Source organism: Rhinopithecus roxellana, chromosome 5 (genome assembly GCF_007565055.1).
Source record: "Rhinopithecus roxellana isolate Shanxi Qingling chromosome 5, ASM756505v1, whole genome shotgun sequence".
Lineage (NCBI taxonomy): Eukaryota > Metazoa > Chordata > Mammalia > Primates > Cercopithecidae > Rhinopithecus > Rhinopithecus roxellana.
This window is the reverse complement of record NC_044553.1, coordinates 98317947-98390035: the sequence shown is the minus strand read 5'-3', so window position 1 is coordinate 98390035 and position 72089 is coordinate 98317947.

Below are 72089 nucleotides of genomic sequence, written 5' to 3'. Positions count from 1 at the left end.
TGTCTTCAAGATTAGAAACATACCTGGAAAAAGAAGGTGATTCTCTAGAGAACGTAAATTTTCCCTACAAGAGACTCATTTGCGGAAACATTTCAAAATACGTCAAAGAAACATTTTTTGGAGTATTACTTTGATTTCCTTCAGGCCTGCTATCTTGTTATGTGATGCTGTACTGGAGTCAGGTTGGAATTTGGCATCTTACTGCTACAAACAGTCTGTTTTGTAAGTCTTAAGATCTCTGTTTTAATGTTAATCCTGGTCAATTGTGCTTGAATTCCAAAGAGAGGATGGTATAATGAACCATGTCCACTCCCTCTTTCCATAACAGCAACTATTTTTCAGGTTTCTTTGGCATGCCCTCAGCTGAAAGGAGGGGTTCATTTAGTCAGTTAGGGGACTTAGAATTTTATTTTTGGTTTACATTGCTGTAATATTGCAGAGAGTTGGACCAACTGCTAAGTTAGGCAAAAATTCCCAAGTCTGACATTACTTTTAACACCAATTGCAATACTAATGCTGAAGGGAAAGCCCCCAAACAGGTCTCATTTAAAATTGCGTACTAGAAAGACTTGTAGACTCCCTGAAAGCTGTTATACTTATGGTTACAGTTTATTATAGAAAGTATACAGGTATACTTTCTATATAAGATCAGGCAACCCCAAAGCATACAACCATTATGTGTGTGTGTGTGTGTATACACAAATATATGTGTACGTGTGTGTGTGTATACACAAATATATGTGTACATATGTGTGTGTGTGTATATATGATATATATTTTATGTATATAGAGTTCAGGAAAATAACAAACACAGAGCTATTTCTTTCTTCTTTCAGTGGATTTGGGATATGTGGATCTCTCTGCATTTATATGTGACAACTATGAAAATAAGCAATTCATAATCTACGCTGTTGGAAGTCTAAATTATGTTGAACTTTAAAGGAATATGATTATGGAATGTGATTAGGAGTCACATGACAAGCAGTTGTAACCTAGGCAGCTGTAACCTTTGTTTTTCTGATTATAGATTAGTCTACTTTTTACTTGCGTTGTTTAATAAAACACTGTAAATTACTGAAGGGAAATACGGAAGACCCCTTCCATCTTCACCATTGATTTTCATTATAAATCAACTTTCCTCTTACCCTTCTCACACAAAGACTTCATGGTTCTCAACATTGTCATAAGATCAAATGCTAAATATATTCTTTTAATTTGAAAAGAAAATGAACAAGTCATGCAGAAGAGAAAATAAACTGTAACTAATGTTATAACCCAGTTTTGCATTAAAAAGTTTTAATCTTGTTAAATTTCTTTCTTTTCTGCCTATATAAACAGGAACTTAACTTTTAATATCAAAATACTGATCTCATTTTCTGAAGTTGGTGTCTTCTAAATGGTTATTTCCAGCTTTTTACTTGAATAAATTCTTTAAAACTAGATTGATCCTTTCCATTATTTCAGGTTGACACAACATGCAGAATTTAGCCAACCAGAAAAGTATGATGAAGTCTTAGTGTTCAGAGATTTCTTTGGGGTTCCATTATATAAGCATAATTGATTGACTGATGTTCCGTGTAATAAATCTCAACTTCTAGACTACTTTATATATGACTCAAAACCCCATCTCTAAGTCACATTTTTGGTCTTTCTGTAGTGAGCAGACCCTATGCTAAGAATATATGGGTGTGGCCAGCACTTTCCTAAATCACTTTGTTAAGACTACATATTATGGCCCATGGTTCCCAGTCAAACAAAGACACATCTATCAGGCATGACATTCCAAGGACCCAGAGATTATTTCTCTGACACCAAGGAAAAATGCTAGAACTTTCTTCAGGCAAGGCCAAATATTTTACTGCGCAGACATTTTGCAGAATGCCTACTATCATTTTTCTGCCACAAGTAACTATAATATGACAGATAATAAATTTCCCACAAACTAGTAAACATAGAGTAACATAAAATATTAAGAAATCTTTTCTATTTTGTTTCCATGAAAAAAAAAAAAAAAAAGGATAAACCGTAATCCCATTAGTCTACTTCAAATTCATGGACAAAGAGCCTTTCAAATAAGTTTAATGTAATCCCATATAATTCTTTAGAATTTTTTTTCCTGTTTTTACAGAAGTTAAATGTAATCCCATGTAATTCTTTAGAATTGTTTTTTTCCTGTACAGAATAGGTAAATATGGCCATAGTTGATAAATACTATATTTTTTACATTGTAGAACCTTTTCTCTTCCACAAATGAAAAAAATATCTCAAGTAATATAAATATAATATTTGGAGATATAGCAATAACTACCAGAAGTGACAACTAAAATAATTAAATATGAGGACTTACCTGTGGAGAGTAAGGCTAGAGAGTGGGGAAGAATGATGGAAGAGTTAGGGACTATTGTTCTTTTTTATGTCTTGTTAAAAGAAATTGTTTAAACAAATTAAATTTGACAGAGTTTAATTGAAACAGGGATGATTCACAAATCAAGCAGCCCTCAGAACCAGAAAGGTTCAGAGAACTCCCTTCCACCACATGGGCAGGTAGCATTTATAGACTAAAAATACAAGTAAGGTACAGAAACTACTTTTTGGGTTACAGATTGAAGTTTGCCTTATTTGAACATGCTCAGATTATTTGGTAGCCTATAAATGGTGGAAGCTCAGCTGCTGTGATTGGCTGAGACTCAGCTGGTTGTTACACAAATGTATGATCCTAAGTAAGGCTTTTGGTTTCTTTAGGTATTCAGTTAGGTTGCAGTATTTTTTTTTTTTTAGATGGGGACTTAAGGTACAGAGGCATCCTCAGTCAAAATTGAGTTTGACAGTCATTTGATATAATTTATTTTTTGCCATTAGCATTTATTATTTTGATTTAATAGTTTAATGTTCTAAGTTGCAAATATTACCTTTGTAGTTCATAAAGCAGGTTTTGTATATAATGGTAAGAGAGTCCCATGTGTATAAAGGTTCAAAACGGTTAAAAAAATCAGTGAGCTTATACAAAACATTTTCTCTCAAATACCTCATGCACACTTACTTACTTATTACAGAAATCTATTAGAACAAGTGTGTTCAGCTCAAATAATGTCTAAACTTTTATATATAGTAGTTAAAGAAGATAACTATTTTCCGTTACACTGTAATATAGCTAATTATAGTAATTAGGTTATATTATTTTATTTGGATAATGAACTCAAATATATTACAAATGATTCATAAATACTGAATTAAAATGCTCTGTCAAAATTTATTAAAACTCAACTCGATAGTACCATGGTATTTGAAAGCTTCTGCCAAAGAGTCTATGACGACAGCTAAGTTAAATGAAAATCACATATTTGACCTTTTATTGCAAACATAAAAGCATTTTCTTTGAAAATGTAATAGCATTTAAATACATTTGTATTGACATTCGCTTGATTTATTTTCCATTTATTTTCTAGAACTGATAATATTTTCCTTTGGAAGATCCTTTTATATTCTATCTCTATGAAAGAAGTGTTTTCAATGAAATAAGATAATATATAAATATTTTTACATTTTTTCTACAGTAACTATAGATTTCTTTATATTCTTACATTATACATTTTTTCTCAGATGGTATTCATTTAATTCTTGTAAAAATCACATAGAATCAAATGGTTATTTGTGAATATAATAATTGTTCTAAATTGTAGTTAGTAATTGAGCTTCTATTGGTTATAAGCCATTATGTAAGATACCACAAAAACTCAACTACAAAGTATATGGCATCTCCAGTGTCACAGAAGAGATTTCAGTTGAGTAAGGATGATGAAAGTAATAGTAATGACTACGAGATAATATATCATAAGAGAAATACTAACAGTGATATCGGAATGAAAACAGCGTTGCAAAATTCTAACTGTGTCTGTGAAAGAGATTTTACCTAACCAACTCCATCTTGCTATAACCTCCAAGCTGTCCTCGTTCATTTCTGGACGTAAGTTAAAATAACTTTGGGAGTGACTTCTTTTATAGTTTAAAACAAAGATAACAACAGCCCTTTCCCAAAACAAACCTAGCTATTTGCCTGGAGACTAGATTGCCTTTGTAGGACTAACAAATTATCCACAAGTTTAGAAATTATGGTTTAGGAATCATGCAGCTGGAGGCTCCAAGATTCTGACCCTCCCTAAACTGCTCCAAAGATCAGTGCTTGAGATACTTTTGTAGAACTCGCACTTGGTGGATCAGTTGTCACCAGTAAGAAAGATTAACTGGCTCATCTTATCTTATGGCTCCCACTCAGGAACTGACTCAGCCCAGGAGGACAACTTCAAGTTCCTATGATTTCATCTCCTACCTAACCAATCACCACTCTTGGCTCATTGGCTTCCCCCCACCCACCAAGTTGTCCTTGAAAAAGCTGATCCCGAATGCTTGGGGAGACTGATTTGAGTAATAATAAAACTCTGGTCTCCCGCACAGCCAGCTTTATGTGAATTACTCTTTCTCTATTCCAATTCCTTTATCTTGATAAATTGGCTCTTTTAGGCAGAAGGCAAAGTGAATCCATTGGGCAGTTATAGGAAGACAGAATGAAATTGTATTATCCCTAGCAAGGGGATTAAGATATGTCTTTTCAAAGCTGACTGCAACATTTTGGTTTCTTAAAAACTGAGAATTGTGGTAGAAAATTTTATTTCTGCCAAATTTAAAGTTTAGTGGTGGGTTATTAAATACTGGGGTAGGTAGAGATGTCATCTTAGAGTATTAAAGTCTCTGCAGAGTAAGAATTGTGTCCACACAGGGGTTTTGTTTACAGAGAGACTGCAAAGCCAATGAGGTTTCTAAGAGTGGTGGCCCTTCTAGAGGCTGGATGAGGAGAAAAGGTCTTCTGTTTGGTGGTTCAGCCTAGTGTTGGATACAGGAGTCAGACTGGGGTGAGAAGAGCATTTATGTAGTGGAGGAGGGTCAAAGTGAAGCTAGGAAATTTGTTACATATGAAAAATTGACTAAATGAGTAAATAAGTTAATGTGAACTAAGTGTCTCATTATCAGAGCCTGTATTTACAACTACAGAAACTGGAAGAATAAAATGTACCCTTTGAGATTGAATTAGAATTGGGAATATTAGTACAAACTTGTGGTTTTCAAGTTATAGTCCAATGAACAGACAGATAGAGAAATAAGTATAGACCTAAAGATGTTTTATTGTATTTATTCATACAGTACATAGCAATGTTCTGGCTTTGTGCACTAAAACAGTCTAGGAGCAGTAGCATCCCAAGAGTAATAAGCACACTACCACATATAGCACATGTATCTTCTCTTCTAAATATATTTTTCCATAAACAAACTAGGGCATCTTGGGCAAAATGTCTGGTTGGAAGACTGAAGCAGTAAAAATATAAGAGGAGTTGGAGGCATCTTGTTTCTCCAGCACAGAAGAAATTTCCCAGGAACGTGTACCATGTCAGAAAGACATAAAAACCAGTTTTCTTTATTCAAATATTGGACAATTTAACCTGAAAATCATAATTTATATAAATTATAATATTATAAAATATAAAATAATAAATTAATTAAAAATTGGTATATTCAAAAATAAAGGATGCAATATTATATAATTTCGTAATGTTTTTACATAAAACAAGAAATTACAAAGGAGAAATAAGAATAATTATCTAAAGCAAAAGCATGTCAGAATCCATCTTAATGAAATAATCATAATGAACTTCATCAGTACTGGGACAGATTGAAGCATACCATCTGTTAGGATGCAATAGGAAGGCAGCATAACTGCTGTGATATTCCTGCCAAATAAACACACTCTGAATCAAATTAGAAAAAGCGTCAAACACGTTTAAATGGATTAGAACTCTACAAAATAAATGGCCTGTAATCTTAGAAAGGTCACGAAAGTCAAGAAAAGAATGGGGAATGTTCCAGGTTGACGGGAACTAAAAGACATGATAACTAAATGCAATATGGAATTATGAATTTAATTATTTCAGACTATTGAAAATTTGTGATATTTGTAAGAGGTCTGAGGATTATATATAATAATGTCTCATTCTTACCTTATTTTTAAATGGCTGTGATAAGGGTAAGAATGTGAATGTCTTATATAGAGAAAATATGAAGTAGCATATTCGGAAGGCGACAGAACATCAGGGCAGCTACAAAATTGAAAATGTTTTATACTCATGACCACAGTTTAAATTTGAACTTGGTTCAACATTTAATAAATAAATAGAAATTTAATAAATAAAATGTAATGTCCCAAGTCTTGGAGGTGAGAAAAATATGTATCATAGCAATTTTATTAAAATTCCTAATACAATATACTAGAAATGTAAAATCAATCTCCTCACGTTGAAGAGGAAAAAAACATAGCCAGCCATGCTCAATATTTATTTTGGTCTTGTTGCTGAAACAGGTCTGAACTGGTTCTCAAGTATAGTCAATTCTATCTATCCAGAATACCTCACTTGCATTTTTCAGTTTCCAATATCATCACTCTAATTCAGGATCTTATTAGTACACTTTATATAGTAGTATTATAGCTAAAAATATTTTAAGTGGCCTCTCTTTAATTTTTTGCTATAAAATTTATAATTTTATGAAATAAATCTAGGAATAGCTTGGCTCTTTCCATGCTAACAGAAAAAATATAAAATTTTCCACAATTGTTTTATATCATCATAATCTGGAACCTCACTATCTAGACTAGTTTTTACTTCCTACTTACAATAAAATTATTTCAACTTGAATTATTTGCTGATTACCAAATGTGAATCCATTTTATTTCATTACATATTTTTTATCAAAATATACTTATTTTTCATAACTAGTTCATTTTTAATATTCTTCATTAATTTTTTTTCAAGTCAGATGAATATGGTTTCTTATTTCTCCAAACTAATCAACCAAATCACTTCTATGATACTTAAATAAATAAGCCTTGCATATTAGATGTATGTATATAAGTATTTTCTTCTTGTTATATCTATATTCCTCGTGAGGAGGGATTCTAGTTTATCCTCCTCAGTATTTAGTAAAAACAACAACAAAAAAACGTGCTCATAATCTGAGCCCATCACTCCTGGCATCCAACCCACTCCAGCAGCTGAGCCTCTACCTGCACTGGTGAAACACCCCAGAGACTGAGGATCATTCCATTTGCATTTTTTTCTTCAACAAATCCATACCACAGCTTTCACAAACAACCACAGCATAGGCCGCTGAAGTACTTGCAGATAGTACTGACATTGACAATAGCTAAAGAAATCATATGTAGAGTACACTCTGGTACCCACCCACAACCAAAGCCAAAGTACCCTACCCAACTGACATTATAGGACATATCTACAGATTTCCCAATGAAAGCTAAGTTACTGTATAAAATTAAAAGAAGCACTAGTTCCATCACATGTGCAGATATCAATTTAGAAACAAAAGAAACATAAAAAAGCATGCAAATGCGATGCCTTCAAAGGAATACAATAATTATCTAGTAACAGACCCAAAGATAAGAAAACCTATAAAACACCTGAAAAGGAATCCAAAATAATCTTTTAAGTAAGCTCAGCGAGATACAAGAAAACACAGATAAGAAAACATTATCTGTAAAACAATATATGATGTGAATGAAAAAATCCAACAGAGGTAGATATTATAAAAAAGAATCAAACAAAAATCTTGGAATTAAATATTCCCCTTCTCATAACTCCACTAGCCAGTGCCCCACTAGGAACTCTGTGGGGGGGCTCCAACCCCAAATGACCCCTTGGCACTGCCCTAGAAAGTGATCTCTGTGTGGGCTTTGCCCCTGCAGCAGGCTTCTGCCCAGGCACCCAAGTTTTCTCATACATCTTCTGAAATCTAAGTGGAGGCCGCCAAGCTTCCTTGACTGTTCACTCTGTGAAGGCTTATGGCTTGCACCCTCTGAAGCAGTGGCTTGGGCTATACCTGGGGTCTTCTGAGTTGAGACTGGAGCTGGAGCATCCTGGATGCTAGTAGCAGTGTCCTGAAACTGTGCAGGACAGTGGAGCCCTGGTCTGCAAAATGATTCTTTCTCTCCAAGCTGTAGGGCCTATGATGAGAAAGTCTGCCTCAGAGGTCTCTGGAATGCCTTTAAAGCACTTTTCCCATAGTCTTGTCTTTCAGCACCTGGCTATTTATTTATTTATTTATTTAATTTTACGGAATATTGCTCTGCCACCAGGTTGGAGTGCAGTGGCACAATCTCGACTCACTGAAACCTAAGTAGTAAAATTTAGATCCAATGTTGGATTAGTTTATTTTCTCACTGTTATGAAGATACTACCTGAGAGTGGGTAATTCATCAAGAAGAGGGGTTTAATTGACTCACAGTTCCACATGGCTGGGGAGGCCTCAGGAAACTTACAATCATGGAGGAAGGTGAAAGAGATGTAAACACCTTCTTAACAAGGTGGCAGGGGTGAGAGAAACAGGGGAAACTGCCACTTCCAAAACCATCAGATCTTGTGAGAATTCAATCACTGTCACAAAAACAGCATGGGGGAAACCACCCCCAAGATCCAATAATCTTGCCCCAGGTTTCTCTTTGGACACATGGAGATTTCAATTTGGATTACAAATTGAGATTTGGGTGGGGACATAGAGACAAACCATATCATTCTTCCCTGGTCCATCCCAACTCTCATGTCCTTTTCACATTTAATAGCCAATCATGTCTCCCAACAGCCCCCTAAAGTGTCAACTCCTTCTTGCATCAACCTAAAAGTCCGAGTCAAAAGTCTCATCTGAGACAAGGCAAGTCTCTTCCACTTATTAGCCTGTACATTCAAAAGCAAGTTAATTACTTTCAATATACATCGAGGGTACAAGCATTGGGTAAATGCTCCCATTTCAAATGTGAGAAATTGGCCAAAACAAAGGGGTCACAGGCCTTATGCCAGTCCAAAAGTCAACAGAGCAGTCATTAAATCTTAAAACTCCAAATTCTCCTTTGCATCCATGTCTCACATTTAGGACACACTGAAGCGAGGGGTGGACTCCAACAGCCTTGGGCAGCCCTGCGCCTGTGGCTCTGCAGGGTACAGCCTCTGTGGCTGCTTTCATTGGCTCATGTTGAGTGCCTGTGGCTTTCTCAAGTCCATGGTACAAGCTGTCAATGGATCTACCTTACTGGGTTCTGGAAGATGGTGGCCTTCTTACAGCTCCACTAACCAGTGCCCCAGTGGGGACTCTGTGTAGAGGCTCCAACCCCACATTTCCTTTACACACTACCCTCGCAGAGGTTTTCCATGAGGGCTCCACCACTGCAGCAGACTTCTGCCTGAACATCCAGACATTTGCATGCATCCTCTGAAATCTAGGCAGAAGTTCCCAAACTTCAATTCTTAACTCCTCTGAACCTGCAGGCAGAAAGCCATGTGGAAGCTGCCAAGGCTTGGGGCTTGAACCCTCTGAAACAAGCCACAGATTTAGCTGGAGTGCCTGGGATGCAGGATGCTATGCCCCAGGGCTGCACAGAGCAGCAGAGCCTTGGGCTCAGCCTGTGACACCATTTTTTTCCTAGGCCTCTGCACCTGTGATAGGAAGGGCTTTCATAAAGACCTTTGACATGCCCTGGAGCCATTTTCCCCATTTTCTTGGCTATTAAGATTTGACAGCTTGTTACTTATGCAAATTTCTGCAGCTGGCTTGAATTTCTCCCTAGAAAATGACTTTTTCTTTTATACCACATGGTCAGGCTACACATTTTCCAAATCTTTCTGCTCTGTTTCCCTTTTAAACATGTTACAATTTCACACCCACTCTTTGTGAATGCATGTGACTGAATGTTTTCAGAATCAGCCAGATCACTTTTTGAATGTTTTTCTGCTAGTTACCCTAAATTATCTTTCTCAAGTTCAAAGTTCCACAGATCTCTAGGGCAGGGACAAAATGCTGCCAGTCTTTTTGCTAAAGCATAGCAAGGGTTACCTTTGCTCCATTTCCCAAGAAGTTTGTTCATCTCCATCTGAGACCACCCCAGTCTGTACTTTATTGTCCATATCACTATCAGCATTTTGTTAAAAATCATTCAACAAGTCTCTGGAAACTTTTAAACCTCTCCACATTTTCCTGTCATCTTCTGAGCACTCCAAACTGTTGCAATCTCTCCCTATTACCCAGTTCCAAAGTTGCTTCTGCATTTTCAAGTTACCTTTATAGCAGTGCCCCACTCCCAGTACCAGTTCTCCGTTTTAGTTGGTTTTCCACTGCTATAAAGGTACTACCTGAGACTGGGTAATTTATAAAGAAAAGAGGTTGGTTTCACTCACAGTTCTGCATGGTTAGGGGAGCCTTAGGAAACTTACAATCACGGTGGAAGGTGAAGGAGAAGCAAGCATCTTCTTCACAAGGCAGCAGTAGAGAGGGAGATCACAGGGGAAACTGCCACTTTTAAAATAATCAGATCTCATCAGAACTCACTCACAATCATAGGAATAGCATGGGGGAAACTGCCCACATGATTCAATTACCTCCCACCACCTCCCTGTCTCAACACATGGGGATTAGAATTTGAGGGAAGTGGATAAGCATTTATTGAATCTAAACATAGATTTAGTAAGTTTGCCAGTCATTCATGGCAGCTATGCTGTGATGAAAGAACATAAATATGAAGTGATTGCAGGTTTTAGCTTCATGAGGTAAAATATATTATATACCATTGTATGTGTGCTCACGTGCGCACACACACACACATATACTTCTATTTTCATTCTCTTTTAAATAGAAGCACGTATATCTATGTATATATATATTTCTACGTCATTTTCTTTTAAATACAAGCTATTACAGGCTTACAAAAAATAAAAATCACCCAATGTCATACATGTAATTATTTTATTCATTTTCAGAGCCACTTATGCTATTTTTTGTATATTCATTTCTGAGCCAATATTATTGGCCACTGTAATAAAGTGTCAGTACTTTATTATAGTACCTAAAATTCCTCAAGATTAGAATTCTTCTTTATGATAGAAGTCACATTTACCACTTAGCTTGATCTATCCTTTTTAATCATAGAAATAAAGGTTGTTATATAAAACTTACTGAATATGCTATAGATAAATATTTGCTTTAATCTTCTGGTTTGGTATTACTTATTATATCCTTCATTTTAATATTAATAAAGTCATGAAGTCCTAATTTTATTAAGTGTACATTCAAAAGTTGTTAGTGGGTATCACATTTTTGCATGTCTGATTCCACTGACCAGTGCACTGTATACTTTAATTTTAGAGATATTAAAATTACTCCAGAAATATTCTGTGCAAGTTCATGTACATAAAGGTATTCACACAAATTCTTTTTATATTCTTCAAAATGTACTTGCATATAGACAATACATATTTAGATAATTTTATATAATTTAAAATATTAATTAATTTAAGCCAACTTGCAAAGAACATTGGCATTATTAATGCTAAATATTTAAGGTGTAGATCAGGTTACTGCTCTGCTATCAGAGTAAAATGGCAGGATTATAACTAAAGCAGACATATGATAAACACACGGTCTATAAAAACAGAGAATATTTATAAACTTTTCTTGTTTAAGTTGAAAAATATTTTTTAACTTTAAATTATTTGGAAATAATCTTTTTTATTTTCTTTAAAAATGTATTTTAAAATAGACATAAAATGTTAAAATATTTATCTTAATATGAGACTGAGAAATAGATCATTAGAACGAGCTCTTTGTTAGCTTTTAAAATTGTCTTGAATTATTTAATATATGTCTAAGATCTTCAGTGTATTATGTCACAATAATTTTTTATGAGCTTAGTCATAATGATATAATTTTAAGATTTTATAACTCATTTCTTTTTTACTTTATAGGAGAATAAAATAACTCCTCAGCTCGTGTAGGTCTGTTTTCCTAAATGGTTGAGGATATGTAAGGAGCACTATAATGTCTATTATGTCACAATTTTGTGTTTAAGCATGAGATTGTAACATGTTCAATATAAAATTTATTTTTCTGTTTTCTGTTTCTGCTAAGGTACCAAAACTCAAAGAACAAAGACAGATATTCAGAATTGCTGCTGGATTTATGTAAAGCTAGACAAGAAATCACCTCAAAACAACCTGACTCACAGCTCATTGTAAACCTCAAGGAAATATAAAGGGAGACCAAGCATTGGTTCAGAACTTGTTAATGGAAAATTCTTTGTATGGCACTGACATTGGCCATCGTGCTTTTCTTTCCTTATCCCTTAAGATGCCTAAAAGTCTTTTGAAGATTTTTATTCAGAGGTCCTTGTATCCTTGTATGTGATCACTGGAAATTGAGGGAGAATTAAGACACGCGGATTGAGGCCCTGAGTCCCTAGTGATTAAAACAAAAAAACATTTTGGAGGTAAGAGGCATATTGGAATGTCTGTTGTGGAAGTATGTAGTTTAGAAAGTACTGGAATGGTAAGATGCATTGATGTGTTTTAAAATGTGAAGAATAGATTTGTGGAATGGAGTTAGAGTTCAGCCATGATCAAAGAACCTTCATTTAAGAGGCTCACTGCAGTGAGTGTGTGTGTGTGTGACCACACACACACACTTGCATGAGTAACATATACATGTGTGTTGTGTGCTGCAGGGGACTTTAAGAGAGAAAACAAAAGAAAAGTATCTTTTGTATTTCTGCTATAGCCAGAGTAAAGTATTATTAGATTGCACCCACAAGAGCCATAACAATTTAGTGACTTTTCTCTAATTCCTCTCTTAATTTACCCTAATGTTACATAATGCCAAAATAATACTTTGTCATAAGGAGGAGGCATTGTGAGCCAAAGAGAAGAATTCTACCATTCTTCATGTCAAGAACTCTGCTGACCTTGGCAAGGGGTGGTGGGGTATGGGTGGTGAGAGAGAGAGAGAGCTGAGCTTCCAGGTGTTAAGGTAACCAATTAAAGCAATAAGCCAAAAATGAAAGAGATAAGTCTATAATCATTTACCGAGATGGCATAAGCAAGAATCTAAAACACTGACTCCTCATGTTCTATATTTTCCCACAGAATAGCACACCTGTAGAGGGTGAAATGGATCAGTCCAGACATGGGTGGTGTGGCAGGAACCCTGAGCAAAACGTTCTAGCAGTTTTATGGGCCCTGCACTTGAGACTAGGATAAAGGAAAAGGGCTAGGACTGGCAAAGCACTGGATACTGAGTCAGTGGGGGGAAAGGGGTCTTCAATATTTGCCTCTCCTTCCCTAATAAGGAAGTCTCAGAATAGGTGCCAGAGGAACTCACCAAAGGCCTCAGATAAAGAAGCCTAGGAATGAAGGCATCAGGCTAGACATGTAAATATGCAAAAAGAATGAATGGGCCAGAGGGGCTCAAGTTCAATTGCAATCTCTGCAGAGACAGCTGTACACCAATTCCAGTGTGGGAAAGGCATCTTTTCCCTGAAAGTCTTGTCAGTAAAGCCTTTGTAATTGCTATGGTCAGGCCTAAAAGTCACAAATAAGTTTTTAAACCGTAGCTACACTTTTCCCTTGCCTTCCAAACTGAGGGCTTATATAGGCAAACTAGTCATTAAATAAGAAGTGTTATTTGGAAGAGAAATTAATGTTTTGTCATTAAAGTGAACTGTGATTTTGTTCCCTAATGGAGGCTGTTGCAGGATGTCAGGGACCCCGAATGGAGGAACCAGCTGAAGCCATGGCAGAAGAACATAAATTGTGAAGATTTCATGGACATTTATTAGTTCCCTAAATTAATATTTTTATAATTTCTTACACCTGTCTTTACTGCAATCTCTGAACATAAATTGTGAAGATTTCATGGACACTTATCACTTCCCCAATCAATACCCTTGTGATTTCCTATGCCTGTCATTACTTTAATCTCTTAATCCATCATCTTTGTAAGCTGAGGAGGATGTATGTTGTCTCAGGACCCTGTGATGATTGCATTAACTGCACACATTGTTTGTAGAGCACGTGCATTTGAACAGTTTGAAATCTGGGCACCTTGAAAAAAGAACAGGATAACAGCAATCTTCAGGGAACAAGGGAGATAACTGTAAACTCTGACTGCCAGTGAGTCAGGCAGAACAGAGCCATATTTCTCTTCTTTCAAAAGCAAATAGGGAAATACCGCTGAATTCTTTTTCTCAGCAAGGAACATCCCTGAGAAAGAGAATGGCCCCTGAGGTTAGGCCTCTGAAATGGCCCCTTTAGGGGTGGCTGTCTTTTAAGGTCAAAGCCGAAGGGATGAAATAAGCCCCAGTCTCCTGTAGCACTCCCAGGCTTATTAGGATGAGGAAATTCCCACCTAACAAATTTTGGTCAGACAGGTTGTCTGCTCTCAAACCCTGTCTCCTGATTAGATGTTATCAATGACAATGCATGCCCAAAACTTCATTAGCAATTTCAATTTTGCCCCGCCCTGTGGTCCTCTGATCTCGCCCTGCCTCCATTTGTTTTGTGATATTTTATTACCTTGTGAAGCATGTGATCTCTGTGACCCACACTCTATTCATACACTCTCTCCCATTTTGAAAATCACTAATAAAAACTTGCTGGTTTTATGACTTCAGGGAGTGTCATGGAACCTGCCGACATGTGATGTCTCCCCCGGACACTCAACTTTAAAATTTCTTTCTTTTGTACTCTTCCCCTTTATTTCTCAGACCATCTAACACTTAGGGAGATTGAAAAAACCCACATTAAATATAGGGGGGGTTTCCCCCAGTAGAGGTAACACTTGGAGATATTACAGTTTCAGTTCCAGACCACCAATGATAAACTGAGTATTGCAATAAAGTGAATCACATGAACATTTTGGTTTCTCAGTGCATGCACACTATATGAGAATATACTGCACCCTAGTAAGTTTGCAATAGCATTACATCTAAAAATGTATATACTTTCATTCAATAATATTTGATTGCTTAAATTGCTAATGATCACTTGAGCCTTCAGCAAATTGTAATTTTTTTTTACTGGTGGAGGTTCTTGCCTCCATGCTGATGACTGCTGACTGATCAGGGTGGTAGCTACTGAAACGTAGGGTGACTGTGGCAATTTCTTAAAGTATTAATAAGGCAACAATGAAGTTTGCCACATAGAGTATTTTCAGAAAGACTTCTCTGTAGAATGTGATGCTGTTTAACAACATTTTTCCGACAGTAGAATTCTTTAAAGCATAAAGACAATCTTCTTCAAACCTGCTGCTGCTTTATAAACTAAATTTACATAATATTCTGAATTAATTGTTGTCATTTCAATAATGTCCACAATATCTGTATCATAATTAGATTTTGTCTCAAGAAGCCACTTCCTTTCTTATCCATGAGAAGCCATTCCTCATCCATGTATGTTTTACTTGGCTGTTTTGTCTCCATTGAAAATCTGTCATTTAGTAGAGCCACCATCATTCATTAATACATCATTCCTCATCCATGTATGTTTTACCAAGAGATTGCAGCAATTCAGTCACATCTTCAGGTCCCACTTCTAATTCTAATTCTCTTGATATTTCAATCACATCTTCACTGAAATCTTGAACTCCACAGAAATCTTGAACCTCCTGAAATCATTTATGAGTGCTGAAATCAACTTCTTCCAAACTCCTGTTAATCTTGATATTCTGACCTCCTACCATGGATCACAAACATTCTTAATGGTAACTTCTTTTCAGAATGTTTTCAGTTTAGTTTTCCCAGATTTATCAGAGGAATTACTATGTATGGTAGCCGTAGCCTTATGAGATTTATTTCTTAAATAATGAGACTGAAAGTTGGAATTACTCCTTTATCCACTGTCTGCAGAATGGATATTGGGTTAGCAGGCATGAAAACATTACACTCTTTGTACATCTCCATCAGGACTCTTGGGTGACCAGATACGTTGTCAATGGACAGTAATATTTTGAAAGGAATCTTTTTTTTTTTTCTGAGAAGTAGGTCTCTGCAGTGGGCTTAAAATATTCCATAAGCCATGCTGTAAACATGTGCTATCATTCAGGGTATGTTGTTCCATTTATAGAGTATAGGCAGAGTAGATTTAGCATAATTCTTAAGAGATGTAGGATTTTCAAAATAGTAAATGGGTATTGGCTTCATCTTAAAGTCACTAGCTGCATTAGCCTGGGTGAAGTCAGACTTTCTTTTGAAACTTTCAAGCCAGGTATTAACTTCTCTCTAACTATGAATGTCCTAGATGGAATCATCTTTCAACAGAAAGCTGTTTTGTCTCCATTGAAAATCTGTCATTTAGTAGAGCCACCATCATTCATTAACTGAACTAGATCTTCTAGATAACTTGCAGCAGCTTCTATATCAGCACTTGCTGCATCAACTTTTACTTTTATGTTACGAAAATGGCTTGTATCCTTAAGCTTCATGAACCAGCCTCCACTAGCTTCAAAATTTTCTTCTCCAGCTTTCTAACTTCTCTTAGCCTTCATAGAGTTGAGTTAGAATACTTTATGGACTGGGATTTGCCTTAAGGGAAGGTTGTGGCTGGTTTCATCATATATCCATACAACTAAAGCTTTCTCCTTATTAGGAAGAAGGCTGTTTTGCTTTTATCTTATTTGTATGTTCATGAAGTAGCACTTTAGTTTGTATCAAGAACATTTCTTGCTTGGCTAACTGACACAGGAGACCTAGCTTTTGTTCTACCTCGGCTTTGACATGCCTTCTTCAGTAAACTTGACCATTTATATATTTTGATTTAAAGTGACTCTTTATTTTACTTGAAGACTTAGATTCTACTGTAGGGCTATTGATTGACCTAATTTCAATACTGTGTCTCAGGGCATAGGATGGCCTGAGGAGAGGGAGAGAGATTGGGAACAGTTAGTCTACAGAACAGTAAGAACACACCTAACAGTTATCAATTAATTTTGCTGTCTTACCTGGATGTGGTTTGTGGTATCCCAAAACAATTACAATAGTAACATCAAAAATCACAAACCATCATAACAAATCTAATAATTATGAAAAAGTTTGAAATATTGTGAGAATTACAAAAATGTGACACAAAGGCATGAAGTGAGCACATTCTGCTGGAAAAATGGTGCCAATAGACTTGCTCTACACAGAGTTGCTACAAATCATTAATCTGTAAAAAGCATAACATCTGTGAAGTGCAATAATGTGAAGTGCAATAGAACAAGTTATACCTGTATTTTTTAAAAAGCTGCAAAATACATGTGGGTCTCAAGGTCTGAGAAGAAACAACATTGGTGAGCATGTATAAGGTTTCTCTCTGATTCAATGCTACCAGCCTAGATTGGTTGATAAACAAATTATACATATGTGTATTTTAAAATATTTTACATTTTAAATGTTCATCTTTATATTATAAAAGCAATATATGCTTTGTGTACAAAGCTACCTAATACAGATATATAAAGTATCATTGCATTGTCATATATTCCATTGTTCTAAGAGAGTGTATTTTTAGACAAATTTGTCCTTGCGCATATAAACTTGTATAAGCCTATATAAAAATGTGTATGTTTCTGTTTGTTGGTATGTTTGTCTATTTTCTAATTTACCAAATAGAATGTAAAATTTTTTTACTAATATGATCTCTCTCTAGTGTCTGTTATTTCTTTAAAATTAAATAAACTCACAATGGGAATATACCGTGAAATTTTTAGCATTTCCAAACAGAAACAACTCAGGTTGAATTACTGTCTTCATAGCACATAATAATAAACGTCAATGTTTTTGTTATTAATTTCCTCTAAGTGCCTAGTTCAGAATGCACCCACTAAAAAGTCATCTAATATTCTGCAGAGAATACAGCTGAGTATTCAAGGTGTCTCATTATGAAAAAGAGGGGAGAATAATAGATTTGAAATCAAGACAAGAATTTGGTATAAAAGTACCCAGCAGGTAACATTAAACAAGACTCGACCAGTAATATCAGTGAAGGTCTGTAGGATAGACAGCAAACCAGAGACCAATTCAGATGCTACTATGAGACTATAAACTTCTCACTACATCCAGTCATTATCTTGAGCTGGAAAAAAACAGAGAAATCCCTTTTGAATGGTACAGAAGGAAGTTTAATGAAAACTAAAAATGTTAATCTATTTGTAATTGGCAAGATTAAAAATTTGTGTTCTATCAGCCATGGAAATGAGCTCTAATGGTCTATCTGAGCTCTGTTATAAATAATAAGGAAAGCTCTATTTAAAAAAAAAAAATACTTGAAGAGTGAACATTGAACTTGCCTCTACAAGTGTGGCAGACTGTTAGAAATGATTATTAAGTCACAAAATGAAAATTATATAAACCACAAGAATATGTAAATAATAAATTACAAGTTTGGGGATAAAATGGGAAAGAATATAGAAAATTAAAGAGATTATCTCAGGTTTTTTACATAATATGACATTCATTTCCACATTTTAAATAAAAGATAGTTTGAAATCAGGGAAATAACTTTGGTAGTTCTCTAGTTTTTTCTCTTTGCCTTATAGAGGGATTCAAGAAACCAACATCACATGTGGCAAAAAACAATTACCTGTTTCAGAAATTTTTTTGTTCAGTTCTTCTTTTACCATTAAACAAAACCAAAACATAATATGATATTTTAATAAATATGAACATCTATAGTGTTTACACTCATGTTCACACACATATACACACATGCATATACATAAACACACATATCTGTAATTTCTCCCTGTACACATATAATCATGTACAAAATCACAAGTGAGAAGAATGTGAGTACTAGTCAGTTAACTTCTCTAAACTTGTCTCTAAGGGACTGTTTATTCAGAGTTTTACCATTTGATCACTTAGGTATCCCTGAAATTCATCAAACTTGGCAGGAAAATTTTCAATTTGCTACACATTAACAGTTGATTTTAAGAACATATCTCCTTTGAGAAAAGAAATTAGGAACTTCCAGTAGGTGTTAACTTGGCTGCCACTTATATTAGAATTGTATATGTAACTCAGAAGCTATCTCAGAATTAGAAATGTTAAATGACTAGTAAACCAATCGGCAGAAATGCCAAAAATAACAAATTTTGTCTAGAGTATATGGGTTCTCAGTAATCGTTAAGATGCCTCTAATTTTTCAAGTATTAAGTGACCGTAGAAACATAGAAAATTTAGCATCTCCAGCCAGGGCAGAAATAAAACACAAAAGCACTGCAGGTATAAGAAATGGAAATTTCAAGAATAAGTCAGCATAATAGTGAATAAACTTAGTTACTTTTACAATCCAGGAATGGCTGCCTAGAGTGTTTCTTCATGGCTTATTTTTATTTGATGTCAAATAAGCTGTGAGATTGAAAGTTAGGACTTATGTAAGCTCAGTATTTCTGCAGTGATTAAAGAAACTTGTATTCATAATAAAATAAATATTTCAATTCTTAAATAATTAAAATGAAAACACTTCCTATCTCCAGAATACCTCAGGGAACTTTAACCTGATTCAATTATTATAATGTTATACTCTGCATTTTTTTTTTTTTTAAAGAATGTTTATGTAGTCTGATGCCTATGAGAAATGAAGCAAAGGTGACAAAAATAGCTGTTTCCTAATCTAGGGGAATTACAAAACAATGAAGAAATAGACCATAAATATGCTATCAAGTTGAGTGAAAACATCTCTTTAAGTCAGTATTTGAATAATGTATATAATATATGGATATCTAAAAGATTACTTTGTCTTTTAATTAGCCACATATATTCATATATATACTTTATATATATTCATATACTTTATATATATTTATATATATGAAGTCATGTATATACATGAAGAAAGCTTATATATGAAGCCCTCTATATATATGAAGAAAGTTTTTATCAGGGAAAATAAAACAAACTGTGATATTAATACATTTACATACAAATCTGAAAATTGTTATCCTCTGAAGTAAGAAAGCATCACTAACTTTGACACTGCTGAGCAAAACTTATTTGACATTATTTACACGGTATAGATTGTCTTCTTACTACTAAAAATATTCATTCAGTTAGTTATTTTACAATTTTTATCTTTAATTTATTAAAAATGTATCCTGAAACTCCATATGAAATGGCTTTTAAGTCTCCCCAAGTGACTTCTCTTGAAATGGAAGAAAACTACTTTTTTAATTATTTTGATTATGGAAAGAACTCATTCAATTTCTCAGATTCTCAACCTCGTTAATACAAATATAGTAAGTGGAATTAGAGAATTATGTGGTTTTGCACTTTTTTATATGCAAATATATACATACAAATATATATATTTGAGATTAGGATCTTGTTTTGCTGCCTAGGCTGGAGTTCAGTGGTGTTATCACTGCTCACTGTAGCTTGAATTGCCAGGATCAAGGGATCCTCTCACCTCAGCCACCTGAGTAGCTGGGACTACAGGCATGTATCACACCTGGCAATATTTTTAATTTTCCGTAGTGACAGGGTCTCCCTATGTTATCCAAGCTGGTCTTGACCTCCTTGGCTTAAGGTGATCCTCCCACCTCAGCCTCCAAAATGCTGAGATTACAGGTGTGAGCCACCATACTTGGCATCAACTTAATCTGATATTTAAAAAAAGAACTTTCGAGAAAGTAATTACCTCTTGGAGAATTAAAAAAGGCAAATTCTTTATCCTGTTTTATATTTGTCTCAAATGTCTCATTTTCAAACTAGAAAAAGGGATACTTTGATTTCTTAAGGAAAATTGCCTAAATACACATGATTTATAATCAAAAGAGAAGGAAATCTGTTTTCTTAAGGGATTTTTTTCTCTTTAAGCAATATAATTTTGCATTTTGAAAGAGACAATGAAGCATGTTCGTATGTTTTATAATAAGTATAAACTTTATTCATGTTTCATCTTCAGTAGAAAAACAACAACAACAAAACACTATTTTGTGCCCTACCCAGAGTGGCTATACTGTTATTGCTTTTTTCTTTCAAACCCACAGAAATCCAGTGAAGATAGTGTTGTAGAATAAAACTCCATTAACAACTCAGGAATTTATTTTTTGTCTTCATCACAGAAATGAACTAGTGTCCATTGTATTGTAAATATAAACATAGGTATTTAATTCAGTTTATTTTGTGTAAAAGAAGATGTAGACATTATTTTGTTTTTAATACCTATCCTTTCTTCTTTTATGCTTAACCTTCTCCAATATTTTAAGAATTAGTGGAAATTAAACCCTTTATCAATGTTTTGAAGTGATCTTTAGTGATTATTTCACGTATTAATATAATATATTTTAAAAACTGGTTAAACTTGATAATATATAAGCTTTGTTGATGCTGTTGTTCTGAAATATTTTCTTCTTCATCGAAACACTCAAACCACTGACAAGCATATATTAAATCATCATACTCATTTAACTTGATCATTACTGAATGATATATCATCACTATCAGTCTGGTATGAAAATTCCCTCCAGTATTGATAAAGCAATGATTGTTTCACCCCCATTATTTGGCATTCTCCTAACTTCCCCATATATGTGTATTAATATAATTCTGGCAACAGCAAAATGTTTACTCTTTCATATAACCTTGACCGGTGTTGGTAAGTCACGTAATGGGCCATTAAGAGGCAATACATGACAGCATCATAGGCAACCTAATCAAAATCAATAAAGGTGCTTACCAGGAACTATTTTATTTTATTTTCACTTCTAATATTTGCACCTATGGAGATCAAGGAGCTTGATGTGCTCAAAATTACAAGTTATAGTCCATTCATCCTTTCGTCTTCTCAACTTTAAACTCTACTTCTAGATGCCTTAAATTATTTTATCTCTTCCTACTTTAAAAATTATGCACCTTTAGATTTTCAGTATAATTGGTAGGATAATCCAGATACTTCTTTCCAAAAGATAGCAGATAAAACCTGGAGAGGAAGTCTTAAGACTCTTGCATAATTGACCATTTTATAATAAATTATTATGCTTTCTTTCTACTTGTGATTATACGAGACTATTGGCGCTGGTCTGTATTTCCTGTTATTATTATCATTTCAAAGTTTTCTGCATTCATCGGAATCACTCATTTCTCTTGATATAAAATTTTCTACTTCAACAGGTAGAAATAGAACATATTAAATTATTTATTAAACTTACTACTTATTGTATGTCTTCAAACAATTAGAATTTGAGTTCCACAGGTTAGGGACTTTTACTGTTTTGTTCACTCATGTGAATGCCTGGAATCCTGCCTGGCACATAGTAGTCAGTACATAAATATTTGTTAATTGGGTGAATGGTTGAAAGTAAAATTTATATTCATGGTAAGACATAGAGTAAATTCAAGCAGAACAACTATGTATACCTACACAAATTTCAGTATTTCTATCTAACTGTTTACAAATAACCAAATAATTAAGCACCATTGCATTATTATCATATATCCTCTTCCATGTTAACATCTCAGTTTTTATTAATGTATTCAAAGTTAAATCAATAAATATTTATTGAATCCCTACAAAGGACCATGTTCAGAAAATACATTAGTTATATATATATATATATGTGTGTGTATATATATATATATATATATACACATATATATATATATATAATTTTTTTTTTTTTTTTTTTGAGATGGAGTTTCGCTCTGTTGCCCAGGCTGGAGTACAGTGGCATGATCTTGGCTCACTGCAAGCTCTGCCTCCCAGATTCCCAGATTCACGCCATTCTCCTGCCTCAGCCTCCCGAATAGCTGGGACTACAGGTGCCTGCCACCACACCCCGCTAACTTTTTGTATTTTTAGTAGAGACGTATTTCACCATGTTAGCCAGGAGGGTCTCGATCTCCTGACCTTGTGATCTGCCTGCCTTGGCCTCCCAAAGTGCTACGATTCCAGGTGTGAGCCACCACGCCTGGCAGTAAAAAGATTATTATTAATAATAAAGCTGAGAAAACACTTAAATTTAGAAAATGTTAAGTTCTATTTTTAAAAACAGAGTAAAGATTCTTCCTATCCATGAGCATGGTATGTTCTTCCATTTGTTAGTGTCCTCTTTTATTTCACTGAGCAGTGGTTTGTAGTTCTCCTTGAAGAGGTCCTTTACATGCCATTTCACTATGCTTTAAAAAATCTATCTTCACATTAAATAGTTGAAGAATGGAAGCAAAAACATACAATATTTAGATAAAAAACAAAGCCCTTTAAAAAGAATGAAAGCAAAAATGTACAAAATTTAGATCAAAAGCAAAGCCCAAAATAAGTCAGGCAAAGACTGGCTACATAACTTAGAAAAGTCACTGTACTTTCTACTACCTAGTGAGAAGTTAACAGATACTGAATACAAACAAAACTCAAATACTATGTCTGAATTGTGAAGGTTTTTCATATTTTAATTGTTTTGGACTTATGATTAGTGTACCACACTAAAACACAAATAAATTTAAAAAGTGATAAAATGACATGAGACAATGAAATTCTCATAATTATGATGCCTAATAACAGCACAGCAATCAGGAATAACAAACATCTAAGTACCCACTAAACTCTTCAGATTTCTAAAGATCTTCATATCAGAGCTCTCCTGTGTAAAGATGTTATATTTAATGGATAAAAGGACAATTTTTATTATTGTGAAACTCTGAAATGTAAAACAGCATGCACCATGTCAGCATATTATGTTCAAATAGACTTTTTTCTGGGCAGCTCAATAAAAACTTTTAAAACTTCAAAAGAAAAAAAAAAAACAGAGTAAAGAGTAGAAAGTGATTAGTGCAATTGGTAGATGAGATACATTTTAGATAGGTTGCTGAGAAGACATTTAAACAGAAGCTAGAAATGGAGTCACCTGGGTGAAGAGTTGGGAAGAAGGAAAAGAAGGCTGCTAAAATATAATGGATATCATCTAAATGTCCACTATGGTGGAACAATCAGGAAGCAGCATGGAGGCCAGTGTAGTTGGCACTTTTTGAAGAATCAGGAGAGTGGTCAGCTTTTGCAGGTCATTGCCAGGCATTGGGATTTCACTGATGATCTCATGAAATTGTCCAGAATTTTAAACAGTGGCATTGTCTGACTGTCTCTAATCTTTCTTTAATATTTACAAAATAAAAATATCACTCTGGTGAGTAGAGAATAAATTATGAAGAAACAAATGCAGAATACAAAATATCCCATCTAGGAGAGTGAGAATAAAAGATGTCAAGGAAAATATAGTTTACTGATGATGCAATACTGAATAATTTGAGATTAGTGGTGATGTGTTTAAAATGTGAGTATAGTTGAAGACTATGTTAAAAAAATCCATGAATAGATAGATTCATAGATTTCTAATCTATGAATAGAAATTTGCATTTGTTTGTTTCCTTCCTGTTTGTTTTTTTTTCCAGGATGATGTTTGGAAAGAGGAGCAAGGGAGTTGAAATTGAACGCCAGAGAGTTATATCTCAACTATGTTTCTCAAATAAAGCACATGTATGATACATTTTCTGAATGATGGCATGTCTGAGAATGTGCTTTTAAGATCCACACACAAAGACAATATCTTATCCATGTTTAAGCACTCTTGTATTTTAGTTATTTTAACTCATCAATGTTATTCCATTCTCCTAAGGCTTCCGGGAAGTGTGATCTTTTGGGCTGAAAGTATACTTGTTCATAGGTAGATTTCCTTGATTTAAGTTATATGTAACATAAAGAATATATATATAGTATGCATATTAAGAATATATGTAAACAATTTAAATATTATATATAAATATGTATGAAGGACTTATATATATAAAGAATATATATACATACACACATTTGTGTACACACGTGTGGATGTGTATAACAACAGTAATAAGATTTTTGGATGCATATTATTTCCAAGACTATTGAATTAAATACTTTATAAACACATTATTTCATTTAAGCCTTATACCTTCCTATAATGGAGATTATATTACTATTCATATTTCACAGAGGAAACACTTTGTTACAAAAATTATCATGCAGATAGGAAAAGATGGAAGTTTAGTTTGAATCCCTGCATTATTATACCAAATACTTTACTTATACCTGCGAATTAGTACTTTCTTTTTATTTATTTATTTATTTTATTTTTTATTATACTTTAAGTTCTAGGGTACATGTGCATAACGTGCAGGTTTGTTACATATGTATACTTGTGCCATGTTGGTGTGCTGCACCCATCAACTCGTCAGCACCCATCAATTCATCATTTATATCAAGTATAACTCCCCAATGTAATCCCTCCCCCCTCCCCCCTCCCCATGATAGGCCCCAGCGTGTGATGTTACCCTTCCCGAGACCAAGTGATCTCATTGTTCAGTTCCCACCTATGAGTGAGAACATGCGGTGTTTGGTTTTCTGTTCTTGTGATAGTTTGCTAAGAATGATGGTTTCCAGCTGCATCCATGTCCCTACAAAGGACGCAAACTCATCCTTTTTTATGGCTGCATAGTATTCCATAGTGTATATGTGCCACATTTTCTTAATCCAGTCTGTCACAGATGGACATTTGGGTTGATTCCAAGTCTTTGCGATTGTGAATAGTGCCGCAATAAACATACGTGTGCCTGTGTCTTTGTAGTAGAATAATTTATAATCCTTTGGGTATATACCCAGTAGTGGGATGGCTGGGTCATATGGTACATCCAGTTCTAGATCCTTGAGGAATTGCCGTACTGTTTTCCATAATGGTTGAACTAGTTTACAATCCCACCAACAGTGTAAAAGTGTTCCTATTTCTCCACATCCTCTCCAACACCTGTTGTTTCCTGATTTTTTAATGATTGCCATTCTAACTGGTGTGAGATGGCATCTTATTGTGGTTTTGATTTGCATTTCTCTGATGGCAAGTGATGATGAACATTTTTTCATGTGTCTGTTGGCTGTATGAATGTCTTCTTTTGAGAAATGTCTGTCCATATCCTTTCCCCACTTTTTGATGGGGTTGTTTGTTTTTTTCTTGTATATTTGTTTGAGTTCTTTGTAGATTCTGGATATTAGCCCTTGGTCAGATGAGTAGATTGCAAAAAGTTTCTCCCATTCTGTAGGTTGCCTGTTCACTCTGATGGTAGTTTCTTTTGCTGTGCAGAAGCTCTTTAGTTTAATTAGATCCCATTTGTCAATTTTGGCTTTTGCTGCCATTGCTTTTGGTGTTTTAGACATGAAGTCCTTGCCCATGCCTATTTCCTGAATGGTACTACCTAGGTATTCTACTGGGGTTTTTATGGTATTAGGTCTAACATTTAAGTCTCTAATCCATCTTGAATTAGTGTTCGTATAAGGAGTAAGGAAAGGATCCAGTTTCAGCTTTCTACTTATGGCTAGCCAATTTTCCCAGCACCATTTATTAAATAGGGAATCCTTTCCCCATTTCTTGTTTCTCTCAGGTTTGTCAAAGATCAGATGGCTGTAGATGTGTGGTATTATTTCTGAGGACTCTGTTCTGTTCCATTGGTCTATAGCTCTGTTTTGGTACCAGTACCATGCTGTTTTGGTTACTGTAGCCTTGTAGTATAGTTTGAAGTCAGGTAGCGTGAAGCCTCCAGCTTTGTCCTTTTGACTTAGGATTGTCTTGGCAATGTGGGCTCTTTTTTGGTTCCATATGAACTTTAAAGCCGTTTTTTTCCAATTCTGTGAAGAAAGTCATTGGTAGCTTGATGGGGATGGCATTGAATCTATAAATAACCTTGGGCAGTATGGCCATTTTCACGATATTGATTCTTCCTATCCATGAGCATGGTATGTTCTTCCATTTGTTTGTGTCCTCTTTGATTTCACTGAGCAGTCGTTTGTAGTTCTCCTTGAAGAGGTCCTTGACATCCCTTGTAAGTTGGATTCCTAGGTATTTTATTCTCTTTGAAGCTATTGTGAATGGAATTTCATTCCTGATTTGGCTCTCTGTTTGTCTGTTACTGGTGTATAAGAATGCTTGTGATTTTTGCACATTAATTTTGTATCCTGAGACTTTCCTGAAGTTGCTTATCAGCTTAAGGAGATTTTGAGGTGAGACTATGGGGTTTTCTAAATATACAATCATGTCATCTTCAAACAGGGACAATTTGACTTCTTCTTTTCCTAACTGAATACCCTTGATTTCTTCCTCTTGCCTGATTGCCCTAGCCAGAACTTCCAACACTATGTTGAATAGGAGTGGTGAGAGAGGGCATCCCTGTCTTGTGCCAGTTTTCAAAGGGAATTTTTCCAGTTTTTGCCCATTCAGTATGATATTAGCTGTGGGTTTGTCATAAATAGCTCTTATTATTTTGAAGTACATTCCATCAGTACCGAATTTATTGAGCGTTTTTAGCATGAAGGGCTGTTGAATTTTGTCAAAAGCCTTTTCTGCATCTATTGAGATAATCATGTGGTTCTTGTCTTTGGTTCTGTTTATATGCTGGATTACTTTTATTGATTTGTGAATGTTGAACCAGCCTTGCATCCCAGGGATGAAGCCCACTTGATCACGGTGGATAAGCTTTTTGATGTGCTGCTGAATCCGGTTTGCCAGTATTTTATTGAGGATTTTTGCATCGATGTTCATCAGTGATATTGCTCTAAAATTCTCTTTTTTTGTTGTGTCTCTGCCAGGCTTTGGTATCAGGATGATGTTGGCCTCATAAAATGAGTTAGGGAGGATTCCCTCTTTTTCTATTGATTGGAATAGCTTCAGAAGGAATGGTACAAGCTCCTCCTTGTACCTCTGGTAGAATTCAGCTGTGAATCCATCTGGTCCTGGACTTTTTTTGGTGGGCAGGCTATTAATTGTTGCCTCAATTTCAGAGCCTGCTATTGGTCTTACACTCTTGGGAGAGTGTAAGTGTCCAGGAAATTATCCATTTCTTCTAGATTTTCTAGTTGATTTGCATAGAGGTGTTTATAGTATTCTCTGATGGTAGTTTGTATTTCTGTGGGGTCGGTGGTGATATCCCCTTTATCATTTTTATTGCATCTATGTGATTCCTCTCCCTTTTCTTCTTTATTACTCTTGCTAGCGGTCTGTCAATTTTGTTGATCTTTTCAAACAACCAACTCCTGGATTCATTGATTTTTTGGAGGATTTTTTGTGTCTCTATCTCCTTCAGTTCTGCTCTGATCTTAGTTATTTCTTGCCTTCTGCTAGCTTTCTAATGTGTTTGCTCTTGCCTCTCTAGTTCTTTTAATTGCGATGTTAGAGCGTCAATTTTACATCTTTCCTGCTTTCTCTTGTGGGCATTTAGTGCTATAAATTTCCCTCTACACACTGCTTTAAATGTGTCCCAGAGATTCTGGTATGTTGTATCTTTGTTCTCTTTGGTTTCAAAGAACATCTTTATTTCTGCTTTCATTTCGTTATGTACCCAGTAGTCATTCAGGAGCAGGTTGTTCAGTTTCCATGTAGTTGAGCGGTTTTGATTGAGTTTCTTAGTCCTGAGTTCTAGTTTGATTGCACTGTGGTCTGAGAGACAGTTTGTTCTAATTTCTGTTCTTTTACATTTGCTGAGGAGTGCTTTACTTCCAATTATGTGGTCAATTTTGGAATAAGTGCGATGTGGTGCTGAGAAGAATGTATATTCTGTTGATTTGGGGTGGAGAGTTCTATAGATGTCTATTAGGTCCGCTTGGTGCAGAGATGAGTTCAATTCCTGGATATCCTTGTTAACTTTCTGTCTCGTTGATCTGTCTAATGTTGACAGTGGAGTGTTGAAGTCTCCCATTATTATTGTATGGGAGTCTAAGTCTCTTTGTAAGTCTCTAAGGACTTGCTTTATGAATCTGGGTGCTCCTGTATTGGGTGCATATATATTTAGGATAGTTAGCTCTTCCTGTTGAATTGATCCCTTTACCATTATGTAATGGCCTTCTTTGTCTCTTTTGATCTTTGATGGTTTAAAGTCTGTTTTATCAGAGACTAGGATTGCAAACCCTGCTTTTTTTTGTTCTCCATTTGCTTGGTAGATCTTCCTCTATCCCTTTATTTTGAGCCTATGTATGTCTCTGCATGTGAGATGGGTCTCCTGAATACAGCAGAGTGATGGGTCTTGACTCTTTATCCAGTTTGCCAGTCTGTGTCTTTTCATTGGAGCATTTAGTCCATTAACATTTAAGGTTAATATTGTTGTGTGTGAACTTGATCCTGCCATTATGATATTAACTGGTTATTTTGCTCGTTAGTTGATGCAGTTTCTTCCTAGCCTTGATGGTCTTTACATTTTGGCATGTTTTTGCAATGGCTGGTACCGGTTGTTCCTTTCCATGTTTAGGGCTTCCTTCAGGGTCTCTTGTAAGGCAGGCCTGGTGGTAACAAAATCTCTAAGCATTTGCTTATCTGTAAAGGATTTTATTTCTCCTTCACTGATGAAACTTAGTTTGGCTGGATATGAAATTCTGGGTTGAAAATTCTTTTCTTTAAGAACGTTGAATATTGGCCCCCACTCTCTTCTGGCTTGTAGAGTTTCTGCCGAGAGATCTGCTGTTAGTCTGATGGGCTTCCCTTTGTGGGTAACCCGACCTTTCTCTCTGGCTGCCCTTAAGATTTTTTCCTTCATTTCAACTTTGGTGAATCTGGCAATTTTGTGTCTTGGAGTTGCTCTTCTCGAGGAGTATCTTTGTGTCGTTCTCTGTATTTGCTGAATTTGAATGTTGGCCTGCCCTACTAGGTTGGGGAAGTTCTCCTGGATGATATCCTGAAGAGTGTTTTCCAACTTGGTTCCATTTTCCCCCTCACTTTCAGGCACCCCATTCAGACGTAGATTTGGTCTTTTTACATAATCCCATACTTCTTGCAGGCTTTGTTCATGTCTTTTTCTTCTTTTTTCTTTTGGTTTCTCTTCTCGCTTCATTTCATTCATTTTATCCTCAATCATTGATACTCTTTCTTCCAGTTGATCGAGTCAGTTACTGAAGCTTGTGCATTTGTCACGTATTTCTCGTGTCATGGTTTTCATCTCTGTCATTTCGTTTATGACTTTCTCTGCATTAATTAGTCTAGCTGTCAATTCTTCCACTCTTTTTTCAAGATTTTTAGTTTCTTTGCGCTGGGTACGTAATTCCTCCTTTAGCTCTGAGAAGTTTGATGGACTGAAGCCTTCTTCTCTCATCTCGTCAAAGTCTTTCTCTGACCAGCTTTGATCCGTTGCTGGCGATGGGCTGCGCTCCTTTGCAGGGGGAGATGTGCTCTTATTTCTTGAATTTCCAGCTTTTCTGCCCTGCTTTTTCCCCATCTTTGTGGTTTTATCTGTCTCTGGTCTTTGATGATGGTGACGTACTGATGGGGTTTTGGTATAGGTGTCCTTCCTGTTCGATAGTTTTCCTTCTGACAGTCAGAATCCTCAGCTATAGGTCTGTTGGAGATTGCTTGAGGTCCACTCCAGACCCTGTTTGCCTGGGTATCAGCAGCAGAGGTGGCAGAAGATAGAATATTGCTGAACAGCGAGTGTACCTGTCTGATTCTTACTTTGGAAGCTTCTTCTCAGGGGTGTACTCCACCCTGTGAGGTGTGGGGTGTCAGACTGCCCCTAGTTGGGGATGTCTCCCAGTTAGGCTACTCAGGGCTCAGTGACCCATTTGAGCAGGCAGTCTGTCCGTTCTCAGATCTCAACTTCCGTGTTGGGAGATCCACTGCTCTCTTCAAAGCTGTCAGACAGAGTCGTTCGCATCTGCACAGGCCTCTGCTGCTTCCCCTGTTGTTTTTTAGCTGTGCCCTGTCCCCAGAGGTGGAGTCTACAGAGACAGGCAGGTTTCCTTGAGCTGCTGTGAGCTCCACCCAGTTCGAGCTTCCCATCGGCTTTGTTTACCTACTTAAGCCTCAGCAATGGCAGGCTCCCCTCCCCCAGCCTCGCTGCTGCCTTGTGGTTAGATCGCCGCAGACTGCTGTGTTAGCAATGAGGGAGGCTCCGTGGGCATGGGACCCTCCTGGCCAGGTGTGGGATATATTCTCCTGGTGTGCCCGTTTGCTTAAAGCCTAGTATTGGGGTGGGAGTTACCCGGTTTTCCAGGTGTTGTGTGTCTCAGTTCCCCTGGCTAGGAAAAGGGATTCCCTTCCCTCTTGCGCTTCCCAGGTGAGGTGATGCCTCACCCTGCTTCAGCTCTCGCTGGTCAGGCTGCAGCAGCTGAGCAGCACCAATTGTCCGGCACTCCCTAGTGAGTTGACCCCAGTATCTCAGTTGAAAATGCAGAAATCACTGGTCTTCTGTGTCGCTCACGCTGGGAGTTGGAGACTGGAGCTGTTCCAGTACTTTCTTATATTTGAGAGGTAAATAAAATAGTAATGTATCTTAATAACTGCTGACCTTTAATAAAATATAAGCATTTAAATGACTGTTGTTACTCTGTTGACCTGGCATTCTTATTATTTGCATTATCAAGTAATTTGTCCTATATTTTCCTTATATTGTCTTTATTATGTCAAGTTTTTCATTCTTATGCTCTTTCAGAACAACGATGCAATTCCATCAATGACCTTTCTCGCTTTAAGTTGTGTTTTTCTTAAAAATATTTAAACTTGGAAATTATACTTCTTCAGTTCTGCAAATATTAAAATTTTCCTGTGATTTCATTAAGCATCTTAATTCTTTTCCAATGTTCTTTTTAACAAACCACTTCATTGAGATATGATTTACATATAAAAGCCTGTACATATTTAATGTATACAATTTGATGGGTTTTGAGATAAGTGTATACCAGTGAAGCCATCAGCCTAATATGCCATAAACTTATTCATCAGCTCCAAAAATTTCCTTTTGCCTTCTTATTTATTATCATTATTTGTAAACCAAGCAAAAGATAAGATCTATCCACTCAGCAAATGTTTAAGTATATAGTATGATATTTTTAAATATAGGCACTATGTTGTACAGTAGATCTCTAGGGCTTATTCATCTTGTATAACCAAAATTTGTACCCTTTAACTACCAAAGGTTCTTATCTATTACCGCCATTAAGTCCATTTTAATAGGTGCCAGCTCTCAGGTTTTTCTCCTTTACTAAACTGAATAACTCCCAATATATGGCTTGCAATTTTTCTTTGCTGACTTATGTAAGGTTTTCCAAGCTTGGAAGATGCATAAATTACGGTAATGACATTTCCAAACTTTATTGGCTTAAAACAATACAAATGTATTTTTGCCCATTTACAATATAACATGATCACTTGGTAGACAGCCTTTTTTGTGCAAAATCTGGAACTTATTCTGTTTCTATCTTTGTATACCAAATTTCCTGGGCATTTGTAACCTTTGTTTTCATCTATGGGGAACAAAAAAAAAAAAAAAAAAGAAAAGGTAAAAAGCAAGTATTTATGAGTCCTTCTCCTGAAAGGACTAAATGATCCCTATTGCCTAGGTTTAACCATCATTTAGAAGACTTTACCTCAAACTCACAGAAATCTCAACCTTCTTACTGGCTGTTGGGCTTCTTACGGCTCTTCATTGACTTGGAACACTCAATGTTGTCTTATATGTTCCTGGTTATGTACAAAGAAGCCATTTCCAAATGTTTCACCACAAGCTTAATTTGCTGTCGGTTGGTGAGACAAGAGTGAAAAGAGAGATTATTTTCAAACTGGAGATAAGGGCAAGTGACTTTTCAAAAACTGCCTCCTTCTAAATAGAGAACAAGAAATTTGTTGGTTTGGAAGTAGTTTTTCTTTTGAAATTCTCCTGAGCTTTGTCTCATATCCTTTTTCATCCTGTAAGTATACGCCTTAACCAACTAATACCATCCAGAGTATTATTAAACATAGGTGAGTTAAAATTGGTCTGTTTAATTAATGATGCCAGTATAATTGGCTATGCATATGTAATAATAGGATATACTTAAATACCTACATTGTATCTTACTATAATTATCTTCAAAATGATTAAGACTTAAAAATAAAAAAGCAAATCTCTAGATTATTTAGAATATTCTTTATGATATCCAAGATAAGATTTCTTAAATATGCATAAAGCACACAGATGAATAAAGTTAGATAAATTTGACTATATTGAAAGATAAATCTATACCAAAGGACCAGTCATATTTTAAAAATTACATAATAGGTGATAATATTTAAATATGTATGTGTGCATTTATAGACATATATAATACATATAGTTATACATATAATCAAATTACTATAATGGTATATATGAAGAAATAGTTATTAGTAAGAGAAACATAAGCCAGTAGAAGAATAGGCTGAGATATATATTGACAATTCAAAAAAAATGTTAGATGGCCAATAAACAGCAAAATGTACCCAGTGTTACAGATAATCAAGAGACTATATAAATTAAAACAAAATCATTGAACTGAAATTTTATACCTATTAACATGTAAAAATTAATATTATTTAATGTTAAGTTTTGGTTAGGGAACAATGAAGAGTTATATATTACCAATGCAATAGTAATTATGAGTACAATTTTTTTAGAGTAATGTAGAACTACCTGATGGCATTGAGAATTAGGTACCATAATGCTGCCATCCATTTTAAAGTACTCTTCTATAAGGAAATTTTGTGTTTGGATTCTTTACAGCAACATAAAGAATCATGCTTATTACATTATTATAGAGCTAAAAGATGGCCAAATGACCTAACAGTGCTTTAGTCAAGAAATGCATAATAAAGATTGATTTATTCACATAATGAAATACAACAAAGATATTCAAGTGAATGGAATATATTTCCACATATCTATATATGAAAATCTCATAATATGTTTTAAGAGATAATTTCAAAGGATAGCTTATTATCAGATAACCTCTTCATACATGTAAAAACATCAGACAGGGAGCCAAGATGGCCAACTAGACACACCTAGGAAGAGAATCTCCCACCAAGAGCTCACATTATCAAGAAGACTGGCATACTCCAAGCAGATCTTTGGAAGGAAGGCATTGAGAGTGGATGGAGGGAGGATACATATCCTAGGATGAAGAGGGAGAAAGCTGAGAACCCTGCACTTGGCTGCTGAGCACCAGAACTCATTCCTGTCCCCTAGCGGCTCCTGGGGAAGGGGTGAGTTAAATAGCAATGAGTGTCCCACTCTTGCCACAGACCATGACCCCCACAGACATTTGAGCTGACAAAGAGTGCTGTTTGAAGACAGCTGTTTGGAGAGGTGGCAAGGACGGGATTCCAACCTGTGTGGAGTACAGTGGGTTTGGCACAGGAACAGCTGCAGTGGAGCATGGTTAGGAATGCTCATCTCCCAAGGACCACCACACTCCTCTAGATATGTTTGGCCTTTGTTTACTGTCAGACATTAACAGAGCAAAGTGGTCTTGCACATGGAAAGGGAACAGTCTGATATAAGTGCCTCCATGACAACTGGCCTTTCCCAAGGTCTCTGCCTGGTCACACTCACTTGCCACACATTCTTGGATGCCCAGCCAAGGTGCTTCTTGGTGGTTGCCACCATAGATTCTTCACCAGTGGACTGGGTCTAATCTTCAGATAATTTCAGCAGACAGATTCCCCCCTCCCTTGACATGCACTAAACCACCTGTGACCTTCCTCCACTGCAAATCCCCCCTGCACTGTTTTTCCAGTGTGTGTGTGAGGGTTGACCTCAGTTCCATACTCCTGCCAGTGCACATGTGCACCTCACTGTGCCACTGGTCCTGCTAGCTGATACATGCATACGAATGTCACAGCCCTTGCCCCTGCAGATGGCCCCATGCCAGCACACCTGCACCCTGTTATACTGCCACCACTACAGGCAAGCAAGCAAAGAACCATTGCTACTGCCCCAGTGAAGTGCTTCAGCTGACACACCCCTTCAAAATGTTACTGTCAGTGACTGGGAACACCTCAGCCTCAATGACACAGCAGGTGCTTAACACTGAAGGGCGAGAGAACAAAGCTGTGATACGGGTATCAGCTCCCCAGGTTAGAGCATGCACACAGGAGTGCTAAGCTGAGTCTTGGCCCCCTGAAATATTCCAGGAATGAAGTCAGTCAATGGAAATTGACTTATACCACAGTTAAAGCATCAAAGACATCAAATAATATGAAAACAAAAAATCTCATCCAAAGGGCAGCAACTTCAAAGATTAAAAGTCCGTCAACCCAAACGGATGAGAAAGAACCAGTCCAAGGACTCTGGAAAAACAAAACAATACAAAACAAAATAAACAAACAAAAACCAGAGTGTCTTCTTATCTCTAAATGATTGCACTAGTTCTCCAGCAATGGTTCTTAACCAGCTTGAAATGGCTGAAATGACAGACATAGAATTCAGAATCAGGATAGGAATAAGTGTAATCAGGATTCAGGAAAAAGTCAAAACCCAATCCAAGGAATTTAAAGAATCTAATAAAATGGTATAAGAACCAAATATGACATAGCCACTTAAGAAAGAATGAAACAGATCTGGCAGAGCTGAAAAATTTACTACAAGAAATTCATACTATAATCAGAAGTATTAATGGTAAAATAGACCAAGCTAACAAAAGAATCTCAGAGCTTGAAGACTGGGTCTTTAAATCAACTCTGTCAGAAAAAAAAAAAAAAAAAAAAAAGAAAGAAAAAAGAATATAAAAGAATAAACAAAACCTCTGAGAAAATATTGGATTTTGTAAAGAGACAAAACCTACAACTCATTGGCATCCTTGAGAAGGTGAGACAGCAAGCAGCTTGGAAAATATAATTGAGAATATTGTCCAAGAAAATTTTTCCAATCTTGCTAGAGAGATTGACATGCAACTTCAAGAAATCTAAAGAACCCCTAGAAGACACTATACAAAGTGACCATCTTCAGACACATTGTCATCAGATTCCCCAAAGTCAATGTGATTGAAAAAAATATTAAAGGAAGTTAGAGAGAAGGGGCAGACTACCTACAAAGGGAACCTCCATCAGACTAACAGTGAAACTTTCAGCAGAAATCTTATCAGCCAGAAGAGATTGGGGGACTATATCCAGTATCAATAAAGGAAAGAAATTTCAATCAAGAATTTTATATTTGAGCCAAATTAAACTTCATAAGCACAGGAGAAATAAGATCCTTTTCAGACCAACAAATGCTATGGTAATTTATTATCAACAGACTTGCATTACGAGAAGCCCTTAAGAGACTAAACAAGAAAACAATAAGCCTATTACCAGCTACCACAAAACCACACTTAAGTACACAGACCATTGACACTATAAAATAACTATACAATCAAGTCTGCATAACAATCAGCTAGCAACATGATAACAGAATCAAATCCACACATATCAATATTAACCTTGAATGTAAATGGACTGAACACTACACATAAAAGTCACAGAGTGGCAAGGTGGATACAGAAACAACACCCAACTACATGCTGTCTTGAAGAGACCAATCTTATGTGTCATGACACCCATAGACTCAAAGTAATGTAATAGAGAAAAATCTGTCAACCATAGAGAAAACAAACTATAGCAGGTGTTGCTGTTCTAATTTAAGATGAAACAGACTTTAAATCAATAACAGTCAAAGAAGACAAAGATGGGTATTACATAATGACAAAGGGTTTGATGCAAAGGACTTAACTATCCTAAATATACATGCACTGAACACTGGAGCATCCAGATTCATAAAACGAATTCTTCAAGACCTGAGAAGAGACTTAGATGACCACACAATAACAGTGAGAAACTTCAGCATCCCACTGACATTATTGGACAGATCATCGAGGAAGAAAACAGTGATATTTAGGACTTGGGAACATTCAAGAATTTGACACTTGATCAAATGGACCTAATGGACATCTAGAGAATACTCCACCCTACTGCAACACAATATACATTCTTCTCATCTGCATATGGCAAATACTCTAAAATTGACCAGATGATCAGGAATAAAGCAATTCCCAACAAATTCAAAAAATGAAATTATACAAACCACTCTCTTAGACTACATACAAAGAAAATATAAATCAACACTAAGGTCTCTCAAAACCATATGATTACATGATAATTTTTTAAAAACACTGCTTCTGAATGACTTTTGGGTAAACAATAAAATTAAGGCAGAAATCAAGAAATTATTTGAAATGAATTAAAACAAAGATACAACATAACCAGAATCTTTGGAACACAGTGAAATCAGTATTGAGAGGAAAGTTTATAGTGCTAAACACCCACATCAAAAAGAAAGATCTGAAATTAACAAGGTAGCATCACACCTAGATGTACTAGAAAAACAAGAGCAAACTGACTCAAAAGCTAGCAGAAGAAAAGATATAATCAATATTGGAGTTGAACTGCTTGAAAAGGAAACATGAAAAATCATACAAAATGTGAATGAAATCAAAAGCTGTTTCTTGAAAATAATATGTAAGATTGATAGAGCACTACCTAGATTAATAAAAAAGAGAAGGAATCCAAATAATAATAATCAGAAATGACAAAGGGAACATTACCACCGATCCCACAGGAAAAAAAAAAAGAAAAAACTCTCAGCAACTACTGTAAACATTTCTATTCACACAAATTAAAAAAATTTGAAGAAATAGATAAATTCCTAAAAATGTACTACTTTTCAAGACTGAACCATGAAGAAATTGAATTCATGAATAGATCAATAATGAGATTCAAAATTGAATTAGTTAAAAAAAAAAAAACCTACTTATAAAAAATAGCCCAAGACCAGATGCATTCACAGCTGAATTCTACCAGGTGTACAAAGAAGAGTTAGTACTAATCTTCCTGAAATTATTCCGAAAAATTGAGAAAGAGGCACTACTCTCTAACTCATTATAGGAAGCCAGCATTACTCTGATGCCAGGCCTGGAAGAGACATAACAAAAATAAAAAATAAAACTTCAAAAGAAACAGGACCCAACTTACTCTGTCTTCAAGAGTGCAGTCTAACAATATTGATGATAAACATAAGTGCAAAAATTCTCACAAAATACAAGCAAATCAAATTTATCAGCAGATCAAAATCTAATCCACTATACTCACATAAGGTTTCTTCCTGAGATGCAGGGTTGGCTCATCATATGCTAATCAACAAATGTGATTTGTCACATAAAGAGGACTAACAAAAATCACATGAACATCTCAATAGATGATAAAATGTGACATCCCTTGATGTTAAAAAATTATCAACAAGTTAACATCAAACCAACATAAGTTAAACTAATAAGAGCCATCTATCTCACACCTATAACCAACATCATACAGAACAGGCAAAAGCTTCAACCATTCCCCCTGAGAATTGGAATAAGACAAGGATGCTGACTCTTACAACTCCTATTCAAGTACTGGAAGGGTATTACTTGAAGTCCCAACCACAGCAATCATGCAAGAAAAAGAAATTAAAGTTATCCAAATAAGCAGAGAATAAGTCAAACTACTTGTCTTGACAGACACTACGATTTCATACCTAGGAAATCCCATAGTCTATACCCCAAATCTCCTAGATCTAATAAATAACTTCAGCAAAGTTTTAGAATACAAAATCAATGTGCAAAAATTGGTAGCATTTCTATATACCAACAAAGTTCAAACTGAGAGCAAAATCAATAATATTATCCTATTCATGGCACACACACACACACACACACATACACACAAACACACACAAATACCTAGGAACACAGCTAACCAAGGAAGTGAAAGATGTCTACAGTGATAATTATAAAACAGAAAACAGTGCAGAAATAAATCAGAGATGACACAAACAAATGGAAAAACATTTCCTGCTCATGGATGGAAATAATCTACATGATTACAATGTCCATACTGCACAAAGCAATTTAAAGATTAAATGTTATTTCTTTCAAGCTACCAAGGGCATTTTTTATAGAGTTAGGAAAAACTATTCTAAAATGTCTATGGAAGCTAAAAGGAGTCTAAATAGCAAAAGCAATTTGAAGCAAAAGCAACAAAGCTGAAGGCATCACATTATTGACTACAAACTATACTACAAGGCTACAGTAACCAAAACAGGACAGACTGGTATAAAAACAGGCACAGACCAATGAAACAGAATAGAGAACCCAGAAATAGAGCCATATACCTACAACCATCTGATCTGCAACAAAGTTGGCAAAAACAAGCAACGGGGAAAGGACTCACTATCCAATAAATGGTGGCAAGATAACTGGATAGTCATATGCAAAAGATTGAAACTGGACCCCTTCCTTTCACCATATAAAAAAATCAAGCCAAGATGGATTAAAGACTTAAATGTAAAATGTAAAACTATAAAAACCCTACAAGTGAACTAACATGGTTTGGTTTTATGTCCCTGCCCAAATCTCATGTTGAATTGTAATCCCAAGTGTTGGAGGAGGGACTTGGTGGGAGGTGTTTGGATCGTAGGGGTGGATTTTACCTTTGCGCTCATGATAATGAGTGAGTTCTCATGAGATCTGGTTCCTTGAAAGTATTTAACACTCAAACCTGTAATCCCAGCACTTTGGGAGGCCGAGACGGGCAGATCACGAGGTCAGGAGATCCAGACCATCCTGGCTAACAGGGTGAAACCCCGTCTCTACTTAAAAAAATATGTACGTTTGGGAGGCCGAGACGGGCGGATCACGAGATCAGGAGATCGAGACCATCCTGGCTAACACAGTGAAACCCCATCTCTACTAAAAATACATTTAAAAAAAAATGAGCCGGCGCGGTGGCGGGCGCCTGTAGTCCCAGCTACACGGGAGGCTGAGGCAGGAGAATGGTGTGAACCCAGGAAGTGGAGATTGCAGTGAGTGGAGATCGTGCCACTGCACTCCAGCCTGGGCGACAGAGCAAGTCTTCGTCTCAAAAAAAAAAAAAAAAAAAAAAAAACAAAAACTAGCCGGGCGTGGTGGCCGGCGCCTGTAGTCCCAAGCTACTCAGGAGGCTGAGGCAGGAGAATGGCTTAAACCCGGGAGGCGGAGCTTGCAGTGAGCTAAGATCTGGCCACCGCAGTGCAGCCTGGGCGACAGAGCAAGACTCTCTCTAAAAAAACAAAAAAAGAAAGTGCTTAATACCTCTCATTTCACTCTTTCTCCTTCTCTGGCCTTGTAAGACATGCCTGCTTCCCCTTTGCCTTCCACCATGATTTTAAGTTTTCTGAGGCCTCCCTAGCCATGCTTCCTGTAGTCTGTGAAACTGTGAGTCAAATAAAACTGTTTTTATTTAAATAAATTACCCTGTCACAGGTAGTTCTTTATAGCAATGTTGAGAATGGACTAGTGCTAAAACCTGGGAAATACAATTCTGGACATTGGCCCTGGCAAAGATTTCATGATGGAAGTGCCAAACGTAATTGCAACACAAGCAAAAATTGACAACTGGAACCCAATTAAACTAAAAGGCTGGCTGGGCGGGGTGGCTCAAGCCTGTAATCCCAGCACTTTGGGAGGCCAAGGCCGGTAGATCACGAGGTCAGGATGTTGAGACCATCCTGGCTAACACGGTGAAACCCTGTCTCTACTAAAAATACAAAAAATTAGCCAGGCATGGTGGTAGGCATCTATAGTTTGGAGGCTACTTTGGAGGCTGAGGCAGGAGAACTGCGAGAACCCGGGAGGCGAGCTTGCAGTGAGCTGACATCACACCACTGCATTCCAGCCTGGGTGACAGAGCCAGACCTCGTCCCCCTTCCAAAAATAAAAAAATAAAAAAATAAAAAAATAAAAAAAAATAAAACTAAAACGCTTAATGAAGCTATCACTTGAGTAAACAGAAAATCTACAGAATGAGAAAACATATTTTCAAACTATGTATCCAACAAAAATCTAATATCCAGAATCTATGAGGAACTTAATCAAATCAGCAATTGAATAATCATACAATCCTATTAAAAAATGACCAAACGATATGAACAGACCCTTGTCAAAAGAATAAATGCACATGGCAAAGAAATATACAAAAAAATGCTTAACATCACTGATCATTAGAGAGATGCAAATAGAAAACCACAAGTAGGTACTATTTCACACCAGTCTAAATGGCTAATATTAAAAAGTTGAAAAATAATAGATGTAGGTGAGGTTGTGGGGAAAAAGAATGCTTATGCATTGCTGGTAGGAACGGAAATTAGTTAAGGCACTTTGGGAAGCAGTTTGGAGTTTCTCAAAGAACTTAAAACAACCATTTGACCAAGAAATCCCATTACCTGGTATACACTCAATAAATAGAAATATTTTTGCCATAAATACACACATATGTATATGTTCATTTCAGCACTATTCACAATAGCAAAGACATGGAATCAACCTAAATGCCCATGAATGGTGGGCTGGATAAAGAAAATGTTGTACATACACCATGGAATACAATGTAGCCATAAAAAATGAATGGGATCATATCCCTTGGAGCAAAATGGATGCAGTTGGAGTACATTATCATAAGCAAATTACCAAAGAAATAGAAAACCAAATACTGCATGCTTTCACATATAAGAGGAGTGAAACATTGAGTACACAAGCACAAGGAAGGGTACAATAGACACTGGAGCCTACTTGAGAGTGGAGGATGGGAGGAGAGTGAGGATTGAAAAGCTAACTCTCAGGTACTATGTTTATTACCTTGGATGATGAAATAATCTGTAAACCGAACCTCCATGACCTGCAATTTATTCATATCACAAACCTGTACATGTATCCCCAAACCTAAAATGAAAGTTTAAAAATAAAAAATAGAAAATTTAAATAATAAAAAATAAAGACCTCAAAATAATGGCTTACACCTGTCAAGACTGAGACAAATGAAATCGCTAATATTTGACATTTTTAAGCAATATTATTGCCAATTTTTGTTAATTACTGAATATTATATGCAAATGACCCACTTCAACTTAGGATGCTGTTCATCGCTAGAAAAAGAAAAGTTAAAGGAGAAAAATTCGCTGGGCATGGTGGATCACTTGAGCCCAGGAGTTTGAGACCAGCCCGGCCAACATAGTGACATCCTGTCTCTAGGAAAAAATACAAAAATTAGCCAGGCATGGTGGCACATGCCTGTAGTCCCAGCTACTCAGGAGACTAAAGTGGATGGATTGCTTGAGCCCAGGAGGCAGAGGTTGCTGTGAGTCTAGATTGTACCACTGCATTCCAGTCAAGGTGACAGAGTGAGAGCCTATCTCAAAAAAAAAAAAAAAGAAAAAAAAAAAAAAGAAAGAAAAAGAAAGGTTTTTTTAATTATCTAAATAAAAAAAAAGAAAAAGGCTTTGGCTGTTTAGCTGAATTTTTAAAGATTTATTTACTTAAAAGAAAGAGATAAGAGAAAATATTCTAGTAACAGCAAATAAATTACCTAGAAATATATATAGTTGGAAATACAAGTAACTATGTGAAAAAAACTATAATACTTTCTAAAGGAATTAGCACAAGAGCTCATTAAATGAAGAGATAAACATATTGTAAGATTAAAATTTTGAAGTGCTATAATGAGGTTAAAATTAGTTTTTATTTTATAATAAAAGTGTAACAGTTAACATTTTAATGAGAATATTTTTATTTGAAAATTGAAAATATTTTATGTTTACTAAAAAAATGAATATAATAACAAATTTCATAACTTAAGGATATGGTTTTTTTGGTGTATTAGCCAGGGTTCTACAGTGAAACAAAACCAATGAGTGTGTGTATATATCTATATAAAGACATTTATTATAAGAAATTAGCTCACATGATTATGAGACTGGCAAGTCTCAATATCTGTGGGATGAGTTGGCAAGCTAGAGACCCAGAAAAGTTGATGATGTGGCTACTGTCTGGGTCCAAAGGCCTGCAAACTAGAAAAGCCAGTGGCATACTTCGAGTCTGAAGGCTGGTTGGCTTAATAGCCAGGAATGTTCACGGCTTCAGTTTCAGTCCAAAGGCAAGAAAAAAGCTAATGTTGCAGCTTGAAGGCAGTGAGGCAGGAAGAATTCTTTCTCACTTGGGGTAAGATCAGTCTTTTAGCCCATTCAGACCTTCAACTGATTCGATGAGGCCCACTCTCTTTAGGAAGGGCAACCTGCTTTATTCAGTCTATTGATTTAAATGTTAATCTCATCAAAAAATACCCCTGACGACACAGCCAGGATGTTTGACCAAAGGTCTAGGCACTCCATATCCTATATAAGTTTACACACAAAATTAACTATTGCACTGCTAAAATAAATTTATAATATAAATTGTATATTTCACAATATATTAAAACAGTACAACAATTAACAGTGTTGTATTTATCTCAAAGTTGAATGATAATTGAAAGACTAAATAAATCACAAAAATACATATCGTATACATGTACGTGTGTATGTTCACATATAGATGTGTTTCTTTCTATATTTACAGTCATGTACCACATAACAATATTTCAAACCACATATACAACAGTTGTCCCATAGGATTAAAACATCATAGTTTTGCTGCATCATTTTTATGTTTATATACACAACTGCTTACTATTGTGTTATAATTGCCTACAGAATTCAATGAAATAACATACTGTACAGGTTTGTAGCTCGGAAGCAATAGGCTATACCATATAGCCTAAATATGTACCAAGCATACCATTTAGGTTTACATAAGCACACTATTATGTTTACACAACAACAAAGTCACCTAATGATTCCTTACTCAGAACATATCTCCATCATTACTTGATGCATGACTGTATATAAAATCTTTGATAATTAAATATATATACCAATACATGCAAATAAAATTTTGGGAGCAGTGCACTTTAATTTAAAATAATAAAAAAATGTTTCAACTGGGTTGGTGTTTTTGTTCTACCATTAATCCCTTGAAAATGGTTTGCTTATTCTCTGGAAAAAGGGTCATAAAACTAGTGAAACTATTTAAGAGAGCTATTATACACTCGGAGTCCAATAAGAGCATACTCAGGGTACAAAACTGACAAAATAACAAATATTGATATATAACATCTGGCTTATTTTATTTTTTATTTTTATTTATTTTTTTTTTTTGAGACGGAGTCTCGCTCTGTCGCCCGGGCTGGAGTGCAGTGGCCGGATCTCAGCTCACTGCAAGCTCCGCCTCCCGGGTTTACGCCATTCTCCTGCCTCAGCCTCCCGAGTAGCTGGGACTACAGGCGCCCGCCACCTCGCCCGACTAGTTTTTTGTATTTTTTAGTAGAGACGGGGTTTCACCGTGTTAGCCAGGATGGTCTTGATCTCCTGACCTCGTGATCCGCCCGTCTCGGCCTCCCAAAGTGCTGGGATTACAGGCTTGAGCCACCGCGCCCGGCCATAGCATCTGGCTTAAAATATTCCCTTAACATGCAAAACATTGGAAAGTTGAGGAATTTTAGAAAGAACACCTGTTATATCCATTTGAGTTCTTTTGAGAGTTATTGGGCATAGGAAGTTGGTGGATGGTTTAGTAAGCAGCAAAGGCAGACACATGCAAGCCAAGATGAGAGAGCAAGAACATCTGGGTTATCAATATCTCCCAGATGCATTTTATGAATAAACGTAAAGAAAAGAATTAGTGCCTCCTATTGTTTCAACTTCTATTAACAGTTTTTATTAATAAATTACTGTAGAGCCTGGGAATTTTTAATCTGTGCATCTGAAAAGAACCATTTATAATTTTTTAAACATAAAAAGAATAATAGTAAATAAATCATTTACAATTTAAAACATTCTGTTGCTATTGAAGTTTTTAAGCGGAAGTTAAGATATCTAAAAGTGTAGTATTTAATACGTGAGAAAATAAATTCTAAGACAATCTTGCTGTGCAATTTATCTAGTAAGTAATTACTAGATATTTAGGTTGTCATCAATTTCCTCTATAATAAATGTAATTAATAACTGGTGGAGTATATAGACATGCACACACACATATACTCACATGTGTATAAATATAAAATTATTTGTATCTGTGAATTTCCTAAGTTAACTACCTGAACATGCAACTAATGAGTAAAATTATATCACCAATTAATACATTTAAAATTTTTTCTTCATAAAGAAAACACAAATCACAATGGATTGTTAGCTGAAATGAAATTTATTTTGATTAGTTGCTATTGCCTATTACTGCTTCTGTGCTAATTATTTATTTGAGATTTTTTTTCCTAATTTGGTTTTCAAATGCTTTACAAATACTCATGCCTATAAAAGATTCTAAGCTTTTTCTCCCTAACTCATGTTTAATCACAGGCAATTGGATATACTTTAACCCCACTCAATATTATATCTAAGAAGAAATTTTAATATTCTTAATAAGTGTATTAAAAGTTTCTTATAAAGTATTAAATATCATAATTATCTTAAAATTCTGTAATTATTATTATCTTAGCTAAAAAAGAGAACCATCTAAGATTTGCTCCATGCAATATCAGCAAATATTATCTCATTAAAAATAACCCTTGGGCATCCCAGTCCTTTTTGTCAGATTTTCTGTAAAAACACCTGTTTCACTCAGCATTTAAAAGAGAAGATAGGAATAGCAAATTGAATTAATCTCAAATGCTTTAAAATGTAATTTTAAAGATACAGCTTAACATTTTTCATGTTATCAGTGACATTCTTTCACATTCCAGGAAATATGAACACTAATCCCAAACACTCACAATGTTAAAATGGCTTTTAAGATCATTAATATTTGACATGTAGTGAGAATTTTTTGTTCATATATATATATAGTTTAAATTATATTGTGTTAATAATATACTAAGTATAACAAAATAATTATAAATTTTGCTATGTTTTATATTTTATAGTAAGTGTTATTATGGTACACTACTTCAAGTCTGAATGAAAAGCAAAGTAAGAGTATCATTAATATGGCTTAGCTGTGTCCCTGCCCAAATCTCTTCTTGAATTCCCACATATTGTGGGAGGGACCCAATAGGAGGTAACTGAATCATAGGGTTAGATCTCCTCTGTGCTATTCTCATTATAGTAAATAAGTCTCATGAGATCTGATAGTTTTAAAAATAAGTAACTTTCCAGCACAAGCTCTCTCCTCGTGTCTTCTGCCATGTGAGTGAGATGTGCCTTTCATCTTCCGCCATCATTATGAGTCCTCCTTAGCCTCGTGGAACTGTAAGTCCAATAAACCTCTTTCTTCCATAAATAGGCTAGTATTGGGTATGTCTTTATCAAGCAGCATGAAAATGGACTAATACATTTAATTGGTACCAGTAGAGTGGGGCATTGGTGAAAAGATATCTGAAAATGTGAAAGTAACTTTGAAACTGGGTAACAAGCAGAGGTTGGAACAGTTTGTAGGGCTCAGAAGACAACAGGAAAGTGTGGGAACGTTTGGAACTCCCTAAAGACTTGTGAAATGGCTTGACCAAAATGCGGATAATCATATGGATAATGAAATTCAGGCTGAGTTGGTCTTAGATGGAGATAAAAAACTTGTTGGGAACTGGAGCAAAGGTGACTCTTGTTATGCTTTAGAAAAGAGACTGGCAGCATTTTGCCTCTGCCCTAGGGATTTGTGGAACTTTGAACTTGAGAGAGATGATTTAGGATATCTGGCAGAAGAAATTTCTAAGTAGCAAAGCATTCAAGAGGTGACTGTGTGCTATTAAAAACATTCCATTTGATAACTGAAGGCTAAAAGTTCAGAAAATTTGCAGCCTGAAAATGCAATAAAAAAGAAAATCCCATTTTTTGAGGAGAAATTGAAGCTGGGTGCAGAAATTTGCACAAGTAATGAGAAGCTGAACGTTAATCACAAAGACGATGGGAAAAATGTCTCTAGGATATGCCAGAGACCTTTGAGGCAACCCCTCCCATTATAGACCCAGAAGTCTAGGAGGAGAAAATGGTTTCATGGGTCGGCCCTAGGGTCCCCATGCTGCGTGCAGCCTAGGGACTTGGAGCCCTACATTCCAGTTGCTCCAGCCATGACTGAAATGGGCCAAAATAGAGCTCAGTTAGTGGCTTCAGAGGGGTCAAGCCCCAAGCCTTGGCAGCTTCCACATGATGTTGAGTCTGCAAGTGCACAGAAGTCAAGAGCTGGGGTTTGGAAACCTCTGCCTAGATTTCAGAAGATGTATGGAAATTCCTGGACACCCAGGAAGAAGTTTACTGCAGGGTTGGGGTCCTCATAGAGAATCTTTGCATAAGGGGAATATGGGGTCAGAACCCCAACACAGAGTCCTTACTGGGCACTGCCTAGTGGAGCTGTGAGAAGAGGGCCACCATCCTCCAGACCCCAGAATGGCAGATCAGTCCACAGCTTGGACTGTGTGCCTGGAAAAGGTACAGACACTCAATGCCAGCCCATAAAGGCAGTCAGGACGGAGGCTGTGCCCTGAAAAGCCACAAGGGCAGAGCTGTCTAAGACCATGTGAACCCACCTCTTGCATCAGCAAGACCTGCATGTGAGACCTGGAGTCAAAGGAGATCATTTTGGAACTTTAAGATGTGACTGCCCTGCTGGATTTCAGACTTGCATGGGACCTCTAGTCCCTTTGTTTTGGCCAATTTCTCCCATTTGGAACAGCTGCATTTACCCAGTGCCTCCACCCTCATAGTATCTAGGAAGTAACTAACTTGTTTTTGATTTTACAGGCTCATAGGTGGAAGGGAATTTCCCTGTCTCAGATGAGACTTTGGACTGTGGACTTTTGAGGTAATGTTGAAATGAGTTAAGACTTTAGGGGACTATTGGGAAGGCATCATTCATTTTGAGATATGAAGACATGAGATTTGAGAGGGCTTAGGGGCAGAATGATATGGTGTGGCTTTGTCCCCATCCAAATCTCATCTTCAATTCCCATATGTTGTGGGAGGAGTCCATGGGAGGTAGTTGAATTATACGGGTGGGTCTTTCCTGTGCTGTTCTTGTGATAGTGAATAAGTCTCATGAGATCTTATGGTTTTAAAAAGGGGAGTTTTCCTGCATCAGCTCTCTTCTCTTGTCTGCCACCATGTGAGATGTGCCTTTCACCTTCCACCATCATTGTGAGGCCTCCCCAGCCACGTGGAACTCTAAGTCCAATAAATCTCTTCCTTTTGTAAATTGCCCAGTCTCAAGTATGTCTTTGTCAGCAGCATGAAAATAGACTAACACAATCACAATAAAAATTGAACCATAAATTTGGTAAATTTTAACATCCCTAGAAATAAAATTATTTAAAAACTGAGCAAGCTTCAATAGTCAAAATTTTAATATTTGGTATGACTTCAGCCAAAATTAATATTTATTGTGATTGTATTATAGCCTATAAAATCAGTCTTTTTAAACATACATTCTTGCAAGGACTTTGAGATAAATATCACCACAGCGTTTCTATTTGTTTCACTACAATATTTTAGTTAAATATAACATTTTTTGTGTTTAAAATTCTAAATAAAACAAATTACTCTTTTTTCTTTTAAAATGTTTGAATAGTTTAGAATGTCAAATTCAATCATAATCACATATCTAAAGTAAGAGCATATTTTACATAAAATAATTACCTATTTAATATACATAAGAACCGTTACTAAGCTTATGGTTTTATGTAGCTTAAAACCTACAAATCTATACATTAATGCAGTACTTATTGTTTGTTAAAGATACTATAACAACTTTGGATTTTCAGTTTTATTTACTTTCAAAATTGTTATTACTAAAATTATACCATATAACATTTGATGACATATAGAATATGTATATTTAATATTATAACTTTCATTTCTATAAGTGGTTGACAATAGTAAACATTTCCAAAGTTTTTCACAACATTATCTGGTACTTCAGTTTGTAGATACAATTACTAACTTTTTTTATTGAAGACATAATTCTGACTTAGTTTCTGCTACTATATGTAAAGAACCTGGTAGCTGTCACTATCATACTTATGACAAGAAAAAACTAGACAATTTGAAAATCAATGACTTTTTTTTGAAACCCATCAAAAAATGTAGGTTGCAGAATGAACTACTACTGCAAAATCTGAAGAAACAATTGCATCTAATAGCCATGGCCAAAATTTGCACAGAGCAGAAGCTGCTAAAGTCATAAACTGGAAAAAAAAAATACTTAGATGTAAATATTGAACAACTGCTGTAGACTAAGTGTGGGTTTGCCCAAGAGTGAGAGTCAGTTAGATTCTACAAGTTTAGTAGACCACTGTACTTTCATCAATTTTCCCTCCAGGAATCTTACCAAGTTTTCTTGGTGAAGATGGAGGAAGAGAGCCTCTGGTCACTGGCAGGGTGAGGGATGAGTAACCATTGTAAAATACATCCAGAGCCTTAGATTTAACAAAGACCCTTCTCCAAGTGAAAAGACTTTGATAGGCCCTATCCCATATGGGGCAGAGTGTTCCCACACCATCTCACTTTAACCTTCCTGATCATCTCAGACAGAAAAAAAAGAGCTTCATGAAACTATATTGGGGGAGCTGATGCAGGAAGACGGTGGAGGGGTATAGTGACAAAGAGCTGTTGCTCTCGAAAAATACACGTGAAGGTTCCTCGTTGTGATTCACAGGCCACTAAAATTTTGGGTAAGACTTAATTAGATAATTATAGAATGTTCCCTTTCTTTCACACCTTAACACCATATCAACATTGCCTCAATATAATGATAATGTATTATAGATAAAAGTGTGGCAAGGTCCAGAATCTACACGAGTAGTACTGTTGAGTAAAGCTTATATTCAGCAGGCGAGACAAAAACAAGGACATTAGAGTAACTTGAAGTCTCTGATGTCTGTTGCTACAGCAACATGAAAAAGCTGAAATATCAGTCAGGTTAACATAAAAATTCTCTTAAAAAAACACATTTTCTTCAATTCCTTCTACTCGAATGCAACATGCCTGGCATCCAAAAGAAAATTACAAGGTAAGTTATAATTCAAAAAAAAAAAAAAAAAAAAGTAGAGTATGAAGACACAATGCATATATCAGAACCAGATTAACGTGTGAAAAATGTTAGACAGAATTTAAAGTAACAATAATTAATACGGTAAGTATGATGGGGCAGGGAGTGCTCACTGAAGTAATTTTGGAAATGTGTAAAGTCTGTAAGATTATTGTCAAAAAGAACTCTACATATATACTGCATTTTACTTGAAAAATTAGTTTTCCACTAGATTACTAGTTAACATTATTTAAATGCTACTAATTTACATTGGATTTGATTAAATGAATGACTGTCAAATGACAAAAGTTCAGTTGCTTACTGTTGAACTGGAAGGTTGCAGATAAGCCAGGGGAGAAGGTGAGAATAATCTGTTTTGTAACGTAACATCTGGAGACAACATCAGTATAAACTAACATTTAGCTCAATAGAGATACCAGTGGATACATATAGAAATATTTGTAGAAGAATGTGTATATGTTGAATAGCATACATTATATATAATGTATATATAAAATATAATAGCATATATTCTATATAATGTAAATATTATATATTATTTGTATATATTTATTTACATTATATATAATGTTTATATATATTATTTAGGCCTCAGCTGAAAGAGCAAGGTAATATATATATAGCATATATAATAGCACATGTAATATATTATATATAATAGCATGCATTATATATAGTATTATATATAGAATATATAATAGCATGCATTATATATAATGTATATATAATATAATAGCATGCATTATATATAACGCATATATACAATAAAATAGCATACATTATATAATGTATATGTATTGCATGTATAACATTATATAATGTATATATAATATATACACACACACATTAGATATGTAATGTGTGCTATTATATTGTATATATACATTATATATAATGCATGCTATTATATTATATATACTATATATGGTATGCTATTACATATATTCTATATATAAAATACATTATATATAGTATGCTATTATATGATATATATATGTATGTGTATATATATACATATATACACACCCTTGCTCTTTCAGCTGAGAAAGCCTAAAAGCAATGACATCCCAGGACAACAAACACACTTCCTATTTATGTCTTTGTTTCTAATACCATTCTTCAATAAATGAAACCAAGACTCTTTGGAGAAATTAATCTTCCTAAGGCTAGAGCAAGACACCTACAAGGTAAACATTAGGCATATTGTAGTTCCAGAGAAAAAAAAGGATGTACACAAAAAATTAAAAAGAAGAAAACCATGATGATGTGAGTATATCACTAAGATACAGAACTCAACTGAAAGAATACCAATGGCAAAAACTGTTAGCTATTTGGTTAACAAAATATATAGAGAAGTATTCAATTATTACCCATGATTGAAAATAAATATCTAAGAATCCATGCTGATATGAACAAATGATTAAATAATTAATTTAAGGAGAAATGACAGATCTCATACAAAATCATCCAAATAATTGATGTAGATATTATACCTTCATGTTGGTGGAACATAACACCCCACTCTTTAAATGTGAGTTGAACATAGTGACTTACTTTTAAAAAGGATAATATAAAAAGTAGGTTTAATCTTTTCCCCCAAGATATCAATTCCTAATTCCTGGAATATCTGAATATTGCCTTATATTGTAAAGTCTTTCCGGATATGCTTAAGAATCTTAAAATGGGGCTGGGCGCCATGGCTCACGTCTGTAATCCCAGCAATTTGGGAGACTGAGGGTGGGTGGGTCACTGGGGCCAGGTCTTCAAGACCAGCCTGGCCAACATGTTGAAATCCCATCTCTACTGAAAAATACAAAAATTAGCCGATGGTGATGGCACACGTCTGTAATCCCAGCTATTTGGAAGGCTGATACATGAGAATAGCTTGAACCCAGGATGCAGAAGTTGCAGGGAGTGAAGATTGTCCCACTGCACTGCAGCCTGGGCAACAGAGTGAGACTTTGACTCAAAAAAAAAAAAAAAAAAAAAAAATCTTAAAATGGTAAAGTTATCCTGGATTATCCAGGGAGGTCATAAATGCTATCAGACATATCCTATAAAAGGGAGATAGAGAAAGATTTGACTACACAGAGGAAAATAAAATATGACAATGGAGCAGAAAAATATTTGAAGATGCTGGGCTTGAAAACTGAAGAAATTCAGCTACAATTCAAGGAAAGTTGGCAGCCACCAGATGCTGTAAGAGGTAATGGATATAGAGCCTTTGGACAAAGCACATTCTTCTCCAAAATCTGGTTTCAGCCCAGTAATACTGATTTTTAACTTCTGGCTTCCAGAATGATGAGTGAATAAATTTCTGTTGTTTTAAGCCACCAAGTTTGTGGTAATTTGTTACATAGCCACAGGTAAGTAATATAGTGGGGAAAGAGAAACTTTCGTGAAGAAACATGACAAACTCTACTTCAACTAGGTAATCAAGAATACTTTGATAAGATGTGATGAGAATGTAACCTTGCCTCTGTCTTTCCTTAGGAGATTATTGTCAATCTCAACAAAATTGACATCAACAGCCATGTTGATATTGTGTAGCTGAGACATGATAAGATTAGAATGTCACTTTACTGCTACGGTTTTTCTCCTGAAAGCCCAAAATCCAAGTCTAATCACAAGAAAAATATTAGACAAATCCCAGCTGAGGCACATTCGACAAAATTCCTGATTGATTAGTCAGTTCAAAACTGTGAATGTTACTAAAAATAATGGAAGTCTGAGAAAGTGTCACTACCAAGAGGAGCCTAGGGAGACAAAATAATTAACTATTATGTGATATCCTGGATGGAATTCTTAAAAAGGAAAATGACACTATGTGCAAGCTAAAGAACTCTGAAAATAGTAGGGGTTTTAGACAACAATAATAATATGTTAATATGAGATCATAAATGGTGAAAAATATGCCTACACTGTATAAAACAAAATATCAGTAATTATGTTAATAGTAGAAATGACTTGTACTATCTTTGTGATTTTTCTGTAAATTTAAAACCATTTTACAATCACATTTTATCATAAATAAAAACTTTTTACTCTTTCTGAAAAATAAATATGTAGAAATAATAAAAATTTGTGTAATCTTCAGCTCTCTTTCAAAAAATTTTTATTGAAATATTTGATAGTTTTATCATTGTAGCCCATATAATAGATCTATTGCTCCAAATATACCATATCAAGTATATATAATAATTATATTATTATAACATACATTCTTCCATCCACACATGTACAAAAATCATTATCTAGAAAGTGTAAGGTTTTAGAAATAGGTTTTTAATAAAAAGTAAATATATGTTTGCATAACTTATGTACAATTTATCTTAATAAATCTAAGACAAATCCTTTCCCATGAGTGGTTATGCAATCATGACTTTCATAGTCCACTACATCTTTAGAGACAACGTAAAGTGAAGATTCTCATAAGATTATCTATTTTAACCCATGTAGTTTTGCATTTGTAACTATTAAAAGACAAGTGAGGATTACTAGATGCCGGTCAAAAATGTTTAGCATAAGAAAATAAGTTCACAGAGCTGAAGTAGAATAAACTGCTGTACCATTTGTGAGTGGATAATTCTGGTAGAGAAGAAGACTTTAAAATGATGATGACGATGGTGGTGACAGCTGTGTTGATTTTGAAAAAAGTTAGTATCCCAAGATGAAAAAAAATGTTTTTCTATGTATAAAAGAACAAGCTGTTATGAAAAAGAGAGCACAGGAGATAAAATTTATGCAACTCAGAAAGAGTATTGATGATGGAATTTAAGAAAATAGAAAAGGCTGAAAAATAGTATTTCTTCTTGGAAAGGGACATTTCCAGAATATGGAACCAAAAAAACAAAAACAAAAACATTAAGTTAGATAAATAGAGACAAAACTGCATATAGGATATATTTAAAAGGTAATTATCTTTTTATGTTTCAATAAGAGCAAGTAGTGAAAATTGAAACTTAAAAAAAAAGGCATGATTTAAAAATACCAGAAACTAAAGAAAACAAGAATCCTTAGACTAAAATTTTTCACCAGTTGTCAATGGATAAATGAAAACTGAATTATAGAGTTTTGAACTCTAGATTTAAAATAGGTTGAGGATCCATGTAATGATAACATTTGCTGTAGAGCAAGAATCACATTGGCAACAGCAACATTGGATGCTAGATGGAAACGATGAAATACTGTTGGAAGATAATTTTGCAGCTGAATTCTACTCCCAGGCAAAATTTAGATTTTAGTGTAACATTAGAAAAAACAAAGACATTATAGGGATTCATAAACTTAGTTATTCAAATTACATGAAAATATAGTTATATTAGTTTACTATTGCTGCTTAGCAATTTATCACAAATTTAGCTGATTAAAATGCTAATTTATTAACTCATAATTCTGTATGTCAGAAGTCTATTCAGGGGTTAACTGGATTCTTTGCTCTGTGCGTCACAATGTTGATGTCAAGTTATTGAAAGGGATTAGCTACCCATCTAAAACTATAGGTCCTTTTACAAGCTCATTCAGATTGCTGGCAAAATTCAGTATTTTCTGTTGTGATACTGATGTTTGCTAGCTGTGACTACGATGTTCTGTATTCCTAGAAGCTGCCAGCTGTTCCCTGCCACCATATGTAAAATCATAAAAGTAATATCCCATTATGTTTAAAAGGTTCATTCACACTTGAGGGAAGTGTATTATCCTGAGAATGTACATCAGGGACAGAATTCTTGAAGTGTCATAGAATTCTGCCAACACAATAGTCTAAAGGTATAGAGATACTTAATTATATAAATTCAATAAATATTATAATTAAAACATTAGATGATGTTAGTGTTACTTCCTTTTGTCAACAATAACAATAAACCAAAAATAACAGAAAGCATTTTAGATAGAAATTCCAGAGAAAATGAAATGCCACATAATAAACATGTTTAAAATATGTAGTAAATTAAAATGGAACACAATTACAAAAGATATGATAAAATTAAATAAAAATTCATTTGATGATGCTTTGAACATCTTCTGAACTATGAATATGGTTTTGTAAACCAGAAAAAAATTACATTTATTTCTTGAAATAAAAATATTATAAAAAGTTGAATAACGTTAAAAGTTAAATTGACAAATTTAATTTCCTTGTAAAATATGTCTATTCATTTTTAATTTTTTAAACATAGATAATAGAAAATTTATAGTTATAAATTTTAGTAATATAAAATTAATGATGTGGTTAGCAATTTGTGTGGTGAAAATGGTGGAGAAATGATGTACAAGAGCTCTAATTTCCTCCATTTTGTATAGTAAGAACTTAAAATTCTGATTGACACATAGATATGTATTTTATACTTTAAAATATTATGAAACTAACTAAAAATGCAAGTTAAAATGAATCAAATTTGAAGAAGAGAAAAAAGGTAAGAGCTGTGTGAGTTGAAGAAGAGAGTATTTGTACCAGTAGAGATTTAAGGACACCATTGAATTTGAGATCTCATCTAAAAATAAAAAAAACAAATATTCAACAGTGATTACTGCCAAAGACTTAGACTAAAAATGATTAGATTGGGAGACCCTTAGTTTCCATTTTATAACCTTTCGTGATGTTGAATGTTTACTCTCATGAACATGTTATTTTGAATTTGGAAATATCCTTATCTAGATTAGATGTATGAGTATGATTTGGGAAGACAGTGGATTTCCAAGACATGGTGGAAAGTAAGTATGCTGGACTACACTTAAGAAAATACACATTTTGGCCCGGCACGGTGGCTCAAGCCTGTAATCCTAGCACTTTGGGAAGCCAAGACGGGGGGATCACGAGGTCAGGAGATCGAGACCATCCTGGCTAACACGGTGAAACCCCGTCTCTACTAAAAATACAAAAAACTAGCCAGGCGAGGTGGCGGGTGCCTGTGGTCCCAGCTACTCCAGAGGCTGAGACAGGAGAATGGTGTGAACCCGGGAGGCGGAGCTTGCAGTGAGCTGAGATCCGGCCACTGCACTACAGCCTGGGCGACAGAGCGAGACTTTGTCTCAAAAAAAAAAAAAAAAAAAAAGAAAATACACATTTTGGCCAGGCGCGGTGGCTCACGCCTGTAATCCCAACACTTTGGAAGCCTGAGGTGGGTGGATCGCCTTGGGGCAGGAATTCAAGAGCAGCCTGGCCAACGTGTGAAACACTGTCTCTACTAAAAATACAAAAAATTAGCTGGGCGTGGTGGCAGTTGCCTGTAATCTCAGCTACTGGGGAGGCTGAAGCAGGGGAATTGCTTGAACCTGGGAAGTGGAGGTTGCAGTGAGCTGAGATTGCACCATTACACTCCAGCCTGGGCAACAAGAGCAAAACTCCATCTTAAAAAAACAAAAAAAAAACAAAAAAAAAAAAACATGTTTTAAATTGTGTCTGTCTTTAACCTTTCCATGAAATTCTGAATACATTTCTTAATCTCTTTATTCCTTACTTTATGTCAAACTATAATAACTATAGAATACATTTATATATCATTTATTTACTTTAGTTTTTTTCTTATTTCTTCTAAAAAGAAAAAAGCAGGATACACGTGCAGAACATGCATGTTGGTTACGTAGGTATATGTGCATCATAGTAGTTTGCTGCACCTATTGGCCCATCCTCTAAATTCCCTATCTTCACCCCCTACCCCCTAACAGATCCCTGTCCGTGTCCACGTGTTCTGAATGCTCAACTCCCACTTAGGAATGAGAACATGCGGTTTATAGGTGCAGTGTGTTTCTTGTAGTCAACAGATCAATGAGTCTGTTTTTTTAAATCCATTTAGTCATTCTACGTCTTTTGATCAGAGTTTTGTCCATTTACATTCAATGTCATTATTGATAAGTAAGCACTTACTCATGCCATTTTTTAAATTTGTTTTCTGGTTGTTTTGTGTTCTTCCCTTTTCTATTTCGTTTCTTCCCATCTTCCATTAGTAAAGGTGATTTTCTCAAATACTATCATATAATGCATTATTTTAACATGATAACCACTTAACACTGTTTTCAACAAACAAGCAAAAAGAAAACTAATGAAAAGTTTGTATTTTAACTTTGTCTCCCTTATTTGTAACTTTTTTTTTCTATTTATATCTGATTGTGCTGTCTCTTGAAAAGCTGTTGTAGTTCTTATTTTTGATAGGTTCATCATTTAGTCTTTCTACTTAGTAGAAAAGTACTTTACACACCACAGTTACAGTGTTAAAATATTATGTTTTTTTTTTGTGTGTGTGTGTGGTGTACATACTATTACCAGTGAGTTGTGTACCTTCAGGTGATTACTTATTACTCATTAATGCCCCTTTCTTTTCTATTGAATTACTCCCTTTAGTATTTCTTGTAGGACAGACCTAATGTTGATGAAATTCCTCAGTTTTTGTTTGTCTGGGAAAGTTCTTATTTCTCCTTCATGCTTGAAGAATATTTTCAGTAGATATACTATTGTAGGTTTAAAAAGTTTTTTTTTTCTTTCAGCACTTTAAATATGTCATGCCACAGTCTCCTGGCCTGAAAGATGTCTTCTGAAAAGACTGCTGTCTGACATATTGGAGCTCCATTGTATTTTATGTTTCCTTTTTCTCTTGCTGCTTTTAGGGTTCTTTAAAATTATTTTTTTGCCTTTAAGATTTTATTAAATGCCTTGAGGTAGTCTTATTTATCTTAAATATGCTTGCTGTTTCATAACCTTCTGGTACTCAGGTGTTGATATTTTTCCTACGTTTGAGAAGTTCTAGGTATGAGAAGTTCTAGGTATTTAAATAAACTTTCTAGCCTTATCTATTTCTCTACTCTCTCTTTAATGCCAATAACTTTTAGATTTGCTTTTTAAGGCTATTTCTCTGAATCCTGTAGGCATGGTTTTTTGTTTGTTTGTTTGTTTGTTTTTGTTTTTGAGACAGAGTCTCACTCTGTCACCCAGGCTGGAGTGCACTGGCACAATCCCAGCTCACTGCAAGCTCTGCCTCCCAGGTTCATGCCATTCTCCTGGTAGGCATGCTTTTTAAAAAATTCTTTTTTCTTTTGTCTCCTGCATGTATTTTCAAATAGTTTAACAGTATTTTTAATTATTCAAGCTCAATAATTCTTTCTTCTGCTTAATCAATTTTGCTATTAAAGGACACTGATGCATTTTTCAGTATGCCCATTGCACTTTTTTTCAGCTATAGAATTTCTACTTGATGCTTTTTAACTATTTCAATCTCTTTGTTAAATTTATCTGTCAGAATTCTGAATTCCTTTTCTGTGTTTTCCTGAATTTCTTTGGATTTCCTCAAAACAGCTATTTTGAATTCTGTGTCTGAATGACCACATATCTCCATTTCTCCAGGATTGGTCCCAGATGCCTTATTTAGATTATTTGATGAGGTCATGTTTTCCTGGATGGTGTTGATGTTAGTAGATGTTCTTGTGTCTAGGCATTGAAAAGTTAAAAATTTATTGTAGTCTTCATTATCTGCTCTTATTTATACCTATCCTTCTTGGGAAAGCTTACCAGATATTTCAAAAAACTTGAGTGTTGTGATCTAAGTTGTATCTGTTTTAGGAGGCACCCCAAGAATACCGTGTTTTTTTCAGTCTCATACAGTTACCACGTAGATGGTCTTGAATAAGATGTGGAATAATACTCTAGATTACCAGGCAGACTCTTATTCCCTTCCCTTATTTTGGCCCAAAGAAATAGAGTCTGTCTCTGTTCTGAGCCACCTGGAATTGAGGGTGGAGTGATACAAGCACCCCTGTTGTTACCAACACTGTGACTGCACTGGGTCAGACCTGAAGCCAGCACAGCAATTGGTCTTGGCCAAGTCCTGCTGTAGCCACTCCCTGGATACTACTTACATTCATTCAAGATCCTGGGGCTTTACACTCAGTGGGTTGCAAAGCCAGCCAGGCATGTGTTCTACTTTTTAGGGTGGCAAATTTCCCAGTCCCCAGGTGGGTTCACAGGTTCTATCTAGGAGCCTGGAAGTAGAGTCAAAAAGTCTTAGAAGTCTGTCTGGTATTCTACTGTACTCCAACAGATCTGATACTGAAATCACAAGAAACATCTTTCCCACTTTTTCTTACCCTTTCCAAAGGCAAAGGAGTCTCAGCCCATGACCACAAAGGAGCCTTAACCCATGGCCACCACCACTAAAAGCACATGAAGAATACTATCAGGCTCATCAGTGTTCCTAAAAGACCAAGGGCACGTTAGTCGACCTGTGGTACATGCTTTCTGGCCTGAGATTCACCCTTCAGGGCAATTGACTTAGCTCTTGGCCAGGGCAGGTCCAGAAATGCTTTCTAAGAGTCACATTCTGGAATCAGGGACCATAAGATCCCACTCGGTTTTCTACTCCCCTGTAGCTCAGCTGTTAGTCAAGGTGCAAGACAATATCCCGTATTATATATCATTACATCTTCTATATGTATGTATATATATGTGCTGTATGTGCTGTATGTGTGTGTGTTTGTGTATGTGTGTGTATATATATATAAAAATACTGACCATATGTCAAAAATTATGTAAAATCTAGAAATGAAATTAATTAATAATCTAATGGAGGCTACAAAAAAAGGACTGTGGCAATAAAGATGGATACAAGTTCACTAGGCTATAAATCATTTTTTTTTTTTTTTTTTTTTTTTTTAGATGGAGTCTTGCACTGTCACTGGAGTGCAGTGGCACAATCTTGGTTCATTGCAACCTCTGCCTCCTGGGTTCACACCATTCTCCTGTCTCAGCCTCCCGAGTAGCTGGGACTACAGGTGCTGCCACCATGCCCAGCAAATTTTTTGTGTTTTTAGTAGAGACAAGGTTTCACTATGTTAGCCAAGCTGATCTCAATCTCGTGACTTTGTGATCCACCAGCCTCGGCCTCCCAAAGTGCTAGGATTACAGGTATGAGTCACCGCACCTAGCCTAAATCAATTTCTTAATAGTGAATGACAATGGACATTTATATTTTAACTTATATCTCATAGTTCAAATGAGATTCAAATTCATCATTAGTGCACGTTAAAATCTGTAGGGTGGCAGAAGTACATTAATCTCCTCAAGATTATGTGTACAAAATTACTTAATATCCATGTTGAGTACATTGAAAAAAATAACAGAATTTACATTTCTGTTATAATGAATACATCTGAAGATACTTTTTGACCTCACAAAATATTACAAACATTTGACATGAGAAATTTCACAGTGTAAACATAGATACTTTTCCTAGTCTATTAATTTACTGGGATGTGCAAATTGTTCTGCTATCTGGGTGAGTCTGTAGAAAACAAGTGCTATAAAATTGATTGTTTCTTATTCTTAGAATTGTGCTTTTCCTGATTCGTGTTGCCAATTATTTAACTCTTCATGGCTACAGAAACCCTTTTAACAAGATGGGCTTTCATAAAAGAAAAATACTATTTGAAGCATCATTATCATAAAGATGCTTTTCCACTGTCTCCAAATGTAATTTATATATCATAATACTTTATCAGTAATATTTTCAAGAAAATTTATTTTTTGTTTTTCTGTACAATTATCTATAGCTTCAAAATATGTTAAGATTACCATCATGAATCTGACTTTAGCATTATTTTTATAAATGTGTGCTTTTTAATTTACAGATTTCAAGTCATGCCCCAAAATGATCAACAAATTAATACATTTATATAATGCTTTTCTTCTTAAATTAATAATTTGAAACACATAACTAAAACTTGATTAGAGTTTTGACTCCTATGTCAAAAGATTTTACATGCTTTCATATGAGCATGTAGATGCAACAGTCTGAACCCAGAGGGAAAATGTTGTTTATGTATTTTCTTATTCCACAGCTATTTCTTAATTTTAGTAAATTTTTTGCTTATTTGTTTTGTTTCTGGAATTGATAATATGTAATGTGAGAGTGGGGGCCCTCACATAGTCACACAATTGGTTTTATATAGAACCTTACTATCACCTGAATCTAAAATAATGTCAGTTTGATGTACTGTATAAAGTTAAGATAATTTTATGTTTTTTTTTTTTTTTCTAGGATAGAATTTAGGCCAAAGAAAATTTACAGGTTTAAAAATGTCTTCATTAATTTTTTTTCTTTGAGTTGGTTAGTCTTATGAATAACTTTTTTTCCAAAAATTTTAAAATTAAAAAAAGGATAAACGGTTTTATCTACTTATGATCAGCTAGCAGTGAGATAGAGTCATTCAAAATACTTCAATCCAGATTAGGGGTTACCCAGACATAAAAGATTGGGGGAAGTTTTAATTATTTAAAGTGATGGCCGGGCGCGGTGGCTCAAGCCTGTAATCCCAGCACTTTGGGAGGCCGAGACGGGTGGATCACGAGGTCAGGAGATCGAGACCATCCTGGCTAACACGGTGAAACCCCGTCTCTACTAAAAAAAATACAAAAATCTAGCCGGGCGAGGTGGCGGGCGCCTGTAGTCCCAGCTACTGCAGAGCCTGAGGCAGGAGAATGGCGTAAACCCGGGAGGCGGAGCTTGCAGTGAGCTGAGATCCGGCCACTGCACTCCAGCCTGGGCGACAGAGCGAGACTCCGTCTCAAAAAAAAAAAAAAAAAAGTGATAAAACATGGAACATCTCCAGGTTAAACATATTGAAGAGGAAAATCTTCATTTCTAAAATAATAATAATATTAATCAAACTAAAGGTTAAAAATCACCAGAACATCTAGTTAGAAAAGGAGCCAACTACTTAGTCTTAGATGATGCAAAATGGAGAAAAATGTTTGAGTTGATTGGGTGACCAGAGCTTAGTATTGAACAATCACGTGGTCCAAGTGAAGCAGGTTGTTCATGACAGGACAGACAGCATAATGAACTAGATAAAAGTTGCTGTAAGTTGTTTAACTCTGAGAGGGGAAATTGTCCTTCTTCCTTACATGCCAAGAGGAGCTCTCCAGAGGAATTTGCTTATATGCCACAATACAAGCCATGGTGGATTGACTTTATGATGATTAAGATGTTTATCAACTTATTATGTTTCCTACACAGGTCATTGTAAATGTTGTGATTAAGTGAACATGTTTTGCATGGGTGTCCAATGTAAACGTATTGTTATAAAATCAAACAACAGTCCAAAAGCCATATCAGATTCTTTGTTTCAGCATTCTCTTATGGGTTTTTCAGATGTTAAGAAAATTAGAGTGATTAGCACAAGAAACGGCAAAGACTGCAGCTGGAAATACTTAAATGACGACTAAGGAAAGAACGAAAATGAAGTGGACATTGATGAATTTGAAACAAAGTCTGAAGTCAGAGGTTAGATGGATTAGTAGGAGACCTTTCTGGTCCCCCAACATTTAATAGTTGAAACAAATCTATCCTGTTCAAACAGATTGAGATATTTTTAAAGCCAGAAGGCAAAGATGGCAGTGAGAAATCTGAACTGGAATCAACAGGGGCAAATTAGGTTGAGGATTAACAGAGTCTTGGTTTTCTTGGCCTGAGCCCTTGCTGGGTACCAAAATTTATATGTACATGTGTGGTTAAAATGGTCAGGAATGGAGAATAAATCTCTCTGATGCTTCTTCACATGGAGCCCAATGCACTGTAATTCCAAACCTCTTGATGAAGCCCTAATATAGGACTATAATTAGATGGACAAAATATATATATACACATATATATAATATATTCATATAAAGAATATATTATATTGTGTAATATATATTATATTACATATTATAATATATATTATATTACATATATAATATATATTTTATGTAATATATAACATATATGTAATATACATTATATTAAACATATAACACATATGTAATATACATTATATTATGTGTAATATATAACATATATTATATGTAATATACGTTATATATTATATATATTACAGTTGATGGAATTAAAGTGAAAATTTGCATGAAAATTGCATTTATGGACTATTGGTTCATATCTAGACATCATGGGCAAAGCTGAACTCACTTTTCATCTTTTAATAAGGAGTGGTACTTAGTGGAAAATAATTTGTTTGCCAGAATAAGCAGATTTGAAGAAACTCTTATTTAAGAGGCGGTCAAGGGATATAAGTCAGCATAGAAAGATGAAAGTTAATGAAGTGAGTCAGATAGACTTGTCAAATAATGCTGGATGATGTTAGGACCCAATGTCATGGAATAACTTGTACTCTGACCCAATAGAGCCTCTTGATTATTTTAGTACAGGTAGAGACTGGAAGTAGCCATTGGGCTGTAGCTCTGTCTTCCAACTGATGAAGCTCAAGGGGCACATTAAAAGGAATCTCATAGGCCTCTAAACTTACAAAAGTCTCTAAAGCATTTCCAATATACATTGATAAACTATGACTGTCCTTACCTTAAGACTATATAAGACACACAATGTTTCAGTCTCAGATTTTGAAAGACATCAAGTATCACTATAAATTTTTTTAAGTATAAAGGGCTGGTCATGGTGGTTTATGACTGCAATCCCAGCACTTTGGGAAGACAATGCTGGAAGATTGCTTGAGGCCAAGATTTTAACACCTGCCTCAACAACATAGTGAGACCCCTTCTCTACAAAAAATGTGAAAATTAGCTGGTTGTGATGGCACATGCTCACAGTCTTAGCTACTCAGGAGGCTAAGGCAGGAGGATCACTTGAACTCAGGATGTGAGACTCCAATGACCCATGATTGCATAACTGTACTCCAGCTTGGATGAGAGACTGAGTCACTGTCTCAAAGTACAAGGCTCATAATGAGAAGAATTGCTACATTTTTTGAGAAAGGGTTGATGTGGTTTGGCTGTATCTCCATCCAAATCTCATATTCAATTGTAGTTCCCATAATCTCCATGTGTTGTGAAACAGACCCAGTGGGAGGTAATTGAATCATGGGGGTGTTTTCTTCTTTGCAATTCTTGAAATAGTAAGTGAGTTATTTTGAGATCTTATGGTTTTATAAGGGGCTTTCCTCACCACTTTGCTCTGTACTTCTCCTTGTTGTTACCAGGTAATGAAGGACATGTTTGCTTCTCCTTCCACCATAATTGTAAGTTTCCTGAGGCCTCCACAGCCCTGCTGAACTGCGAGTAAATGAAATCTTTCTTTTAAAATAAATTACCCAGTCTAGGGTATGTCTTTATTAGCAGTGTTAAAACAGACTTATACAGTAAATTGGTACTGGTAGTGGGGCACTACTGTAAACAAACCCAAAAATGTGAAAGCAACTTTGGAACTGAGTAATAGGCAGAGGTTGAAACAGACTGGAGTGGTCAGAGGAAGACAGAAAAATATGTGAAAGTTTGGAACTTACTCAAGACTTGGATAGCTCAGAAGACAGGACAATGTAATCCAGTTTGAAACTTCCTAGAGACTTGTTGAATGGCTTTGATCAAAATGCTGATAGTAAAATGGACAATAAAGACCAGGCTGAAGTGATTTCAGATGGAGATAAGGAACTTTTTGGGAACTGGAGTAAATGTCACTCTTGTTAAGTGAAGAGACTAGCGGCATTTTGCCCCTGCCCCAGAGATTTGTGAAATGTTGAACTTGAGAGAGATGATTTAGGGTGTCTGACAGAAGAAATTTCTAAGCAGTAAAGCATTGAAGAGGAAGCAGAACATAAAAGTTCAGAAAATTGGAACCAAAAAAGAGCCCGCATTGCCAAGACAATCCTAAGTCAAAAGGACAAAGCTGGAGGCGTCACGCTACCTGACTTCAAACTATACTACAAGGCTACAGTAACCAAAACAGCATGGTACTGGTACCAAAACAGAGATATAGACCAATGGAACAGAACAGAGTCCTCAGAAATAATACCGCACATCTACAGCCATCTGATCTTTGACAAACCTGAGAGAAACAAGAAATGGGGAAAGGATTCCCTATTTAATAAATGGTGCTGGGAAAATTGGCTAGCCATAAGTAGAAAGCTGAAACTGGATCCTTTCCTTACCCCTTATACGAAGATTAATTCAAGATGGATTAGAGACTTAAATGTTAGACCTAATACCATAAAAACCCTAGAAGAAAATCTAGGTAGTACCATTCAGGACATAGGCATGGGCAAGGACTTCATGTCTAAAACACCAAAAGCAACGGCAGCAAAAGCCATAATTGACAAATGGGATCTAATTAAACTAAAGAGCTTTTGCACAGCAAAAGAAACTACCATCAGAGTGAACAGGCAACCTACAGAATGGGAGAAAATTTTTGCAACCTACTCATCTGACAAAGGGCTAATATCCAGAATCTACAAAGAACTCAAACAAATATACGAGAAGAAAACAAACAACCCCATCAAAAAGTGGGGAAAGGATATGAACAGACATTTCTCAAAAGAAGATATTCATACAGCCAACAGACACATGAAAAAATGCTCATCATCACTGGCCATCAGAGAAATGCAAATCAAAACCACAATGAGATACCATCTCACACCAGTTAGAATGGCAATCATTAAGAAGTCAGGAAACAACAGGTGTTGGAGAGGATGTGGAGAAATAGGAACACTTTTACACTGTTGGTGGGATTGTAAACTAGTTCAACCATTATGGAAAACAGTATGGCAATTCCTCAAGGATCTAGAACTAGATGTACCATATGACCCAGCCATCCCACTACTGGGTATATACCCAAAGGATTATAAATTATTCTACTACAAAGACACATGTACACGTATGTTTATTGCGGCACTATTCACAATAGCAAAGACTTGGAATCAACCCAAATGTCCATCTGTGACAGACTGGATTAAGAAAATGTGGCACATATACACCATGGAATACTATGCAGCCATAAAAAAGGATGAGTTTGCGTCCTTTGTAGGGACATGGATGCAGCTGGAAACCATCATTCTTAGCAAACTATCACAAGAACAGAAAACCAAACACCGCATGTTCTCACTCATAGGTGGGAACTGAACAATGAGATCACTTGGACTCGGGAAGGGGAACATCACACACTGGGGTCTATCGTGGGGAGGGGGGAGGGGGGAGGAGGGAGGGATTGCATTGGGGAGTTATACATGATGTAGATGATGAATTGATGGGTGCTGACGAGTTGATGGGTGCAGCACACCAACATGGCATAGGTATACATATGTAACAAACCTGCACGTTATGCACATGTACCCTAGAACTTAAAGTATAATAAAAAAAAAAAAAAAAAAAATATAAAAAAAAAAAAAAAAAAAAAAAAAAAAAAAAAAAAGTTCAGAAAATTTGCAGCCTGATGATGCAGTAGAATAGAAAAACCCATCTTCTGGGGAGAAATTCAACCCAGCTGCAGGAATTTGCATAAGTAACAAGGAGTCAAATGTTAATCACCAAGACAATGGGAAAATATCTCCAGGGTATGTCAGAGACAATCACAGCAGCTCCTCCCATCACAAGTCCAGAGGCCCAGGAGGAAAAAATAGTTTTGTGGGCCAGTCACAGACCCCCACTTCTCTGTACAGCTTAGGGACTCGCTGCCCTGCATTCCAGCTGCTCTAGCCTTGGCTAAAAGGGGCCATGGTACAGCTCAGGCCATGGCTTCAGAGGGCACAAGCCACAAACCTTGGCAACTTCCATGTTGTGTTGAGCCTGTGGGTGTATAGAAATCAAGAATTGAGGTTTGGGAACCTCTACCTAGATTTCAAAGGATGTATAGAAACACCTGAGTGTCCAGGCAGAAGTTTGTGGCAGGGGTGGGGCCCTCATGAAGAACTTCTAAGGTAGTGCAGAAAAAAATGTGGTGTTGTAGTCCCCACACAGAGTCCTCACTGGGGCAGCACTGACTAGTTGAGCTGCGAAAAGAGGACCACCATCCTCCAGACCCAAGAATGGTAGATCCACTGACAGCATGCACTGTGCCCTTGGAAAAGCTACAGACACTCAATGTTGGCCTGTGAAAGCAGCCAGTAGGGGTCTTTAACCTGCAAAGCCAGAGGGACAAAGTTGTCCAAGGGCATGGGAGACCACCTCTTGCATCAGTGTGACCAGAATGTGAGACATGGAGACAAAGGAGATGATTTTGGAACTTTAAGGTTTAATGACTGCTCTATTGGATTTCAGACTTGCATGGGGCATATACCCCAATTTCTCCCATTTGAAATGGGTGTATTTCCCCAATGTCTATATCCCCATTGTATCTAAGAAGTAACTAAATTGGTTTTGATTTTACAGGTCTCTAGGCAGAAAGGACTTGCCTTGTCTCAGATGAGATTTTGCTAATAGAGAAAAGCTATAATATAATGCAAAACATTAGAACAGTGACATCAGTTGTCAGTCTTGCTTGTCTAATAATGACATGTCAAGTGACTACTGATTATCTGTTCTGAATGTTAAAAATAAAAATCTATATTCTTAGATATTAAAGTTACTATTTATTTCACTCATTTTTTCCCACTGCCTCATTAGTTTTCATCTATTCAACCTATATTACATAAAATTTATCATCAAATTAACATTAATTATGTCCCCCTAATACTCCCCTTTATTGTTCATCTAGACAATTTCCTGTTACTTGTTCAAAACTATAGATGAATTGACATTTCTAGAGTACCAAGGATTTAAGGAACACTTACTTTTAGTGGCCAGAAGACATTTTACAAAAGGCTGCTTACATGAGTAAATAATTGTAATAAACGTCAAGACTTTGAAACCTTCATTCTAAATCAAGTGAGTAAACCTTGAATCTTTATTACAGTGAGATTAAGACACTAATTTTACTTTGTAGAACAGTTACCTATGAAGTTCCCAGGTTTAGGAATAGTTGGCATTAATATATTAATCATATATTACAAAATAATCAGTGCAGTGAAAATGGAATTAATTTTAGAACCAGACAAATAATTGTTTCCTTTATATATCTCCTGTTCACACTTTTGGTGATTTAGCAAAATTAGTATAGCCTTTCTGAGTTTTCTTTTCCATACGATGGAATTAATAAATAATACCAAAAGTTCTAGAGGATTCTTGAAATAATAGATATAATCACCCAGGTACAACTTAGATAATCAAAACAAGTTTATTTCTGCAGTTTCATTATCAACCTTCTATTAATTTTTATACGCAAAGTTCTAGATACTGGACTTAAATTGCCTTTAGCATTTTGCAATTTCTCTTTGTTCAATTGTAACATAAACTAACTTGAGAGAAGTGATAGAGTATGTTATTTTAACTGAATTTATTCCCTTTAAAAACTCCTATAGTACATCAGTCTCCATGATAAAATTAACACAGTCAGGCTGGGCGCAATGGCTCACGCCTGTAATCCCAGCACTTTGGGAGGCCGAGGGGGGTGGATCACGAGGTCAGGAGATGGAGACCATCCTGGATAACATGGTGAAACCCCATCTCTACGAAAACTACAAAAAAATTAGCCAGGTGTGGTGGCAGGCACCAGTAGTCCCAGCTACTCGGGAGGCTGAGACAGGAGAATGGCATGAACCCAGGAAGCGGAGCTCACAGTGAGCCGAGATCCCGTCACTGCACTCCAGCCTGGGTGACAGATCGAGACTCCGTCTCAAAAAAAAAAAAAACATTAACACAGTCAGATAATTGCCCATCATGCCTACTGTATCAGACCTTTTTCATATTGCTATAAAGACATACCTGAGACTTAGTAATTTATTTAAAAAAGAGATTTAATTGACTCACTGTTTTGCGTGGCTTGGGAGACCTCAGGAAATTTACAATCATGGCAGAAGAAGAAACAGAGGCAAAGACTATCTTCACGTGGCAGCAAGAGAGAGAAGAGAAAGTGAAAGGGAAGAGGCCCTCATAAAACCTCAGATCTCGTGAGAACTCACTCACTATTATGAGACCACCATGGGAAAAACTTCACCCATGATCCAGTCGCTTCCCACCTCCTGCCTTGGACACGTGGAGTTTACAATTTGAAATGAGATTTTGGTGCAAACACAGAGCCAAACCCTATCACCTGCAGTCTCAGAAAATACATTATTTCAGATCAAACAATGGATGTTTGAAGTCCTACAAACTTGATCCATACAAAACATATCAGTATATTCTTTCATAAAAGTCAAAAAACTGTTGAGGAAACCAATTTTTATGATTGACAAATCAATATACATCTTTCTAAGAGTTAGACTTATAGCTAAACCACATAATAATAAAAAGTGTCCATGTGTCAAAAGTCAGAATGAGTGTTGATATGTGATTCATGTTTTTTATATATCTGCCACATGGATGGAAGAACTTCAATCTTTGGAGAGTTTTTAGATGGATATTTACAACTACTTTCATTTTGCCATTATGTTGATTTGATTTTCTTAAATGATTTTTCTCTAAGCAAGGTAGAAATTGATGAAGTTTCTGCATTGCAAATTAAGGTCATGTCTATTTTTATATTGCTGCCATTATACTGATGATTGCTAGAGTATAATATTTCAAAATTTCCCAAAATGTTTAGTGATGTCCTTTTCCACAATTTCTTGATTTATATTTTAAGCAACTAAATTTATATGGGGATTCTATTTTTTAAACTAATTCTCAGAATGACATCTTACTATTATAATTTTTAATCACAAAATACACTAGTGGATTGGTAAGAGATGAAGAAATGTTTCAAAAACTGGTTGGTAAAAGATTTTTCCAAGAAAAATGGTTTTCCTTGGATTTATCATAAGAATATTTCAATTAGAATGTCTTATACAGTATTGCTTTAAAATGACTTTAATTCAATATAGCCATTCTTCCATCTGATTTTATGCTACTATTTATAAGTATTTGGAAATACTTACAATGCTAATTAGATTTTACTGGATTTTCTTGAATTTGTGACTGTACTATTGTAATATTTTATGCTAATAGAAACTATTTCTGTTCATTTATCATGGATATTTGATTATCACCTTTATGGAGGATTATTTAAAAGCAAATTAAAATTATAAAAGTCTACTTAAAATAGCAAAATGACTTTGGTAAATATGTACTTTTCTACACATTTCAATTGTAGAATTGCAATGTTAAAAAATCAATGAATTTTCCAAAATAGAACTACATTGTATTAAAAAATGAAGTTTTAATCTAAAAACCCTACTCACTGGTTCTTTAAAAGATCAAACAATATTGATAGACTGCTAGCTAGATTAACAAAGAAAAAAAAAGAGAGAAGATATAAACACAACCAGAAATGACAAAGTTAACATAACTGGTACCACAGAAATACAAAATATCTTCAGAGATTAGTACAAACACCACTTTTCATAAAATGTTTGTATATCTAGAAGAATACACAGTAGATACATAATAGATTCCTGGAAACATACAATCTCCTAAGATTAAACCAGAAAGAAACTGAAATCCTGAACATAACAATAATGACTTCCTAAATAGAATCCATAATAAAAAGCCTACCAATCAAAGATATTCCTGGACCGGGTAGATTAACAGCCAAATTCTACAAGGCATACAAAGAAGAGCTATTACCAAATCTGCTGAAATTATTCCAAAAATTCGGGAAGAGGGACTCCTTTCTAATTCATTCTAGCAAGCCAGCATCATTCTAACACCATAACCTGGCAGAGACACAACATCACAAAAGAAAACTTCAGGCCAATATCCTTGATCAACATAGACACAAAATCCTCAACAAAATATTAGCAGACAAAATCCAGCGGCACATTAAAAAGCTAATTGAGTACAATCAAGTAAGATTTATTGCTGGGATGCAAGGTTGGTTCAACATAAGGAAATTAGTAAATGTGATTCTCCATATAAACAATTAAAAACAAAAACCACATTATCATCTCAATTTGAGAAAGAAAAGGCTTTTGATAAAATTAAACATCCCTTCATGTTAAAATACTCCACAAATTAGGTGTTGAAGGAACATATCCCCAAATGATAAGAGACATCTATGACAAAAGCACAACCAACATCATACCAAACGAACAAAAGCTGGAAGCATTTACCCTAAGAACTGGAACAAAATAAGGATGCCTACTCTCACTTCTATATAACATAGTACTGGAAGTCCTAGCCAGAGCAATTAGGTAAGAAAAAGAAAAAAAAAAAAAGTGTATCCAAATAAGATCCAAATAGGAAGAGGGGAAGTAAAACTCTCTCTCTTTGCTGACAGTATGAGGCTATACCTACAGTATGAGGCTATACCTAGAAAACCCCATAGACTTCACCAGAAGTCTCCTAGCACTGATAAATGACTTCAGTAAAGTTTTAGGATACAAATCCAATGTACAAACAGCAGTAGCATTTCTTTACCCTAATAACATCCAAGCTGAAGAGCCAAATCAATAATGCAACCCTTTTCACAATAGCAGCAGCAGGACAGAATACCAAGGAGATGAAAGGCCTCTGAAATGAAAATTACAAAATACTGTTGAAAGAAATCAAAGACAACACAAACAAACAGAAAAGCATTCTGTGCTCATGGATAGGAAGAATCAATATTGTTACAGTGGCTATACTGCCCAAGGCAATGTACAGATTCAATGTTATTCCTATCAAACTACCAATGCCATTTTTCACAGAACTAGAAAAGGCTAGTCTAAAATTCATATGAAACCAAAAACGAGCCCAAATAGCCAAAACAATCCTAAACAAAGGTACAAAGCCAGAGACATCATATTACTGGATTTCAAACTATACTACAAGGCTACAGTAACCTGTGAGTACATCATTTTAATATTATCAGAGATGAAATGAGAAGTCTAGATACAGAACTTTAAAAAATTTAAAAGAATTTTTTAAAAATTAAAAAACTTTTTTTCACTTTCATGTGCCTGAGAGCTACCTAATAATTACACTTCTGATGACATTAGTAGTATCAAATTTCATCTTCCGATACTGTATAATAGAAATTTCCAACTTTCAGAAAATTTCTATAGCCTGGTGTGTTAGCATATTTTAAATGAGCAATGTATTTATTACAAAACCGTGTATTGGAAAATTACTCATGATACAAGACAGATCAATTGTTTTAATGTAGCACAGTAGGGGCAGTTTATTCATGGGCCTCAGATTTCATACTAAAATTAATCTTAAAAAATTACCATTTTTCATTTTTTGACATAGAAAAGAATAGTGAACTAAAACAACTACTGAAACAGCTCTCTCCTTTCTGGCTATATGTTTGGCAAGACTGGGTTTTCTTCATATATTTTGTTTTATTTTTATTTTTATTTTTAATTTTTGTGGGTACGTAGTAGGTATATGTATTTATGAGGTACATGAGATGTTTTGGTACAGGCATGCAATGTGAAATAAGCACATCAAGGAAAATAAGATATCTATCTTTCAAACATTTATCCTTTCAGTTATACACAATCTAGCTATGCTCTTTAAGTTATTTTAAAATGTGCAATTAAATTATTATTGACTATAGTCATGCTATTGTGCTATCAAATGGAATACCATATGTATTCTTTTTTTTTTTTTTTTTTTTTTTTTTTTTTTTTTTTTTTTGAGATGGAGTCTCGCTCTGTCACCCAGGCTGGAGTGCAGTGGCG